General features: G+C 39.3%; 4 protein-coding genes and 1 long non-coding RNA gene across 7 annotated transcripts in view; 2 read left to right on the forward strand and 3 right to left on the reverse strand.

Annotated features, from left to right (window-relative positions):
- Positions 1-953: 953 nt before the first annotated feature.
- On the reverse strand, positions 954-14221 carry LOC135476441 (rab5 GDP/GTP exchange factor-like). Its single transcript, XM_064756469.1, has 7 exons — positions 14082-14221; positions 12118-12334; positions 9368-9483; positions 8377-8634; positions 7462-7689; positions 5797-6053; positions 954-3081 (listed from the first exon to the last, which is right to left on the reverse strand). The coding sequence occupies exons 2-7, from the start codon at positions 12306-12308 to the stop codon at positions 2365-2367; spliced, it is 1767 nt and encodes a 588-aa protein (XP_064612539.1). The 5' UTR covers positions 12309-12334; positions 14082-14221; the 3' UTR covers positions 954-2364.
- A 260-nt stretch (positions 14222-14481) lies between these two features.
- LOC135476800 (uncharacterized) lies at positions 14482-26645 on the forward strand. 2 transcript variants are annotated; one of them, XM_064756931.1, is made up of 6 exons: positions 14482-14515; positions 19244-19397; positions 20211-20316; positions 21437-21532; positions 22963-23025; positions 25205-26645. In XM_064756931.1, exons 2-6 carry the CDS (start codon positions 19297-19299, stop codon positions 25298-25300), a joined length of 462 nt encoding a protein of 153 aa, XP_064613001.1. In that variant the 5' UTR covers positions 14482-14515; positions 19244-19296; the 3' UTR covers positions 25301-26645. The 2 variants fall into 2 exon arrangements, with proteins under 2 accessions (XP_064613001.1, XP_064613002.1); XM_064756932.1 differs by lacking the exon at positions 14482-14515 and having other exon boundaries at positions 19219-19397.
- Positions 26646-27704: 1059 nt separating this feature from the next.
- Positions 27705-29606, reverse strand: LOC135476086 (uncharacterized). The gene is made up of 3 exons (XR_010445091.1): positions 29511-29606; positions 28977-29126; positions 27705-28102 (listed from the first exon to the last, which is right to left on the reverse strand). It is a non-coding gene; the product is annotated as an uncharacterized LOC135476086 (long non-coding RNA).
- Positions 29607-31637: 2031 nt separating this feature from the next.
- Positions 31638-37662, reverse strand: LOC135476939 (uncharacterized). The gene is made up of 2 exons (XM_064757086.1): positions 37319-37662; positions 31638-31809 (listed from the first exon to the last, which is right to left on the reverse strand). The coding sequence occupies exons 1-2, from the start codon at positions 37531-37533 to the stop codon at positions 31638-31640; spliced, it is 387 nt and encodes a 128-aa protein (XP_064613156.1). The 5' UTR covers positions 37534-37662.
- Positions 37663-57024: 19362 nt separating this feature from the next.
- Positions 57025-72089, forward strand: part of LOC135476830 (uncharacterized) — a 17596-nt gene continuing 2531 nt past the window's right edge. The window contains exons 1-3 of one of the 2 annotated variants that reach the window (XM_064756962.1): positions 57025-57131; positions 68710-68868; positions 71159-71339. In XM_064756962.1, the coding sequence (XP_064613032.1) occupies positions 68729-68868; positions 71159-71339 (321 nt within the window). In that variant the 5' untranslated portion in view covers positions 57025-57131; positions 68710-68728. Of the gene's footprint in view, positions 57132-57223; positions 57304-68709; positions 68869-71158; positions 71340-72089 lie in introns of those variants that run through there. The other variant, XM_064756963.1, reaches the window with a different exon arrangement.

The following is a 72089-nucleotide window of genomic DNA, read 5'->3' on the forward strand; positions in this document are numbered from 1 at the left end:
ACTGCAATACCCGAGGACAGAATCCATAAAGCATAATATTGTACCAGTAAATATTCTGGCTTTCTTTAGGTTTCATAAATGACATGTACAAGTATGAGGCAACCCAGACCATATATGTATAGGTATGAGGCAAACCAGACCATACATGTACAGGTATGAGGCAACCCAGACTATATATGTACATGTGTGAGGCAGCCAAGGTCATAAATGTACAAGTATGAGGCAACCCAGATCATACATGTACAAGTATGAGGAAACCCAGGCCATACATGTACACGTATGAGGCAACCCAGACCATACATGTACAAGTATTGAGGCAACCCAGGCCATACATGTACAGGTGTGAGGCAACCCAGACCATACATGTACAAGTATGAGGCAACCCAGACAATACATGTACAGGAATGAGGCAACCCAGACCATACATGTACAAGTATGAGGTAACCCAGATCATACATGTATAGGTATGAGGCAACCCAGGCCATACATGTAAAAGTATGAGGCAACCCTGGCCATACATGTACAGGTATGAGGCAACCCAGATCATACATGTACAGGTATGAGGCAACCCAGATCATACATGTACAAGTATGAGGCAACCCAGACCATACATGTACAAGTATGAGGCAACCCAGACAATACATGTACAGGTATGAGGCAACCCAGACCATACATGTACAAGTTTGAGGTAACCCAGATCATACATGTACAAGTGTGAGGCAACCCAGATCATACATGTACAAGTATGAGGCAACCCAGACCATACATGTACAGGTGTGAGGCAACCCAGACCATACATGTAAAAGTATGAGGCAACCCAGCCCATACATGTACAAGTGTGAGGCAACCCAGATCAAACATGTACAAGTATGAGGCAACCCAGACCATACATGTACAGGTGTGAGGCAACCCAGACCATACATGTAAAAGTATGGGTCAACCCTGGCCATACATGTACAAGTATGAGGCAACCCAAACCATACATGTACATGTATAATCTGGGGTCCATATATGTTATATAACTTTAAAAAGACAACACCACAATGCACAAATATTCCTACCACTGTCCACATTATTTCTAATACTTCCCACTTTCCACTCAGACTTTGATCCATAGACAAACTTAACTTTGTTTACATACGAGTATTCAAAATAGCACATTTCAGCACTGATGTAAATCTACATCCAAGGAAATCTCAGGAAATCCTGGAACCGAGAGGAAGTACATGAAATTCTGGACAGGATTTGAACATTTTGTGATGTGTTCCAATTCAATATTCTCATGTTCTTTGCATTAATAAGTACATACATGAAAGTAACAAAATTACAATACATGTACAATACAAGGTTTGCCTGTTTCAATATTTAAAGAGAAATACAGACCGTTCCATTCAAATCCAAAATAATGATGCTACTTGGAATAGTTACTTCCTACATTACTGAGTCTGAAGAGTGTAACATTCCTAAAGTTTTGGTCCATGTTATGTACATGTTTAAATTCAGTTTCAACAAAGGATTTTTAGTGGTGTGTCATATGCAGCAAACTGTATTCCATTTTCCTTTTTTCCCTAAAATGTCTGTTTTAATCTTCACCGACAAGATGAACTGATAAAGTCTTCAAATATACGTACGTGTACACCTACACCACAGCCCTGCAATCATACGATACAAACAATATTTCTGCTTTTCATATTTAGACTTTCTGTACATGTAACAAAGATTCTGGTCATGCTAGTCAAATGCTGAAAATTAGTCCAGGCCACTCCAGGTTTCAAACAACATACATGTACCCAGAGTGCAAAAAAATAAATATCTGCTCTACCAAAAAATACAATTCACAAAAAATGATTGATTTAAATGTCAATGAATACACTGGTATGGATGCACTGAACATATGTACAGGTAAATGTACAGCAATTGCAAGTAAACTTCACAACTGCTTAAATGTTACTTGTGCAATGTATATCAGTATGAAAACAGTATTATTTCAACAACTGTTGAATGGTTGTGCTGGAAAATTTCCAAGTGCTTTCACTCACACATACACGTATGGTCGTTTCAATCAACCAGATGCCTAAAGCATCTCTTAACTTGTGTTTAATAAACTTCATATCAGACATTCACACTATACACCCTAAGACAGCAAACAAAGCCTTTCAACAGCAGACATTTTCAAATATGTGTATTCTTACAAACTATAAACCTTGTTGTCATAAAGTTGGCCTTTAGCTGAAGTCAAAATGACACAAATTTTGTCACCTGGAGTTTCTTAGAACGTTTAAACATCGTCCATTTTGGATTATCACATTCTGTTCAGTACACGTACTGAAGTTTCCGCTTCCGTTTTGAAACACCGCTTTATAATTAACTTACTGCTTCAATGTCAGGGCCTCCACCATTACCAGTAAATACTGTGTTGCCATGGCTACCAGAGCTTTCAGTTTCCATCTGCTGTGTGTTTGGATCAGGAACAGAATTATCAGCATCTGGCACATAATGTGGGTCCATAGCCTGTCCAGCAGATGTATCTTCACTAAATCCTCCCTCAACTTGGGGGCCTGAGCCTTCTAAAGGCTCTGTCATCGTCTCCATGGGTTGTTCACTTTCTCTATCAACCGAGCCTGAAGACAAGCCTTCAGTTAGCAAAGGCGTGTGCTTGTCTTCCTCAACTGGCTTGTCAACACTCTCTGTCTGGGGGTAGAGGGCAATCGGCAGGGGGAGCATGGGAGGAGGCAGTTTCTCACTGCTGGGGTCATCAGCGTCAATGTCCGCTTTACACTTCCTGGGCTTGACGACGAGAGGTGTGCGCTCAAGAACGTTGAGGATTTCCTTCTTGAAACTCTCCTTGAACTCCCTCATGTCCTGTTGCAGCTGTAAAGCCTCCGCCATCACCTTCTCCTGCCTCTGTCGCAGCTCGGCGAGGGTCTTGAGGTTGTCATACATCAGCTTCAGCCCCTCACACATATACTCATTGCCACTGCCAGCCGGCACGGCCTCACCAGACATGAAGCGTTCATAGTCAGCCGGGTTCATGTTCAATGACTCGGCCGTTAGGCTTTCAATGAATGCCACAGCACAGCACTGCAACAGTGGAAAAATTAATGTCAACTGAGCAAAGTACAAGTATGGGTATTACCTACCTTTCCTTGGCCCAATCCAATTTTCTGATAGACATTTTTAAGCCTTTCAATGAAATTAATCATAATTTAATTAATGGTCATTCAAACAATGTCCTGTTTCACACAAAGGGTTATAAATCACCAACTGACAATAAGATAAATTTGTTCATAGCAGGTTGAATATTGAAGCTGTATGGATGCAGTGACAATTACTTAGTGACATGATGCAATGTTCAGACAGCAGCACGGAGGAGAGAAAGCTGTATGGATGCAGTGACAATTACTAAGTGAGACGATGCAATGTTCAGACAGCAGCATGGAGGAGAGAAAGCTGTATGGATGCAGTGACAATTACTTAGTGACACGATGCAATGTTCAGACAGCAGCATGGAGAAGAGAAAGCTGTATGGATGCAGTGACAATTACTAAGTGAGACGATGCAATGTTCAGACAGCAGCACGGAGGAGAGAAAGCTGTATGGATGCAGTGACAATTACTAAGTTAGACAATGCAATGTTCAGACAGCAGCATGGAGAAGAGAAAGCTGTATGGATGCAGTGACAATTACTGGGTTACACAATGCAATGTTCAGACAGCAGCACGGAGGAGAGAAAGCTAAATGGATGCAGTAACAATTACTAAGTGAGATGATGCAATGTTCAGACAGCAGCACGGAGGAGAGAAAGCTAAATGGATGCAGTGACAATTACTGAGTGAGACAATGCAATGTTCAGACAGCAGCACGGAGGAGAGAAAGCTGTATGGATGCAGTGACAATTACTTAGTGACACGATGCAATGTTCAGACAGCAGCACGGAGGAGAGAAAGCTGTATGGATGCAGTGACAATTACTGAGTAACACGATGCAATGTTCAGACAGCAGCACGGAGGAGAGAAAGCTGTATGGATGGAGTGACAATTACTAAGTGAGACGATGCAATGTTCAGACAGCAGCACGGAGGAGAGAAAGCTGTATGGATGGAGTGACAATTACTAAGTGAGACGATGCAATGTTCAGACAGCAGCACGGAGGAGAGAAAGCTGTATGGATGCAGTGACAATTACTAAGTGAGACGATGTAATGTTCAGACAGCAGCACGGAGGAGAGAAAGCTGTATGGATGCAGTGATAATTACTGAATGACACGATGCAATGTTCAGACAGCAGCACGGAGGAGAGAGAGCTAAATGGATGCAGTGACAATTACTAAGTGAGACGATGCAATGTTCAGACAGCAGCACGGAGGAGAGAAAGCTGTATGGATGCAGTGACAATTACTAAGTGAGACGATGCAATGTTCAGACAGCAGCATGGAGAAGAGAAAGCTGTATGGATGCAGTGACAATTACTGGGTTACACAATGCAATGTTCAGACAGCAGCACGGAGGAGAGAAAGCTAAATGGATGCAGTAACAATTACTAAGTGAGATGATGCAATGTTCAGACAGCAGCACGGAGGAGAGAAAGCTAAATGGATGCAGTGACAATTACTGAGTGAGACAATGCAATGTTCAGACAGCAGCACGGAGGAGAGAAAGCTAAATGGATGCAGTAACAATTACTAAGTGAGATGATGCAATGTTCAGACAGCAGCACGGAGGAGAGAAAGCTAAATGGATGCAGTGACAATTACTAAGTGAGACGATGCAATGTTCAGACAGCAGCACGGAGGAGAGAAAGCTGTATGGATGGAGTGACAATTACTAAGTGAGACGATGCAATGTTCAGACAGCAGCACGGAGGAGAGAAAGCTGTATGGATGCAGTGACAATTACTAAGTGAGACGATGTAATGTTCAGACAGCAGCACGGAGGAGAGAAAGCTGTATGGATGCAGTGATAATTACTGAATGACACGATGCAATGTTCAGACAGCAGCACGGAGGAGAGAGAGCTAAATGGATGCAGTGACAATTACTAAGTGAGACGATGCAATGTTCAGACAGCAGCACGGAGGAGAGAAAGCTGTATGGATGCAGTGACAATTACTAAGTGAGACGATGCAATGTTCAGACAGCAGCATGGAGAAGAGAAAGCTGTATGGATGCAGTGACAATTACTGAGTAACACGATGCAATGTTCAGACAACAGCATGGAGGAGAGAAAGCTGTATGGATGCAGTGATAATTACTGAATGACACGATGCAATGTTCAGACAGCAGCACGGAGGAGAGAGAGCTAAATGGATGCAGTGACAATTACTAAGTGAGACGATGCAATGTTCAGACAGCAGCATGGAGGTGAAAAAGCTGTATGGATGCAGTGACAATTACTAAGTGAGACGATGCAATGTTCAGACAACAGCATGGAGGAGAGAAAGCTGTATGGATGCAGTGATAATTACTGAATGACACGATGCAATGTTCAGACAGCAGCACGGAGGAGAGAAAGCTGTATGGATGCAGTGACAATTACTTAGTGACATGATGCAATGTTCACACAGCAGCATGGAGGAGAGAAACAGCATCAATGACAGAATGTGATAATTGGAAAATGGTCACATGAAATAGCAATTTAACTGATGTCACCTGTCTAGAATTACTCAATATGCTGTGTAATCATCACATTTAATAAACAATACACATTATAATCATTTTTCATTTACATTTAATGCTACAACCATCAAATATCGATGTATGAAAATGTGCCTTTTAACTGTGAACTGCACAGTCCCTTACCAGGTTGGTGAAGTAATACCCTGCCTCTCCACTCATCAGCCTACTGGGGTTAGCAAAGCGGGTAATGTAGTTGATGTTTGACTGTAGGAGTGGTGGGTTGGCCTTCAGCACGATGTAGATCAGGGCCGGCAGAAACTCATCAGCACTGGCTGGACTCTCCTTAGACTTCCTCAAGACTTCAAATATGTGCTTACTACAGTGTACAATACAGGTGAGTTTGTCCTGAGGGGCACGACGTGAGTCCATCTCTATGATGTCTGTCACAAAACAACCAAAGAGACAAATACATGTACAGGTAAAAAAAACAACAGTTAAAGTACAGGTATGGTAATAATAAATGACTGAATAAAGAACTTGAATATACATACACTGTATATAAGTAGTTATTATTCACTTTTGGGGCATACAGCCCTTTTTTCTTCATTTTGTCAGGACAACTGCTGTCGGTTTTCTGTCAGTACTCTGGAATTTCATCAGAATGAGAGAATTTCAAGTAACATCAGAATGGCCTAGAAAACACTGAAACACAGGCCTGTCCCCCAATTTTGTCCGGTCCATGTTCTCAACCTATGTCACTGGCCTAACTCACCTGTGATTTCCTGATCTACTACCTGTCTAATCTCTGGGTCATAACTGTTGATGGTGTCTTGATGTCATCACTCACCTGTAATTGCCTGATCAACCATTTGTGTGATCTCAGGGCCCTGGCAGTGAATGATGGTGTCTTGATGTTGTCTACTGGCCCACTCACCTGTAATTGTCTGATGAACCATCTGTCTGATCTCAGAGCCTTGTCGTTTGATGGTGTCTTGACGTAGTTTACTGACTCACTCACCTGTAATTGTCTGATGAGCCATCTGCGTAATCTCTGAGCCTTGACGCTTGATGGTGTCTTGATGTTGTCTACTGATTCACCCACATGTAATTGCCAGATCAAAAATCTGTCTGATCTCAGGGTTGTGATCATTGGTGATGGCGTCTTCACATTGACTCACTCACCTGTAATTGCCTGATCAACCATTTGTGTGATCTCAGGGCCCTGACAGTGAATGATGGTGTCTTGATGTTGTCCACTGACTCACCCACATGTAATTGCCAGATCAAAAATCTGTCTGATCTCAGGGTTGTGATCATTGGTGATGGTGTCTTCACGTTAACGCACTCACCTGTAATTGCCTGATCAACCATTTGTGTGATCTCAGGGCCCTGACAGTGAATGATGGTGTCTTGATGTTGTCCACTGACTCACCCACCTGTAATTGCCAGATCAAAAATCTGTCTGATCTCAGGGTTGTGATCATTGGTGATGGCGTCTTCACGTTGACTCACTCACCTGTAATTGCCTGATCAACCATTTGTGTGATCTCAGGGCCTGACAGTGAATGATGGCGTCTTGATGTTGTCCACTGACTCACCCACCTGTAATTGCCAGATCAAAAATTTGTCTGATCTCAGGGTTGTGATCATTGGTGATGGCGTCTTCATGTTGACTCACGCAACCGTAATTGCCTGATCAACCATTTGTGTGATCTCAAGGCCCTGACAGTGAATGATGGTGTCTTGATGTTGTCCACTGACTCACCCACCTGTAATTGCCAGATCAAAATTTGTCTGATCTCAGGCTTGTGATCATTGGTGATGGCGTCTTCACGTTGACTCACTCACCTGTAATTGCCTGATCAACCATCTGTCTGATTTCGGGGTCGTGATCGTTGATGATGGTGTCCAGCTGCTGAGCAGTCACCCAGTGCAGGCTGCGGATCTTGTTCTGTATGGCCAGATCCTTCTCCTCGTCATCTGTGGTGACAGGACAGAACACGGAGCGGTACAGACGCGTCATGATGAACTTCTCCATGTAGTCCATCAGAATCTCCACTGTCTCCTGTGCAGACCCTGATACAGACATAAACATAATCTGACAATAACAGACACAATTCACATCACTGATTTATTCATTTGACTGGTGATTTACGCAGCACTCAAGAATATTTCGCTCACACGACGGCAGCCAGCATAACGGTGGGAGGAAACTAGGCTTTTCCCACGACCATCTGCAGGTTACTGGCAGACCTTCCCTTGTACGGCTGGAGAGGAAGCCAGCATAAGCTGGACTTGAGCCCATAGCGACCGTGTTGGTGAGAGGTTCCTGAGTCGCTGGTAGGCTAACCTCTTCGGCCACGGAGGGCCCCCTCAAATCACTGACCCCAATGCTCCAGTAAGTGGTACATGTAAGTAACTTTTATATACATGTACTTTGGCTACATCAATTTCAAATTTCACTCAACGGGCAGAACAAACTTTTTCTAATGTTAGAAAAGGCTATAAAAATAAAGCTATTTTATATCATTTAAGCTAATGCCTCAGGCATTTCTCTCCGTTTACATGACTGAAAAACCATGAAAAACAGGAAAATCATAAAAACATCTAGATCAGACAAAATAAAAAAGGACAACTTTATTATCTTTATTTTATATTATACTTTATTTACCTTTATTTGTTTTAGTTTTGTTCACCTGTTTAAGCAGAAAACAGAACACACTATCAGACATATCATGCCTGTCTTAAACCATGTACAGCTACCTTTGAACAGGGAATGTGTCTGCATCCTCTCTGCCATACTCTGGTAGAAATCCTGCACCAATTCAGACAAATCCTCGATTGGCCAGTCCCCATGCTGGGATATCTTCTCGATGAAGCCTCGCACCTGCTTGGACACATCAATAGCTGCTGGCTTCCTTAAAGTCTTAAGGAACTCAGCAAAATCTCCACTAACTTGTTGGCTCTCCCAACTTGTGCGTCTAGTAGGCTCCTTCCTCACAGGAATGTCTTGCTGGTTGTCTGAAAAATTTACTTAAGGTTTAAAGTCATAAAGATTTTGAACTTTTTCATTTATGATTATGATGGAGAAAAATCAGATTAACGTGAATAAACGAGAGTTACCTAATTAACTTTTTCACTGAATTGGTTTTAACTTGACTGCATCGAATTTAAGTCACTGGTTTGGGGCCCAACAACTGCAGTGAAACCATTCAATTAGTTGATGGGAAAAAAAAAAAAAAACCAAAAAAGCATTTGCATATATATTATCTGAAAATAAACAGTTTACACTGTGCCTCTGATCTTTACACTCTTGAGTAAATATGGTAAATATGGTAAAACATCTACACAGAATGTCTCCTAAATGCACAGTAAACATGGTACATGCAGTGTAAAAGTAAAAAAAATAAAAAGCTGTAAACATGATGGTGTCTTTCCAATCTTTTCAAAGGTAACAGTGGAAGCAGGAAGCACAAACTCTGTGTCATTTTCCAAACCAGTGTTTTGCATGTATGTGCACAACACTGGTTTGGTTCTGTAAACCCTGTGTTCCCAATAATCAACTAATCATGTAAACCCTGCATACACAGTAATCAACCAATCATGTAAACCCTGTGTACACAATAACCAACCAATCAAGTAAACCTTGAGCACATGCACACGACCACCCACCAACTGTGTAAACACTCTGTCCCTGTCATGTCTGCACATGTACACTGTAGGTCAGTCAATCACAACCAGCTTTCTTCCATACCTTTGGTTTTTCTGAAGATAGATTTCACAGTGTGGCTTCGCTTGTTCAACTGCTGTGTTTTTTTCTCCTCAAACTTGGAAAATGAAGGTGTTGTGTCCCCAGGAGCTGTTGGTAACCTGCAAGGATGTCAGTAACACTAGTGACCCAAGCATTTTATAGCACACAGAAAGGTCTAACACTCATGGTTTAGGCTGACAACTGTAATACACATGCAGTTTGGAGGGAGCATTAATTATACAGATGAATTACTTTAATAAACTTCTTTTTTCAAACACGATCATGATGTCAGTAAGCATTCACACTGTACATATATTAAATGCTACATGTAGCTAATACATTAAAAACATTTCTTCTTGAGCATCAAGAATGTACCTCACCCTCATGGAATTATATGAAAAAATAACCTGGATATTCACTTACATCAACATGGTATTTTTCTTCAAATATCAATGGCCTTTTTCTCAAGAAATACCACAAATGTAGCTTTCAATCCTATATCATGTTACTACTGAGCACATATAACACAAATCCTCCGCGGAAATACATGGATGAAATCATGACCGTCATAAACAGGTCAATATTTTATTTTAAGGTTCATTTCATCATAATATGGTTCAGACAATAGAAACTGCCACTGGTAAATAGATGAGTAACAAAGCTGCAGCTGGTAGAGCATGTCAAAACAAGGTAGTCAGGTGACCAAAGCTGTTGGACACTAACCTACCTGAATATGTCATATTAGTATCTCCATTGTTCCATTGTTGGGCAATTTGGCAAGACTGCAAATGTTGTGCTTAACCATGCTATCTCTTAATGACTGCTTGAGGAAATGTTACACATATTCCTGTAGACATATAGTAAATGTAAGCTCTCCTTGGCATGTTTGTGGGGGGTGGGGGGAGGGGCTAACCTGTGAAAAATAAACCTACTATTCATAAGGAGTTTTCACACTTTTTCACCAAAGAAATTACAACACGTACACTTTGCCAACTGAGTGTATGGACAATACCATCAGATTATTCTTGCTTATCTCACAAAACAGCCTATCAAATACTGGCTGACTACGGCGAGTGTTTTTGTTCCTGACAACTGTCAAAATTAACCATTAACTGTCTAATTTCTTCCACATTACCACATCTCTATGTATACTTATGTATCTCTGCAATGAGGTTTAGACATTTAAAAAGATACTGAAAGAAACACAATGCTTTCTGGTGAATAGATTGAAAAATTAGGCTACTGATTTAGGCCATAGGTCTATACAAAGCACATCATCTGTTACCCTGAGATAGATCAATAAATGACTTCCTTAACGTATTATCGGACATAGACAGAAACAGATATATGTAGGGCCTACATATAAATAGACTACTGGATGATGTTAACACGGTGAGTCAGTCCGAGACAGCTGGCTACCTTGTCACTTGTGTATAACCATGACAAAGACATCTTCATTTTAATTCTGCGCACTTTCCCTCTCTTTCATCGCACATCACAATGGCTTTGCTTTGTGGCTGTTTTTAATATATATACTGACAATAACGCTTTTCACATGTATGGTATGCTGGGAGCACTGCTTCATTTGTGATTGTATTCTCATTAAACATTATGGCAGTAAAACATGTACATGTATAAAACAAGCACTGGAAGGTAATGACAGAGAAACAGAAATGTAACTGTGCTGCTCCACCCTAGACAATTGCTTGTTTGCTGGTACATGTAGTTGAAAACCACCTCTCATCTCCTCTGTGTACAGTATACTGGCTATTAACCACACATATACAATGTATAAACAAGACAAATGATAGTAGATCACAATTTTTTAAAAAATCTCTCTCAACGTTAATTTCTTTAAAATTCCAAGTTTTCTAAAAGAAAAAGAAGGACAGAATAACAAAAGAAATTCACTTCAGACGAACCATATTTTTTTCAGTAAGGTATAATCTGTAACCAGATAAAATGATATTTGTCTACTTGATTGGTGTCATACTCAAGGCTACGTCACCCATACTCTCAATGGCACCCAAGTCTATAGGTCTTTTAACACTTGACCATATACGGATGAATAAAAAGTTTCGACAGGCTATACCAGTGACTTTTGGCAAGAAAAGCTGAAATTATTGCCCTTCAGTAAATATCAGACTCCCACGGTGCCATTTACAGTGATCAAATCATTCTAAAGTTTAAAAAAAATGATAATGCGACCAACTTTAGAACTTTTAGGAACTATAGACAATTCTGAAAAGTGCTGATATACTGTTAATTGCAATCACATGGGCTATTCTAAAATAACTGCAAAATTTTGACTGGATTTGCAGTGATCGATACTTTGCAAAAAATCTCTGGTATATATCATACACATACATGTACCAACACCTGACTACGAACACTCAACAATTCTGAAACAGGCAAAAATAAATGTGCAGTAAATTATCTAAAATGACCTTAGATGCACACTGTGCCTGTTTTATACATGTGTTACTGAGTTTGAGTTCTATTAATCAAGGAAAGGTGTTTATGAGGTCTTTTTCCTAAAAAAACTGAAATCCAATGGAAAAATGAATGCACCAAAGTAATATTTTAGGACAAAAAATGCACTTTTTAAGGGTGAAATGTATGTATAACATCATATTCTAACATGTCTAACAGTTTTTTTGCTCTCAATTACATGTACTCCACTAAACATCCTAGACTGTAGACATAACGTTAGTCTTTACATATAGTATTAACCACTTCAGCAAGTTTCTCACTTTTTGGAGGCTTCCTGTCTCTTGGTATCATGCTGCAGCTGGGCCTGTCGAGCTTTCTGATACACTTCCTTGTAACACTTTGAACAGAAGCCCTGCCACGCCACATTTCCATAGAATCCACAGCCATTTTTACACAGAAGATCCGACTCATCAATGTGTAGCTTCTTCACATTCTTCTTCACAGTAGCCATGTTGGTATTGGCTTATGTTCTAATTACTGAAATAGAAAGTTTCAGTCAGCATTTTTTTTTTTTTTGGTCACATACACGCATATTTGCATTTATTCTTGTACTGCAGATCATTATATATAAACTCATTTAATGGACACAGAGAAATTGAGACCCTCCAATGCTGGTATTCAAATTTACAAAGGTCTTAACAATGCTACTAGTAAATATTTCCAACCACTCACACACATGTACCTCATCATGTATGTGTGAGTACATGCTTTCCCATAATCTGGTTTAGATTATTATTCCATTCAAACCATGACAAACTAAAACAGTAATTTTGTTCACAAAATTACAACTGGACATCATGTACAAGTATGGACTAGCCTGCATATATACATATTAATTGCTAGTCATGCTAGACATGTATTAAAGAAGGGTGCTGCGTTGATGTGAATGTGAAGCAGAAACCTCCAAAGAACCATTACATGCGATAAACAATCTCAGAACAAAGAAATACACTGATGAACTTGAGTTGTTCTTTGACCAATGACATGAACGATGTTTGTTGCATGAGTGAGCATTAATTTCATGTGAATAGATTACTGCTTGATACTGTTCTGTAATTAAGTAACCAAGGCTATGTTATTACATATTACACACCACAAAAGAAAAATATATATATTTATACATTTTTTTTCTTCAGGGAACTTCAATTTATGTTTCTTGATATTATTATTTCTAATGATATTATATATTATAAATTTGTCAACTGAACATGCAGAACTAAGATGGGGGGATGTTGTCAGATTTTAAACAATGTCTTAATCATTCTACTATTCCACTTCATTCTTGTTAATCATTACCCACAACACTGCAAACTAATGTTTCCTGATGTAAGGTGTACAAACTGGAAAATGGTACACATCTGTTCAGCAAACTGTACATGTTTCACCCTGACAGCCAGATGGATATTTACCCATATGACTTTACTCTTGCACGTGATATCCTAGGTGCATGCATTTGTTGCGAGGTGGAAGTTAAGGTTGATGTAATGTGTCAGAGTGGAAGAGACAAGGTAGGGGTTCTCGTGCACCAACACGGCTAAAATGAGTCATTTTATGGTATTTGCTAGACTGAATACACGTGTACATCTTGCATAGTCTGGTCTATCAGATCAATTGCACCGTATTCAAGTCCAGTTCATGCTGGCTTCCTCTCCGCCCACATGTGGAAATGTCTTCCAGCAACCTGCGGATGGTCGCAGGTTTCCACTGAGCTCTGCTCGGTTTTCTCCCACCATAATGCTGGCCGTTGTCGTGTAAGTGAAATAATCTTGAGTATGGCTTTGAGTATGTAAGTAACCTTACACTGCCTAAGCTTGCGTGAACTCGTAAGACTCCTGAATTATTGAAGAATCTAGTTTTCACAGAGACAATAACCATCTGAAAAACTGGTCAGCAACCAACAAAGGTCATAAAATAGAACTTGGTTAAGAGCCAAAGATTCAATGTTTCTTTCGTGAATAAAAGAATGAGAAAATGGAGCCCTAGGACCAAAATAGAGTAAACTCTAACTTTTCCCCTATGATATTTGACAATACTGTTCCAACTCTACATACTTTACGTTTAGATTATTCACATCTGATACAAGGTGATGTATACTACAGAAGTCACTGAGTGTCCCTCCAAAACTAGTAAAACTTCAGTCAGTCAGGCTCCACTTTAGTTCAAACCCCATGTTATGCAACAATGAATCTTTCACCTGTCTATCCAGCTTTCTTACATCATTTACCTGCCCTAATTCCTCTCCTGTCGTATGTCAGTATTCAGGACTTACATAACCGCAAAATAACTTCACTAAGAGAGCGAAATTCGCTCTTCAGAGTCGACTGAGTTGAAATCGGGACGTACGACTCCTCTTTTCACCTGATTAATAGTCAGTCACACACAATGTTAGCCGCAGTTTCGTAGGCATATTTTCATCGTAAATGAAATGATGTTTCAAGAAATTAGCATTTGTTATGTTAATAACGAACAAAGTTATATAATACTTTGACTCTTAGTCGAAATAAATCTATAGAACAAAAACAAATTTATACCATATGCGGCTGACAAAATCTGTCAAAACATGCCACGTGATTGATCATGTGACAAACCCATGCTCTCGATATGTACGTATTACAGCTGAAAAACTACGATTAGGCCAGTTGAAATATTTTAAGCTAGGTGAGTTAACGTTTTCTTGAATCACATAATGAGTGGATTACCTATTATGCGCCGCAACACCCCTCATCTCCCTGTGCCTCCTCTCTGTTCACATGTTTCACGCGATGATTGCGCAAACGTGGACCTTTAATCCGACCCCTCCCACCATAATAGGGGCCTTTGTGGCTCAGTTGGTTAGCGCGCTAGCGCAGCGTAATGACCCAGGAGTCTCTCACCAATGCGGTCGCTGTGAGTTCAAGTCCAGCTCATGCTGGCTTTCTCTCCGGCCGTACGTGGGAAGGTCTGCCAGCTACCTGCGGATGGTCGTGGGTTTCCCCCGGGTTCTGCCCGGTTTCCACCCACCATAATGCTGGCAGCCGTCGTATAAATGAAATATTCTTGAGTACGGCGTAAAACACCAATCAAAAAAAAAAAAAAAAAAAAAAAAATCCCACCATAATACTGGCGGTGAAATTTGCTTAAGTGCGGCGTAAAAACACCAAATAAATAAATAAATAAATAAATAAATTAGATTAAATTCAGCCCAATGTAGGCCTATTGACCTACTTTGTTGATGTAATTACACATACTACACACAGTAGATGACAGAATGGTATCAGAAATGTATAGTATGCCATGTATGTATCTTATATCAATAGGAAGTTGATCTTGATTTGTTTTAAAATGTCGAGTCATGTAGGCTACAATGGCATGTTTAACCAATATACACATCCCTCCTGAACAAGCCCAACAGAAGAGTTCCTTAATGTGAAAGCAAAGCATTCATACATCTGCATGAACGTACAGATGTGATTTCTTTTCTTATGTGGTAATCCAAATGTTACCTACCAGACTAAGTAAAATCATTTCATCTCAAGATCAGATACGTGTGTCAGTGTTTATATATATATTTCCTCACACTACCTTATGGAAAATCGTCATAAAGAGATTTTTGTCTGCACCTTTCATTAGAGCCCTTACTCCCTGCACACATGGGTGGACATAAAACATTGTGTACATTCCCCTTAATTATATATAATCTATGTGGTGTGCATGTCAGGGTGTCGAATGTGGAAAAGTTCATCAGAAACTTTCCAAAAGTCAGTGATTTACATCAGCCAATCTGGTTTCCTTCACCCATAAAAAAACTTGAATACTTGAATGTGGTGTTTAACAACAATGAAATAAATAAATAAACCTGGTACACTCTGTGTAACTCAACTGTACATGTGTATGATACCGCTTGGCCACGCCATTTTTTTTTTTCATGTTTTCATGGTGTACCTAGTGTATTTCAGCTACAGGTTTCAAGTAGAACACTTAAAACAGTAACCTGTACAGTTATGAAGCGAAATAAAAGAGGGCTGAGAAACCCTCTCTACAGTAAACGCTTTTTCTTTGAGGAAAGACAAGCATACCCTTACCCCACCCTATTACCAACGGTTTTTACAGGTATTTTATTTTTAATAGCAGGGTGCAGGGCATGGATCGGTCTTCAGGGGGTGAACACCTAATTGCTGGCACACGGTGTGCAGGTTCAATTCAGGCTGTAGGGGAATTTCCAGATTCCCTTGCTCTCAGTATGACAATAAGTGGTACCCCGAGGGTTATTCATATATTTCACATTTAAGGAGGGCCACCTCTCTTCCACCAGTTTGGAATGAAAGTCTGAAAGTGAACTGTCAACTTGATGATTGTACAGCCACCACCGTATTGTACAAGTGAAAATTTCTGAGTATGGTTGTGAAAAAATCAATTAGGAATAGAATTTAATACCCATGGATAAGTTCATAGTGTGACTAAATATTTGTGTGGCTTACAAGTTTATTTGAACTATCATATATCCTTGCCCTATTTTGATAAAAACTAAACTACATACATGTAAATGGACATACTCTTGTCGGAGGACTTTCTCAGTCTGAAAGAGGCCTCATCACCATCACAATAGTGTTTATATCCGTACATGGCCTGAATATATTGAAAGGCCTAAGCCTGAATGATAAATAATTTACTGTACGTGTAGTAAGATGAACACTTAAGCTTGTTTTTTATTTAAAAAATATTACAAGATGAAATACATTTCAGTGAGGTTATAATCAAATAACTACTTCTCCATATGGGTGAAGATTTAGTCACATAATTCATCAATGTCAAAGTCAATGACCTCTTGGTCCAGCGACCCAGGATCTGATGAGCCAATGTTGTCAATCATTTCTCGAAGACCTTCAAAATCTTTCTGATGAGATGATGCAAGTGAGTCGTTGTTAGGTGGGTTCTACTAAAGTTTTCTCCATCTCGCCTCTCCTACAGATGCGAACGGCATTGTCATAATTGAATTTATCATCGCCGATATCGTGGAATTCGTAGTCATAGTTAAGATACGCTGCAGGTATGCCTGTCTTGTTTAAAGCTGTCACCTGCGACTGTGTCACAACGATAACAATGGGGTTGAGACTGTGACACAACGATAACAATAGGGACATCAAGTTTTGTTCACGTTGTTGTATTTCTAAGGATACATCTGACAGCATCATTTCCCAGCTCCAGTCTCTCGGCGCACAAAAACATCTTTTCCCTGTACAATGGCTTGTAGACATTGTCTCTGATACGTGGGCAGCTCTTTTATCCCGAATTTGTAAAAATAAAGACCTCAGCTTCCCTGCTTATTTCCTCAAATTCGTGTTCTTTATACGACATCTTACTTCTGCCAGTTTTGACCCCCCCACCACACACACACACTTCAACTTATGAAAATTTGTAGTCTTTTGCGAAGGCTTTTCCTCGTACTTTTTTTCTCGTTCATTGGCTAACACTGATGACATCACTGTCTACTGGTATCAGAATATGACGGGTATTTCGACAGAGCGTACAACCGCCCGTGGATTACGACGGTCTGGCGTGATCCTTAGTGGTGGTGAACTGAGTGGGGCAACGGCGAGCACAGTCGATCGGCGAGCTATTCAGGCATGTCAGGGTTTCTCATTTTTCTCGTTTGCTTCGACAGGATCCAGCGGACTAGTTGAGATACCTATATAATTTCCATTCCTCTGATTTTTTTCTCGTTAACACTTCAGTACAGTTTGCCTAATCGAAACTTGCTACATATCAGCCCTTTCCTTGCATATTATTGCTCTCAGATGAAGTTTGTCTGTTTCCCAAAATTATCATCGTCTGGAATTCATAAATTATTTGGCGCTATTCCCCATTAGGTCTCGATTATAATATTTGGTAAGGCCATTTTTTGGTAACCTTGTATGTCAGTGTTCGTACGCTGTTTATCAGAGCCTGTACACACAGGTGTAATTGTTGATTTAGATGTGCTCGTTTATTAACCATATGCATTGTCAGAAAAAAAATGTTTTTCTATGCTGCAGTTCGATCAAAATTAGTAAGAAAAAACACCACTTTAACACATATCTGTTATTGGCTGACGACAATGTATGGAAACTGGTGGTGATATATTTAGTTGTTTATTTCATTGGTGTTTTACACGGTTCTGAAGAACATTTCACTTCTTCGACGGCGGCCAGCATTATGGTGAAGGGAAGGCAACCTGGCTTGGGTAAACCATGGCCATCCGCAAGTTACGGTGATGATATAAAAAATTTATCGTAATATATTTATTTGTCGGATCGGATACCCACGTACCTCGGTAAGCTGATTTCATTTCTGAAAACATTTTGTACATGTTTCGTAAAACTCAACCAAAATTGAATACATTAAAAAATACAGGAATTATTGTGTATATCGACACTGTTTCATAAAGTCACAAGGTTTTTCTGTTTTATTATAAATCAGATATTTGAAAAGAACAGCTGTTTTAATGCATTGTAGTACCTACATTACATAACTGTTGAAGTTCTCAGGAACCATTTAGCCAAAGATAGAAGGGGGAGTGTGACGTATAAACGCCCAAGAAGGGTCAACCTTGTGCGATATGAAAGATTGTTTTTTTTAGATTCACGAATCTTCTACTGAAGTGTGCACACATTCATGTGAATATCATATATAGGACTGATATTGAATACCATGCATGTAATCGTGTGTAAAAGCAAAATCTAAACCCACAGACGATGTCATAAAGTGTAACAGGAAAAGTATCATCAATTGTAACATGAAAAATACACACTTCATGCAGTCTGATGATGGGCGGGACTAGTAACATTTGCTTGGCCAGCCTGCTGTTACTGGTAACCGAGTCGTTCAAAATTTGTTTGGTGTGTATGGTTAAAAAAAATATTTACACACTTTTGTTGCTGTTTAATTGAAATCAGAGGTGGCAGAATTAATACGACATGGCTTTTGCTCGTTTTTGTTTTGTTTTCAATCCATGTACGTTATACATTTTCAACAAATTTAATGTCATAATTCGTGGAGTTGGAAATGCAGCTATATCGTGACTTTGCGACATGGCTCATAATTATAGCAGCGCAGAGAATGTTACGACATTGCATATGACGTCAAACTAAAGCACTCAGACTGGAAAAAGTCAATACCCTGATACAGGAGGACGCGTATATATAAACATGTTCTCACTTATATTTACTTTCCTTCTACTTATCCATAAGGTCATGCAAGTATATATTCCTAGCCTTAATATGATGCTAGGCTTAGGCTTAATTTAAATATACGACATGCTACATAATGACTAGGATTGTTGTATTTTTTCTGGCTTACCCGGAAACAAAAATACATTAATAAACATCAAGCTTTAAGTTAGAAATTTAATACATATGTTTTTTCTTGCAGGTGTAGCAGTGGGTTGTCGTGTTATCTAGACAGGTGTACTTTGTAGAGCCGTGATGGTGTTGGTCTCCTCTATGATACAGTCGGGTCTTCAGGCCGTGCTAAGACCGGGTGTGTGGGTGCCCGGGATACGTGATCTACACCGGCACCGTGAGAGGTATGTCCTGTCTTCTATGTACGTCACAGATATGTTTATTCTGGCTTGCTGATCTATTCACCTCTTACAATCGTCGTCATATGACAGAAAAAGTGATAAGTACGACGTTTAAACCCCAAGCACTCGTTCACTCACTCACCACTTACAACTCCATGTTGCTGGCTTAGACGGATAAAGCGTTTAGCTCTCTGCGAATACCGCTGAGGCCCTTGATTAATATAATGTCGGTTTTCACATCCATCTTTCACTGTTTCGCTCGCGGCTTTGTCAAGTGGTTTGTCAGGTACTTTTTTTTTCACTCCTGGCACTCCATTTTCCTTCAACGAGAAAGCTAACCTCCTTCATATAGTTGTACCGCCCCAAACAAACTTGGCAGAACAAAGAGATTTGCTGACTTCACCCAACTTTAACTTCCCACTTGTACGTTACATTTGCACGTGGTCTATGCAATTCTTCAGGAGACAGGCCTCTATAGGTATATGTTGGTTGTTGTAGAGGGCGATGTCCTCTCCATTGATCATGTACATTGTTTATTGCGCGGGAGAATGTGTCTCTGTCTCATAAAATCGCTGATAGAATATCTACTTTGCACGCTTACAGTTTGATATTATAAAGTAGGAAGAATTTTGCATTTGTATATAGGTAGCCCAAACAAGATTTCACACAAAAGATAAAGTATATTTAAACAAATGTGTAATCGACGTTCCTTTCCCACCATAATGCTGGCCGCCGTCGTATACGTGAAATATTCTTGAGTACAGCGTAAAACATCAATTAAATAAATAAATATTCACTATATGTGTGTAATTTCAGCTGGCGGACGAAGATTCCCGCGAGAGACTTCATGAAGTTGACCCTCACAGCTTTGGAAACTCTTATCAAATCTGACACAAAGGGAACTTACTACGATATTCACAAGGTACGAGTCGGGGTTTGGCTTCCGTCAGTCAGTCGTGATTCAACATCTATATCCCCTCACACAATGAAGCAAATGAGTAAAAAAATCCCAGAAGTGGTTACATCCGCCATATCCTATGATTAACAAGGCAAATAAATAAAATCATCAGGTTTTAAGACTTAACTATGTGTCTAAACTTGTAACCCAATTTATGTTACGCCTGACAATGGCGAAATAATATCCTAAATGTTTAGTTAAATTCAAACTTTCGTTTTTCGGAGTTACACTATATTCTTACGTATTTGGTGAAAGATCTATGGAGTTTTATCTGTCATGTTCATGGTGTGTTTTAATTCAACGCTCGAAGCATAAATCTTGATGGTGAAAAATGGGTGGGTATTTTTGGGCCTGACATCATCAACTATGTGCTAATTCTGGACATGTAACACCGTCCGCACACATACACGTGCCCACGGTTGTTTTCCAGAGATGTATGTTTTGCAGCCCCCACTACAAAACAGTAAACCCAGATCTACATGAATATAGCTTGAAGCACTCAAGCTGCATTAAATCCAACAACGAGTATGTAGAAAGGTCTGCCAACATCCTGCAGATGATCGTGGGTTTTACCCGAGCTTTGCCCGATTTCCTCTCACCATAATGCTGCCCACCGTCATTTAAGCGAAATATTCTTGACTGTGGCGCAAAACACCAATCAAATAAATAAATAAATAAATGATCCAACAATGTGTGTCCATTTAGATATATTATACATGGGTTATTTTGTGTAAGACTTACTTGAGTTGGTTTAAGCTGCGATGTCAGCTGTCAACATGTGTAACACCATGTCATGTTTAGGCAATTCAGTACGTGTTCCTACGATATTTCAGGTAGATGTATCGATACGTGAAGCTCCATGTGTTCTTGACGCGAATTCAGCTAGATGTATCGATGCGTGAAGCTCCATGTGTTCTTGACGCGAATTCAGCTAGATGTATCGATACGTCTACTTCCGGGTGTACCTAATGTAATTTTAGCCATATATATGTATCTATAATACGTGTTCCTATATGTGTTCTTTATGGGATTTTACCTGGCTGTATCGAATATGTAGCTCCACCTGTTGTTTACGCAATTTCAGCTGGACGAGCAAGAGTGTTTCATCCGTATTTTAGTGTTTACTTGGGCGGAATGGCTGGACGTAGTGGAAATACAATTTTACGACAACCAAGCCGAGGTAAAATCCATTTCAGACTAGTACTGCATATAGTACCGTACCAGTTAAAACACAAGTTGACTGATGTGTGTAACGGAATTTATGTTACACAAACTTGTTAGTGATAATATACTTTGGATTTTGTAAAACCTCAATAGTGGTAATTATTTAATAAGGTCAAAATCCCTCAAAGAAACTCTTAAGTCCCAATTCAAAAACAGTTATGAGCTGATACTCAAACAAGAATATATCGATAGAGTAATTCATCAAAGTGATATTTTGATTGATGTGATATCTGGTATCACAACCTTCAGATCGTTTAAAAGTTGACTTTTTTCAATGGCATTTAGAAGTTGAGTTGGATAACAAAGCGAATATATGGGTAACAACTTCTATTTATTTACTCAGCGACGTTTCGATATAGGTACTAATACCGTTATCAAGCATTATGGTCAGTTGGTTACAGAAATTGGTATTAATTAATTTATTTATTTGATTGGTGTTTTACGCCGTACGCAAGCATATTTCACTTATACGAAGGCGGCCAGCATTGTGGGTGGAAACCGGGCAGAGCCCCGGGGGAGACCCACGACCATCCGCCTGTTGCTGGCGGACGAAATGGGAATTAAAGTTGTTGATTTCAAGGTATGGACTAAAATGAAACATACAGTGGATTTTAAGAGTCAAGACAGGCCAACATTGGCGCCAGTTTCAGTAGCAGTAACACCCTAGAGGACCTTTTGAACACTTCAGGAATACGACCTCCAACCAGCATTACAATGGAGAAACCTATCGACCGTTACCGTTTAGAACCAAGGAGCACCAAAACTCAGTAAAGTTGTTAAGTTAAATCCCGGCCATACGGTGGACTGGTCAAGTGTCAGACCCTTGAAAGCTAATACAACCAACACCGCTACAAGGAAGCTGATGGAAGCCATTGAAATACGCCGATCAAAGCCACATATTAACCGAGACAACGGATTCTTAACCGCCCCCCCTCCCCACCTCTGCCTACAGTGACCTCATCTCAGCAGACAGACCCTAAACTACCACCCAATCCTGACTGATACTTTTGTCCATAACTATGGCTATCAAAGGCTATTGTTCAACTGACGTATGTTTCGTCTATTGTTCAATTGCTTAATCAGCAATTCCACCCTCTCTTGTCAATCTTGTCAATCCGTTGTATGTTTCTTCTTTGTCCATATCTTGAAATCAACAATTTAACCAACTCTTTAATACCCATAGCTGTAACCAATTGACCATCATACTTGATAACGGTATTAGTACCTATACCGAAACGTCGCTTACTGAAAAAGTAGAAGTTGTTATCCCTGTATTCCTTTTTCTTTTTACAATTGTCACGATTACAGGTATCATTCCGTGATTAGTCAACAAACCTGTTCACACATAAATATATGTCACACATTCCTTTTCTTACCTTTGCGCAGGTGTATTCTTTCTCATCCGGGTTCCTACCAGTGTGCGTTCCGTTCGCCTTTGTTCTCAATGCTGTAAGTATGGTTCCTGGATATCTCTGCTTTGTGTGCCAGGATAACAGGATCTGAACCCCAAGCTCTCTTTGTAGGTTAAGCCTAAACACTGATTTTCAAAATTACACCACTTTCTTGTAAGACGCAAAACTGTAGTTGTTATATATCAAAACTGCTAGTGCAGTATAACAACATAATCCAGGGGTTTTTTTCTGATAGCACTAATGGTGTCCAGTTGCTCTTAATTTTATAAATATGACATGTATGTGATGTACCGGTAGTACTACTCTGTACCTCAGGATAACGGTATCTGTACACCGAGCTTTGCTGAGATGGAAACCTAAACACTGATATTCTTATATATTAGAGCATGAATGCAAACTCTTGGTGGTAACGTAGTTGAACAATTACATATTACGATCATATCTAATAGCAGTGTATTGGGAGCAAGGGCCAGTTTGGAAAAGGTGGGGGTGCGGTCTGAACGGAAATACAATTAGTCAGAAGCTGAATCTTTAGAGTCCAAAGTTGTGGCGATTGAGTTTGTTTTTATTTCATAGAACAAATGGCTAGTAGTCATCGCATCGTCTACCAATCATAATACTAATCAATTGGGCTCCATGGTGATGTAAACAAACCCATCACATCTGGGTAACTTTTTCTTTTCCATACTGAACACTATTTGGCTGAACTTTAAATTACCAGCATATACATGTACGAGAAAGCAGCCCTGACTGCAAAACTAACCCAGACTTTATGTACCGAACAAAAACGAAGGAAAAGTCGCTAGCGGATAAATCTGGTGCATGGACGTAATGAGCGTACACTATTACAGGGTTAGGCATTAAGGTGCGCTTGATGCACGCTCTACATTCAACAGTAGCATGGTGGGATCACCTTTGGATTTTACAGGGACTGGCCATCTGTACTGGAGCTTGTTAAGTACCGCGCATGCCCCCTCTTGCAGTCACGACAATAAGGCAACGTTGTCTCATTGACCGCCTAACACTCGTGAGCACGGCATTAAGCAAGTTGCGCCATTGCTGTACCAACATGGCGCCTAACTCATGAACATTCTGGGGTTGACGTCTCGAGGCACAAAGACTTCTTCCAAGAGCATCCCATACGTTTTCGATGGGACTGAGGTCGACGGTCTCTCCAGGACGTCTGTACCACTTTTTCTGGTTTCAGAGCACGTGAAATTGTGCCCAGCGTAGACGGTCATTACGGTTTACCAGTGTCAGAATCGGTCCAACCAGAAGGCCCCTCTTATGCAACTTTCCTATGGCCAGTCTTCACGCCACTTTACCCTTTCTGTCGATCTCTAACACATTATTTGATGCATATGCGCAGCCATGTGTTTTTTTTCGGTCTGTTGCGCAGCAATTGTTTACGATCTCTGTCTCACTTCTTGTTGTTAACTGTTGGTACTCTATTTAACCTTTTTATAGTTTTCTTTTCTTACATTAGCATAAAATTACATCACAAGATTTTTTCGAATAGATAGTGCTGACATGTAAGGCGGGTGATATACCTTGCACACCCTCATGAAATGCGTCTGGCTATTTTTAGTTTATTTTGTTTTTCATTTTTTGCCAATTTCAGATGTTTCAAACGAAGACAATTCATTAATTTCTGTCCTCTACTACTACACAGTTTCTATCCTATTCATGAGCAATAACTCATTTGACCATTGCTTGCAAGTTCTAGCTCGTACATGTAGCTGACATACAGCTAGATGGGATTGCAACAGTTTGGCTTTCACTTCATTCGCAATGCAGGTGTGGTTATAGTTTAATTTTAGGATTAGATACATGTCGTCATGTATTGCTCCTTATTTTATAAATACCTGTGTGAGATGTGTAAGATTTCTGTTTCAACTATGATTGCACACCTTTATTTGACGATATATTTATTTATTGATTTCATTGGTGTTTTACCAATATTTCACTTATACGACGGCGGCCATCACTATGGTGGGAGGAAACCGGGAAGAGTCCGGGGGAAACAAAGGACCATCCGCAGGTTACTGCAGACCTTCCCACGATATTTGACGATATAAGTTTTCAGTCTGTTAGCTTTTGTATGCAGAAACTAGCCATTTCCTCACTCTTATTTTCAAATAACTTATTGCAACGGATTCCTGACGTGATTTTGAGTATCGTGTTTATATGTAAAATTTGCTAGCTTTATATTTCAGGTGTTGTGCTTCATTCCCTTTAGCGATCTCAATTTGAACAAGGAAAGAATCGACCAATTACGTCGTGCCATGGGCATAGATATTGAAGTCAACTGAACTGGTAACTGCACCAGCAACCGAGGAAACTGTAACCTAATACGGGGTTGTCGAGTTATGACATTACAACATTAAAGCTCGGTATAAGGCAAATCGATGCAATTTAACATATGCGGACGTATACATTAATCAATGTTATCCATTATATTAAAGTCAGGAAGTTTAAGTCATCTCTACTGGAAAACTTTCATAAATATGTCAAAATGCACTGATTTGCAGCACGTCCCAGTACAAAGGGACGTCACTCTGATGTCGTGGCGTCGAAACTCGCGTATCGTATATTATGGATACCTGTGTACACTTTACGACCTGGAAATGCACGATTAGTTATCGACAGGATAGCGGAGCTTTACAACAAAGTGCGCCCTGCTACAACTGAGTGCTCACCACGGCTAACTGGAATTACAGAGTTTCACACGACACGAGTGACAGTTACGCTGTGTATGACTACGTATGACGAAATCACCTGTTGCTGAGGCTGTTGTACAATTTGTGATGGGGAACATGTGCTGAACAACTGTGTGGACAAACAGGTGGGCCCCATGTAATTGTGTCAACGGAGAAATGGACCCCGTGTGAAGGTGTCAGCGGAGAAGTGGACCCCCGTGTGATGGTGTCATCGGGCAGTGGACCCACAGCTATCCGAAAGATTAAACGGCTGGAATACTGTTGAAAGTTTACCAATGCCGGCTTTGACATGTTACAGTTTTAGGAAATTGGTGGAAAAATAAGGTAGGATTCGAGCTGGGATGTTTTTAGTGAAATTGTCCGCGTGGAAGTCTATTTGACCTAAAGTGGACTCCATGTGAGGATATCAGCGGAGAAGTGCACCCTGTGTAAGGGTGTCAGCGGACAAGTGGAACCCGCGTGATGGTATCAGCGGAGAAGTGCACCCTGTGTAAGGGTGTCAGCGGACAAGTGGGACCCGCGTGATGGTGTCAGTGGACAAGTGGGACCCGCGTGATGGTATCAGCGGACAAGTGGGACCCGCGTGATGGTGTCAGTGGACAAGTGGGACCCGCGTGATGGTATCAGCGGACAAGTGGGACCCGCGTGATGGTGCCATTGGACAAGTGGGACCCGCGTGATCAGCGGAGAAGTTCACCCGCGTGTAAGGGTGTCAGCGGACATGTGGGACCTGCGTGATGATATCAGCGGATGTAGATTTGCCTTGATAACTGTTCTTTTCATCCAGAGACATTTTGATCTCAATTTCAGAACATCGATGATGAGTGATTTACTCTTTACCGGGTATAAACGCATAGGTAGGGAAATTTAAGTAATATTTGATCCAAGCACAAAAGTTATTTTCTCTGATTCCGTCGCCATGCACATATCCATATTTGGAACAGAATAATTCCGATGTTTTTATTATATAGTTTATTTGTTTTATTTATTTTTTTTGTCATGGTTCATGGTATGGTAACATTGCATTAAGATGCAACCAAATGTAAACTTATACAAATATTCTGTAAAATCCTATTAAAATATTAAAATTTTTTATGAATATACAAATATTTATAGGCTCTGACTTGTAGTTATCTTCATGTTGCAATAAAAGTAATAAATATATATTTATATTTAAAAACTCTTAAATGTGTCCTGGAATACCTGCTAATTAGGGTATATATGTCGGTCTGCCACGGATGGAAGGAAGACATCATTGGTGTTAGTTGTTCTCTTGACGCCAGTGCATCAAAAACACATACACAGCCTTTTGATCTAAATTGAAAAATACACCATAAATGACTATGTGATTCAAAAATAAATGTTTCACCAGTGAAAACAGGACTAAAATATCCAGTATTTTCTCCCCTTTCAGTCCCATTCTTTCTGCATTTGATCGTGTTGTCACAAGTTCTCGTTAAATATTTCACAGGATAAATGTTCCATCTCAGTATGACTGATAACGAAAATCCCTCGGGACGACACAAATGTTCCATCTCAGTATGACTGATAACGAAAGTCACTCGGGATGACATAAATGTCATTTGACACCCTTATCAACCGTCTGGTCCATACAAAAAGCACTTGTGTTGAAATCTAACAAAACAAATTGTGTTGTGTCATTCAACACAGAAATGTGTTAACGCAACACAAACATGTGTTAACCCAACACAAACATGTGTTAAATAAACGTGAAGTACACATGTTTTTGTTACAAAATAATAAAACACAAGCAAGACCCAGTATTAATGCAACATAAGACAGAGTTGTCCAAATATGACAAGAGTTCCTTTGGAAAGAAGATTTTGGAAGTTTATGTTCCTACAACACAAGTGTTGTTTGTGTGTGTGTTGTGACAGAACCTGATTCGACATCATAGTCATATTCAAAACATCACCGTTACATTTGTTATGAAAAGTGGAACGTGAACCTTTAATTTTAACATCCTAGTTTGACCCTCTCGAACAGTTAATTCCGGTAACCATAGTGTCGCGTGTGTGTTATCGTCTGCCATGTTTTTTTGTCATCTAGTGAACACTGTGGTAAGCCATTTGTCTTCCGAAGGTCTTCTTTCACTTCCGTTAACAAAACCTGACGTGTTGTGTTCCCTTGTAAAAAATTAGCAGCAGTCATTTTTACTCCCACACACAAATTTACTAGCTCAGGATTTTCAAAGCAAGACCCTGAAAACACTTGTCTAGTTTCGGCTACAATTAACCCGAGGGCTAAACCAGGCGAGCCGACCTGAGCCACAACAGCAAAGACTGTCATCAAAATGATTTGCCAAACTTGTAGAAGTTCCACGCCTGAGGTTTTGTCGTGTCTAGGATCTTCTTCTTACATAGGAACCACCATCTGGAAACAAACAGATGACAATGGTTATCGGACAGAAGCGAGTAAAGAGCCCCTCCCAGCCTTTATGTCAGCTTGTGTATGGTCTTCCTGAAACATGGATATCGGATACCACCTATATGCAAAACGATATCGGAAGAAGATGGTAAAAAAAGATCGTCTGAGCAACCCATCGTTCTTTCCACCTTGTTCCCATGGACCTAAAATTCTCCTTAGCTGAAAATTATTTCAAACATCCTAGTATGAATTTGGGATGTAATGGGCTAAGCTGTAATTTTTAAACTGCAGCAAATCTCATAACCGAAAGCATTGTTTGGATCATTTATTTATTTATTTCACTGCTGTATTATGCTGTACTCAAGAAGTTTTCACTTATACGACGGCAGCCAGCATTATGGTGGGAGGAAACCGGAAGGAAACCTGGCAGAGCCCGGTGTTTTTCGTTAAGCAATGACAAGTTAATGGCAACTTCCTATTTATAAGAATATATATTTGCCCCAAATAATGCACACATTATTTAAAATGTGGCAATAAGAATAGGACAACGTGAGTAATCCAGGAATCTACATCTCTGTTATTTTTACTGTCTACTCTTGGTACAGTATGTTCTCTGTTAGTATGATCTTTATTAGTACGTTGTCTGTTCTCGTGGACCCTGATGTAATCCACTTTAACCCCACCTCCATTTCCATGATGCATTGCGGGTCGAGATAATGAGGCCTGTAATGTGTGTAACTGATCAAAGGTGAAGAGAGGGCTTTGAGGGCCTTATTCCCCAAGAGCGCTAGTCAGTGAAGCGTTTGACCACTGTGTAGTGCTCACATATGGAGGGTATATGGGCAGTTGCCGTGCCTTTTCCGAGTGACCCAAGACTTACCCTTTTCTTACACACTTTGTGGGATGGTCAATCCTGAAGCACGTGGGCTCGAGGAGATTGAAGTAAAACTGACCCACTAGTGATGCTGAATTCTCATTGGTCACCTCCTTCAGACAGTTGTAGAACCTCTCTTCGCATGCGCAGTTAAACCTATGGAATTCATATGAAGAGAAATGAGACAAAATTGGACTTTTCTCAAACGTCACATTTTCTAGGCACTCCGTCCGCCTTTCGTTTGCTTTATGTTAAGCGTAGTTTTCATCGAAAGTAAGATATACCTCGACACTTTAGGGATGTAATCAAAATATAGAGTTATCAGTACGCTTATGTTTCGTTTTCTTGGCGTCATGGCTAAATATTTCCAGCGTACGCGAATCTTCGCTTTACAAGCACAACTCTGCAGAAGCAATGAGGTATTATATAAAAGAAAAAAAAATAAATACACCGCTGTGATATACAGGTAACATTAATATTCCCCATTCTGATCATTTTTGATAGCCTTAGTTGGATCCTTCAGGAAGAAAGATAACTGACCTGTAGAGAAACGAAAAGTTCGTGATTCCGTTCTTGGTCTGGAACGGTGAGATGTGGTCTGGGCAGTGGTCATGTGTACGGCAACAGCTGTCCGTCTGCACGTCTGACCCCAGCTCCTCGTAGTCTGACGCCGAGTTCCCTAAGCCACACCATTTGGTACCTTGAACGAGCAAACATCGAGCTGCCTAAATTTCTAAACAAACATCTTAGAACAAACATACATATGCAAGGATAATATTTAGATGTAATGGATTTAAAGATTGATTTTAGTATTCTTTTTGTAGGTAGTTACAAAGTGTAGATCTAAATATATGCACGTCGTTTCCTTATTACATACATGTGCGAACATCTGAAATAGTCCACTTCAGTAACATCAATACAGTCTACTTTGGAGGACAGCAACATACCCGTGTACTCCGTTTGTGAGTGAGCGCATTGATCCTGTTAACAACTTTAACCTCACTATTAATTCGATAGACTCTTAAAACACAAACTGTCAACATTTTTTATCTGTTAAAATGATGTGTTAAAACAACACGTTTAATGCAGCAAAATGTCAGTGCCAACATTTTAACATATTTTAGCCACGCAAGGAATGTTGGCAAGCTATAATTTTGTTCGACTACACGATTTTTAACTTTGATGATGCTGAACACAAGGCCTACATTTAATAGAAATTTGCCATGTGATAGTTTGAGATTACAACATTTCCTGAACATTTTTTAAAGCGTTACATTTTCCTTACTTTAGAAGGCACCTAATATTATAAATGCTTTCCTGCCTTCACAACAGCCAAAAAAAAAATGGATTTAACATTATTTAATAGTACTTCAGTTTTTGGAGATCAAGGACCAGGTCACTCTGGAAAGCATGGTTTTAATCGCTCGTTTTCTTAGCGATGGGGCATATGTATGTAAGTGCGTAACATACACATGTGTTCGCTGGTGTGTAACATATTTGCGGGAGTGCGAATGTGCGTTTGATTGATTGACTGATTTTGATGGCATTCCTCGCCGAACTCAAGAATTTGTTCACTTATGGGTCGCATTTATGAGTAAGGGAAGTGGGCCGGTCCGGAGAAAACCATCGCACATTTTAAGGCTTCTGACAAGCCTGTTAACTTAAAGCTCGACTCGAGATCTATAGCGAGAGCCAGATTCGAGCACGCAATCAACTTTGTAAGAAAATGCAGCGCGTGTGACTCTTAAGAACAATGGGTTTGCGGCTTATGTACATAATGCAGTTAGAGCGTCCCCGTCGAAGACGGGAAACCCGGGTCAGTCTACTCGGGTCGGGTCATAACAAAGACTTCAAAAATGGTACATGTTGTTGTCTCGCTTGGCGCTCAGCAAGCGAGATTAGAGCAAGAAATCAGTACTGGTTGGCCCCTTATCAGTATAATGGTGACTGGATAGGGTGTCATATCTTGTGTCATCGTCGTGATACTTCAGTGGCAGCAGCACTTTCGTGGCATAGACTCTACTTGCCTCAAGAAGACCCAGTATATGTTCACACACCTTATGACTCCTCGTCGTCATTGACTGAAAAATTTCTAAGTACGACGTAAAATCCCAAGCACACATACAAACACACATGCACAATATAGTATACAGCATATAAACAAAAGCAGCGTACAACTTCATACTTTCTCATTTATCTAAAAATGGCGTTTAACATGTCCAAAATTCTTTACATGTCGAAAGTGAAACGGAACTGAAAAAAAAAAATAAAAAAAAAAAAACAGGTAGAAATTGAGTGAGGGAGTGCTTAGGGTTTAACGTCGTACTTAACAATTTTTCGGTCATATGACGACGAAGGAATCCTTAGAGTGTATGTAATGTGCCTCCTTGTCGCAGGACGGATTTCCACTGCTCTTTTATCTAGTGTTGATTCACTGAGGCGCCTTTCCGAAGGTAAGCAAGCCGCCCCGCCCGAGCTATTATACTAATACGGGTCAACCAGTCGTTGCACTATTCCCTTCATGCTGAACGCCAAGCTTTTGAAATCTTAGGTGTGACTCAACCCAGGATTGACCCTGGATCTTCCGCTCGGGAAGTGGACGCTCTACCAACTCTGCTATCTGGGTTGGTGGAAGAAACTGACCTCTTTCAATCTTTACGATGATTCCTAATTAAGAAGAGGGTCTGTTAAAGTGTACCCTTGGGCAGGGCTTTTACCTGGTAGAATAAAGCGCTTGTGTCGCCTGTTGTGGGTCGGATTGTTGTGGCAGATCTCCAGGAGCATGTTCATATCGTCATTGTCCACAGCCCTGATTGGTCCATACATCGCCAGCGGCTGGCTGAAAGAACAAACACGAGGGTGCAGGATTCCTTTATGATGCCGTCCGCTGAAATCGTCATGCTTATATATATATATATATATATATATATATATATATATATATATATATATATATATATATATATATATATATATATATGACCGTCAGATGACCGTCACTTAGATATGGCACTGTCAGAGTAACGACAGAGTGTCGGTGTCACATATCATGCCCATGACGGGGGTAGCGTCCGTTTCTTGTTTGTATCAGGCATTAGTCTGAATTAAATCTGCTATTACCAACATTAAAACCAGGGGCACTACATTTGTATCGGTCTTTTAAGTGGAAGGATAGTTCATCTCTGATTACGACGTGTCTCTCATAACAATACTTACAGGATGGATTCTGCTTTCTACTAAAATACACTTTTTTATGGAATTCGCCATATTAATTGCATGGGTTTATTTATATACTTGATTTTTGTTTTACGCCATATATCAATATCCTTTGTGGTGGCGACCGGGTTAATGGGCTCAGGAACATTTTACGTCCAATAATAATTTGCAAGTGAATGGATATCAGGGGAATGCAAAAATTCTTGCAAGAAAGTGCGATATTTATACAAAGCTAACCAGCCATTAAGAAGTGGTTAATTAAATAATGAAAATACAGATCAGATTGAGATGATAATGGAATTTATATCTGCCGGCTAACACATAATTAACTTTGATTTCAATTCATTTTTATGGATTCCCTTTGCTGTGAATGAAGTATTAACGGTAATACACTGGGTTTCTCTACAGCATGCCTTAAGCACTAAGCTGCGGAGATCTATCACACTCAATTGTTTATACACTATATTATGCCATAATACACTAGGAATCTAACATCCACTGTGTAATGTATTACAAATCTCCGTGCAATGTAATATCACCGTGTAACGCACTAGAATTTGCCATGTAATGTAATAAAACCTATCTCCAAGTTTGTTGGCCGTACGTGGGAAGGTCTTGCAGCAACCTGCGGATGGTTGTGGGTTTCCCCCGGGATCTCCCTGGCCCCCTCCCGCCACAATGCTGGCCGCCGTCGTATAAGTGAAATATTCTTTCACACCAATGAAATAGATAAATAAATAAATCCAAGTGTTATAATATTTTAGCACTCGTCAAAATGTTCATCTTCCAACTCCATTAAAAGCTGGTTAAGCAACATCTTAAACCAACATTTGAAACAGGCTTACATAACTTAAAATAAGTTGATCACTTTTAATGGATTTAGAATATAAACACCTTTGGAGAGTGTTAAAACATTGACACTCAATAAAAACTGGTCAGACACATGTAATTCAGTAGTCACTTCCCTTGATCTTTACAGTGTTAAAGATAGTACATTAGTTTTAATACAGCATATGCTTACTCAAGCGCTTGAGAGAACTCGAAATCTTTTGAACAGGAATTTGAGCAGTGCCGATGAAAACCCCGGACATTCGGTAACTTGCTTTCTTACATCGAAACATGCTCGTGTGCGTACATAAGTAGTCGCCTGCCGAATCGGGTGCCTTGTTTATAAGTCGCTCACATGCCTGTCATCATTACCTCCTTTGTTTACTTGTCTGTCTGCCATCTGGGTTACCCGCGGTGTGATATTACATCACAGGAAAATTTTTATTACGTTACACTGTTGGCGTTACACTATTACAGCGAACCATCACATGACAACAATCTCCTCGACTGATTTTCTATAATAAATGTTAACATTAGTTTCAATACGACAAGTTTAGAACTTTAGTTATGTAGGCCCTACCAGCGGCACACGATATCCGGGAGGAAATGCCGCCCAATAGGACTGACCCTGGAACTGGCTCAATATACATATGACAAGCTTAACTGTGGAACGCTTATTGACATATGAACGCTCAAATAGCCTGCTGTTGTTCATATTTACCTGCCTCTGTATATTTACACACAAATCCTACATCTATATGCAGATCTCTTGTAATATCATGCAGTAGGCTGTATCATGAGGTGACGAATCAAGAGGCATGTCACCATATAGCTGCTCTGAAGTGGGTGCTTTGTTGTTTAAATATGCAGATGCACAAATGAGATTCCAGCAATATCAACAAACCTTACACGCAGCGTCATCTCTGAAGCCAGTACACTCATTAAATAAGTCACAACATGATATGTCATTCTGTGGCTTTCATATATGCTTATGAAGTCTCTGTGCCCGAGAGGTTTAGCATGCCAGCACAGCGCAATGACCCAGAAGCCTCCTACAAGCATCCCGCAGATGGTCGTGGATTTCTCCTGGGCCCAGCCCGATTTCCTCCCACCATATGCTGGCCGCCGTCGTATATGTGAAATATTCTTGAGTACGGGGCAAAACACCAATCAAATAAATAAATAAACAAAATGTTTGCACAGTTACGAGTCTTGCCCGTAGATCAAACTATACCAGCCTGGCAATTACGCGTTTGAACACTGTTTTTTATCATAGTCCTCGATTTCCTATCCCGCACTAGTTTGCGTATTTATTGAGTTGATAACAAAATATGATATGATCACTTGATATTTTATAGGTGGTGCCGCAGGCGTTTTGAAGCATACAACTACATTTATACATTGAATCTGTTTCACATCTGTTGTTAAACCACTGTATGCTAAACCATTGTGTGCTAAACCACAGTGTGCTAGACCACTGTGTGCTAGACCACTGTATGCTAGACCACTGTGTGCTAGACCACTCTGTGTGCTAGTGGTCTAGACCACTGTGTGCTAGACCACTGTGTGCCAGACCACTGTGTGCTAAACCAATGTATGCTAGACCACTGTGTGCTAGATCACTGTATAATAGACCACTGTGTGCTAGACCATTGTGTGCTAGACCACTGTGTGCTAGATCACTGTGTGCTAGACCACTGTATGCTAGACCACTGTGTGCTAGACCACTGTGTGCTAAACCACTGTATGCTAGAAAACTGTGTGCTAAACCACTGTATGCTAGACCACTGTGTGCTAGACCACTGTGTGCTAGACCACTGTATGCTAGACCACTGTGTGCCACACCACTGTGTGCTAGACCACTGTGTGCTAGTCTACTGTGTGCTAGACCTCTGTGTGCTATACTACTGTGTGCTAGACCACTGTATGCTAAACCACTGTGTGCTAAACCACTGTATGCTAGACCAATGTGTGCTAGACCACTGTGTGCTAGACCACTGTGTGCTAGATCACTGTATGCTAGACCACTGTGTGCTAGACTACTGTGTGCTAGATCACTGTATGCTAGACCACTGTGTGCTAGACCACTGTATGCTATACCACTGTATACTAGACCACTGTGTGCTAGACCACTGTGTGCTAGACCACTCTGTGTGCTAGTGGTCTAGACCACTGTATGCTAGACCACTGTGTGGTAGACCACTGTGTTCTAGACCACTGTGTACTACACCACTGTGTGCTAGACCAATGTGTGCTAGACCAATGTGTGCTTGACCACTGTATGCTAGACCACTTTATAAATGCTGTTTCAGTTATAACATATGCATGTACGCAAAGAGATCATGTGAAATCGTCACGAGAAGTCTAAGTATTGACACATTTTAGCTACGTGTTGCTATTCGATCATATCTGGTGTTGGCCTTCGGTTGCTTGTGTTGTTAACAATTATCTGCTGCTGGCAATAGTAGCTAGTTTGGATCCAATTGCTCTTCATAATGGTATTCCGTTGCTGCAGGTGTAGATAACCAATTATTTCAGCCGCTGACAATCAAGAGATTTTGTCATCGCCTAATGCTTAGTGAAAGAGAACAATGGCCGAGCGGTGTTGTGTTGAGCCCAGAGTAAACAATTGAATGGCATTTCGTCATTGTGTAACACCTCTAAAGCCTGCTGTAAACATCTCTTAGTTTTTAAAAATGAAAGGGAAGTTTTTTTTCTGGCAGGCTATTACCCTCACAGTCATGTAGGCAGGGAAATATGCGAGTCGGAGGGTTTCCGGGTTGTAGATGGAGATTATTCAAGTATGTCTTACCACCGGAAATGAAAAAGATAAGCTTAACATCGGCGCATACTAGATGGATTTAGATATGCTGGGATCGTTATTTGCTGGTTCCTGGATTCAAATATCATTTGGACTGAGGTAGTTTCAAATCAATATCCTGGGGCAGAATAGCCGATTTGTGGTTTAGTTCACTAAATCGTTTTTTGCATCACTGTGGTTTTTTTGAAAATGTTCTCTTAAATACAACTTTCACTAAAAGGGTTAATCAGATTCAACGTCTTAGTAAAACGTAGTTGACTATGAACACTTAATTTTCAGTCAGTTAAAACCCTATACTGACTGTACCATACAGGGGCATTACTGTTTTTCTCCAAACCTGTACAATTTGATCTTCCTTGTGCTACTTCTTTAACTAAATATTAAATTACGTCCTGAAATAAAAATGGAATTCCCCCCAAATGACGACTCAAGTCCGACATGAATTGGCCATTTTTGCGCAATACATTAGTAATACAGATGGCGGAGTAGACACGCAAAGGGAGGACAAAGCTTACAGATGGAGGACTTACTGACAGAACGAGGACTAGCCTGACAGACGAAAGGCTAAGCTGACAGGCGGAGGACTAAACTGACAGGGGGAGGACTAAGCTGACAGACGGAGGACTTGACTGACAGACGGGGAACTAAGCTGACAGAAGGAGGACTAACCTGACAGAAGAAGGACTAAGCTGATAGACGGAAGACTTGACTGACAGACAGAGGACTTGACCGACGGACGGAGAGCTAAGCTAACAGACGGAGGACTAAGCTGACAGACGGAGGACTAAGCTGACAGACAGAGGACTAAGCTGACAGACGGAGGACTAAGCTGACAGACGGAGGACTAAGCTGACAGACAGAGGACTAAGCTGACAGACGGAGGACTAAGCTGACAGACAGAGGACTAAGCTGAAAGACGGAGGACTAGGCTGACAGACGGAGGACTAAGTTGCAGTTGGTAAATTGTGTGTTAGAACAGCGCACGAGTTGCAGTCATAACACGTCAAATTAATTCGTCACTTAATTAATTAGTCAGAGTTTGTGAATGCGGAAGGAGGCAGAGTGTCTAGGTTGAGTGCCTAGAGGTGAACATAACACAGCAGGCCACTTATGCTCACAGGTGAGTTATCCAGAAAGAAAGGCATCCCATGATAACTTATGAACACAACACATCCACACCATGAATTAAGCAGATAAACATTTTGAAGTAGCAACACAGAATGATAAAAAAGTAAACCACAGGGCCTAAAATTCCTCAACAAAACATCAGTAAATTATATAATATTTTAACTAGTGTTATTTTCTATATCTATCTATTAATCGATTTACACAAATGTATTCATTAGCCAATAGATATGATGGTCGATCAATTAATTTTTTAATGAATTATTTCATCCAGTTGTATTACTCATCTGTCCTCTTGAGAACGTGTTCTAAATAACATTGCATATATACATGTACTGCCGCTGTTCTCTGTACTTACTTTGTGTTGTGCGTGTAAGTCCGACACGTTACCGTCGTATCGACCAGCCCTTGTCCGTCTGGGGCAGTCCTCCTCAGGGTCGGGGTGGCCACGCCCAGTTCCACGACCCTCTGACCGTCCGTGAAAAACAGGGCCTGCGTGTGATTGCGCACGGAGGAAGAGTGAACAGGCCACCCCAGACTGAGAACGATGACGAAAAGCACTGTTGGGGTCATGTTGGGTACAGGGAATAAGCCACAGTGTCAACGTTGTGACCGTTAAGAACTTTGACAGTTAAGCCACGGTGTGAGCGTATTGAAGAGCACTGGGGTTAAGCCACGGTGACTGTGAATAACATTGGAAGATGAAGCTTGAGGCCCACGGTGTGGGTGTACTGGCGGAGAAGAACGCTGGGAGATAAGCCACAGTGGAGTGGTGGTGACGGGGGAGAGCGCAAGGGATTAAGCCACGATGCCAGGGCGGTGACGGCGAAGAACGCTGAGAGATAAGCCACGACGTCAGGGTGGTGACCGGTGAAGAGCGCTGAGAGATAAGCCACAATGTCAGGGTGGTGACCGGTGAAGAGCGCTGAAACATAAGCCACGTTGTGAGCGTAGTGACAGTGATGAGGGACAAGCCAGAGTGTCAGGGAGATGACGGCAAGAGCGCTGGTTTGACCTTACTTCAGCTCATCACAGCAACCGTAAACCTTTCCTTTGTGAATACCTGAAGTTTGCATTTCTCTGAAAAAAGTATCCGACATCCTGAAGAGTGTTTCCGTGTTGCTATTTTTTTTAGAATATGCTAATATAATACACCTGTGCCTAGATTAAGGACTTGACTACGTCCAATCTGCACGCGCCGACGCATTTGGTTAGGTCCTTAAGGTTCACCTTGGTACATGTATTACGAGTTGTTAGACTCGCGCTGCAACCTTCTAATCCTTCTGCCATGTGTGAGCTAGCGGATCTGGCACATGGTTAAATACAGTAACAACATTAAGCCTGCCCTGACTCAGTGACAATTGTGTGCCAGTTTGCCCGTTTGTAACGGAGAAAAAAAAACAAGAAAAAAAAAAACAAAAAAAAAAAAACAACGAGCTTTGCTGGAAAATCTGTATTTAAGTCTACAACAGCCGCATACGGCACGCAAACATCGCTGTTACAAATAGTGAACTATCCTCTGCTGGCTGGGTTAGCGGGGGTTTACCTCAGGCACATGGCTCTGATTGTTCAAGCTGCTGTTCAGTAAATATATTCGTGGCCTAGTCCTGCAGACAATCCCCCATGTAACGTTTGCTGTTCGTGTTTTAACACAAACTGTGTTATTGCACGCGACAATATCTCTCGGTGTGATCGTTCCACAGAACAACTCGATTACCAGCGATTTTCCTCAATCGCACGACCTGATTTTAAACATATGGACATATTTTATTTCAAAATTCACGCCTACTTTAATACAAATAATGCATGTGATTTCCATGGTTATTTAATTAACAAACCCAACATTACATTTTGTACACAAACAACTACTTAGTTTGGTTTCTAAACGTTTATTATCACATTAATGCATGTATGAAATGGTTTTGAGAAAAGCAAACTCCGTTTGAAGTCAACAACAAATTTGGTGTAGTGTTTTCATTTGACTACCGTGCCATAACAATGTGTAAACCGGCATTAACGTGACCCAATTAATTGTCTGTAGAACCAAGATTAGCTATGAGAATAAAGATTAGCTATGGAAACAATAACATTGAAATATTGCCTGTGAATTTATTGCCATGAGATAAATATAAAGTGCTGTACGACGTTCATTTATAGCCCTCAATTCATTTATGCTAAAACAGTATAATACATATTTAGTAGATATGCAGAAATTCACGAAACAAATGTTACTATATTGTCGAGATTAGTTTTGAATATTCGACAAATTGAGTGCTTGATTTTTCCATTGTACTTATCTGGTTTCCTTTGCTGGTTTTAAATTTATTGTCACATTTAGTTTTCTTTCTTCCTGGTCATGATTTATTTATTTATTTATTTATTTATAGATCAGTGCTTCATGCCCTATCGCAAGCGGCGTCAATGTAATAGGCTGTTTACAACTGCCTATATTTAACGCTAAGCCGGTATGAGAGACACTAAACTTGTTTCATTAGACTCTAACCGCATTTACATCTAATCAGAAGTTGACACAAGTCACCTCAACAAATCTATATCAGTTTGTGTGCGCTAAATGTTTAGAGGTGTGACACAAAAAGACATGGACAACGAAGGTAAAGAGTGTGTCAACTGTTTGTCGCTGCTAGCAGTGGCTGTGTATTTATAGATTCACAAAGCCCTTTATCACCATATAAGCTGGGTTAGCCATAAAAACTAAACCAGTTTACTAGGCCTCAAGTAAAATTGTTTGCATGTCATTGCATGAAGTACATCCTGTCTCGTTAAGTACGACGTTCAACCCCAAGCACGCACACATACATACATACATACACATACATACGCATACACGCACACACTTGTATACAGACATACACGCACGCACATACATACACATACATACATACACACACAGACACACACATACACGCACGCACATACATACACATAAATACATACACACAGACATACATACATCCTGCTGCATTATTTCTTATTAATTGCGCATGATTATTTTCCCAGCGAAGCCATCATTGATCCTTCACGTGACGAACAATTAAGTCTGGTAAACAATGTGTTGCGTTTGTCCGTGTATTGAGTTTCATTGAAAATGACCGTATCGCTATGGAGACATCTTGCTCGCGAGGGCTTATGAGAAAGTAAAGAGTAATATTTCATTAAAGGGACACGTTCTTGAGTTCGGCGTAAATCACCGATGAAACAAAATTCTGCATTATGAAAATTCATTCTGTGGTGTAAACAGAAAAAGGAATGATATCATCGCTGCATGAAGCATACGAAATCAGGCATCACAGTTCAAACATTCAAAGAGCATGTCAACAGGGGTACTGATATAACTATTTATACATTTACTTGATGGTGTAAATAGCAATCAATCCTATAACATATACCACAAATCTGATTATGACGTTAAACAACACTCAGATAAATAAATAAATAATTAAAAAGATGAATAAATAAATAAATAAAAACTTACTTAATGAGACCAGAATCTCTGATGAGGCGGTAGCTCTATTTATTGGGACAAAATTGTCCCCGAGTCTATAACAAAATTATGTAAGCATAATGGACAATGGACAATCAAAATTTAAAATGAAGAAAGTATTGTACGATTCAGTGTACAGTGACTATATATACAGGGGTGGGGGCGTTGTCCAGGAGGGGAATTGTCGGGGGAGGGGGGAATTGTCGAGGGGGGGGGGGGTTGTTGAGGGAGAGTGGGGGGGGGGAATGTAATATATTCTATAGTGTGAGCGTTAATAACTACATTACTCACATAACCGTAATCTCTTCAAACAAGCAGACGTTTTAATATTGATAAATTACGGTGTCAATAAATTCCATTTCAATAAATAAATACTGTAAATCAGTTGTATATAAAGTGCATGATAATTTAACATTTTAACATTTCTTTTAGTTTGGGCACTGAGACATTTAACAACTGACAGGTTGTGTTAAGAACTGATCCAAATGGAAAATTGATACTCCGAACGCTGTATCTAGATACACAGCTAGTAGAGTTAAAATGATCACAAATCGCGAGAGGAACCTCGTTATCAATACACTTTTTCTCCTACTTGTATGTACATGTAGGCATGGCCACAAAAACTGTAGCCCTACATGAAAGCTTTCTTCACTATCAAAAAATTTGTAAATTTGGCAAAGTCCATAAATCTGGAAAAAGAAGTCACAGAAGTGTACAAGAAATTGTAGCGTTGCATGGAGTCTTTCTAGAGAACATGTGTTTACTACAGAAAACTAGGTTTATATAACTGATACAATTCTGCGTGGAAGGTCTACCAATGACTAAAAAACCTTCAGAAAGCCAACAAAACTAAACTAATAACAAAAGTTCAACCATTCACCAGTAGGCCCTTTTTATATGTAACAAACCATCCAAGACCCATAAACATGAGAGCGTTATACTGACACCAGACATGACACCCCACCCAGTCACGTTATACGGACACTAGACATTTTGGAGAATGTCACATTCTTTTAGCAGACTGATGAACAACAACACCATAACACCCGCTATGTATATATTCAGTAAGTATATATTCAATTAAGTTAAGAGATGACACACGCATAGAAAATGAAACACTGTTACTTACTTCTTGCATTTATTCCCCTCTTCCTCTGTCTGTAAGCCACTGGGGCATCTATATCAACAATAAAAATAAATGTCAGACAAAAAAGGTAAACAACACAAATTTTCAGTGCTAAAAGAGTCTAAGTCTGTTGAATTGTTTGTTTGCTTGGGGTTTTATTTATTTATTTATCTGATTGGTGTTTTACGCCATACTCAAGAATATTTCACTTATACGACGGCGGACAGCATTATAGTGGGAGGAAACCGGGCGCTTGGGGTTTAACAACGCTTTCAACATTATTTGTGTCATATCAAGACAATGTCTCCTTTTAGCAGGCCGACCCAGTGCCGACATATTTCTAGTGCTCCCTCACTAGAACATCATGCTGATGACACGACGCGAAGCCCCTACCAAGTCACAATATACTAACACCAGGCACAGCTCCACTCAGTGACAGTATACTGACACCAGACACGATGCCCCACCCAGTCACAGTACACTACACCAGACACGACGCCCCACCCAACCACAGTATAATGACACCAGACACAATGCCCCACCCCGTCACAGCCCCCCACCCAGTCACAGCATACTGACACCTGACACGACACCCATCCAGTCACTGTATGCTGACACCAGACACGAAACCCACCCAGTCACGTTATCCTGACACCACACACAATGCCGCACCCAGTAATGTTATACTGACACCAGACAAGACATCCCACGTAGTCACAGTGTACTGACACCGGCCTTGGCCTATTCCTCTTATATTCAGTGACAAACCAGGTAGTAGGCCTACCAAGATTGCCGATTTTAAAGTCTTAGGATGACTCAATTCAGGATTGAAAGTCTGTTTTACAAAATTTTACACTGTCAGTGCTTTCTATGTAGAATTCCAAAAGTAGAAATCATAAGTCGAAAATACTTCCGATAGTTTTACCTCCATTAGTAAGACAGTCTGTGATATACATGTATATATAAAGAGAACCAGGCCTAAAAATGAGGTTTAGATTATTTATACTCCTAGATGATAATGTACACATTGAAACTACATGTTCCTTCTTCTGTTTCCTGTTCTTGACATTTGGGAAGTTCATCATTTTCACTAATGCTACCAGAATGACCAGAGGTAATATCTGAAATATGAAAATAAGATATTTTATTCCCACTGAATACCTGATATCACACATTAAGAGCAGCTACAACTGTGCAGTATGTATACTTTAGTGCCATGAAATGACAAAAAATATTATTACATTATAAATCTAATCTCATCTTTAGATGGAAGTTAAGATTTCTTTCCGGAAATAATAACTTGGAATTTGAAATTTCGTAAGAATACCATGTCTACTCTACTTTACAGCAGGCATTACTTTTCCGTTCCCGAATGAGTGATTTTTTTAGGACTTATTGTCGTATTTAACTTAACCACTGAAGCATCATGCCAAAGGCACCAGACATGACACCCACCCTGAAATCACATTATGCCAGACCAACAGCAACCTTTGCTAAACCTCAACAAATTTGACCTCTAACAGTTATTCAGTCTGGTTTGAAAAAAAATTTGAACTGCTCTAGACAGTTTATTTCATGATTTTTCTACAATCTACTGATGGCCCATACTAAGCAGCAATGTTTGGTCTTGAACTGCCTTGAGTGACTGCTTAGGGTTTAGCGTCGTACTTAACGACATATGTTTCAGTCATATAACGACCAGAACTGCTTTTAAACCGTGACTTTCAATCTCTAAAGGGTTTTTCAGCTAAATCAAACAAATATTACAAACTACCATTGTTTATACATGTACTTAATTACAGTACATAATTTTTACAGCGAAAATTTGGTGTTCACCACTTAGATATCTTTTGTTTATTTTTCAAGGACTTGACCTTTGTAGAAGATATCACTGATATCTGGGACCATGTATAAAACCTTGGTGGGATAAAAATGACTACCCTAAATTCAATCTATAAGTTCAAACTTAAAAATCACAAATCATAACAGATCTGACTTTGTACCTAAATTAGCACCACTGGTAGACTTCAGGAAATCATGAAATAAACTGTGCGGAGCACGTAACGGCCTCTTCTAGATGACAAAAGTTATGTAATGTTACAGTTTGAATTCGTCTTGAAGTTTTAGGGTGGCCTCATTTGAGTTGTGATTAGTGAACATGAACCATACATGAATTACACTGTAGTTCCATACAACATGATTGCATTTCCATCCCACGAAGGTAAAAAAAACAACATATTTTATCTACACTAAATATGAATATTTTTTATATTAATATACTAAAATCTACCTTGAGTTTCTTCACCTCTTTGGCATACGATGGGTATATCTGGAATAATAGAAAAGGAAGGAGTTAACAAGTTGAAAAAACACAACCTACCCAATCTTGTATTTTGATAGTAGGCAGTGCTTTTCTACTGCCCAGGACCAGCCCTTAAATGTATATTCCCCTATACATGTATCTTTTTTTATGACAGTCATCGGTAAATATTTCAAATATGTAAAAATATATACACATGTACATGTGTAAAACGACAGACTGTTGAAGCGGTCTCATAACATGGATACGTCAGTTACTCCATATGCAATGAAGACCTGAACTCACTGTGTAAAACTGAATGGGCGTTTGGGTGTAATGCTGTACTAAACTGTATTTCAGGTTTTGGACAGCAACACCAGTGTACCCCCATTATCGTGGGAGAAAGCATGGCAAGAACAAGAGAAAACGCATGATCGTGGGCCAGATTTAGGCTGCCCTATATTATAAAACCACAGAGCGGGATTAGAACCACTATCTCTTGTTAGGAATATTGTTTGACCACTCACCCATTCAAAAAAAAAAAATGGAAATATTGTTTTAATAAAATTTTGCATGCACAACTACATATGTTACAGAAGTTACACATAGTGTCATAAGAATTATTGCAGTACATTTAGGAGTTGGGTCATAGTGCTGTTGTCTTAACTCTGTACTTTGAGGTATTTCAACAATATTTCGGTCCTCGGTCAGCTACACCAGCAGGTTGTCAACACAGAACCAGTTATATGACAACAGATGGATTCGAGCCCTGGTGAGAGGTTACATATCAACTATTCGATATAGCAAGATACTAAGGCCTATACATACAGGTGATTTTGAGTTGAAGTGGTAAAACCATGCAAAAGCCATAAAATTTTTGGCGCCACAACATGCATAAAAAAAAGCTGTGATTTCTGTATATCGCTCCTAAGTAAGTCACAGGCAGTACAAGTATAAAGATACGTTAATTCTAGTACCAGTAATAAAATACATTCTAATTTCCAATTAAGCACAGTAGATTAAATGAATATATGCAGCCCATGAGTTGTTGATTGCTTACAGTACTTGAATGTGTAGTAAGACAACCAAGAGAGAGAGAGATAAGAACACTAATTCTCCACACATTCTTTTAATGCAAATCCATATGCACAAAAAAAGCAATGAAAGCTAAGAAACCTGCCTGCTACAACCATCCAGACAAATACTGACTTTTTTACCATCTAACTCGATGGTGTTTAACCCCCAGCATTGTTTTCTTGCTGTAACCTTGCAGTATTGAGTGACCAGCAAGTCCCCTTTTATAAGACTTTAGTATCCCATCTTTGGTGCAAGTCTTTGGTGCTGCCTTACTAGGTTTTGATCCACTATGTTCTGATTTCAAGACTGCGTGGACATTGTATTGAGTACAGATCATCAGTGAAACAAGTGAAATGACTCTGGACATACAGTAACATTATGTGTCAATGCCACATACAATCAAATTTGTGTCCAAATCAAGGTTATACGGACACCATATTGTGTACATACAAAGTTGTGTGGACCGTCAGTTAATGAGGATATCAAACTATATGTTTTGAGGTAGAATAAACTAGAAACACACAATTTGTGTGGACGCTTCCTTAGCACACAATCAAGCTTTACACGATTAACTTTAATTAATTTATTTATGGTTTTTATTTGAAATATTCAATTTATCCTTCATTTTTCCATAAGAAAATAACTTTTTTATTTACACCTTTTCAGGTCTGAATTACCAGGTTTTTCCTATTTGACAAGGCTACCTTCAAAGTGACTATGCTTATCTGATAGACAAAATACTGGAGATGAAGTTATATCATCTTAATTTGTTTCAACCGCAGATAGTCGAAGTTATCCCCCTTCAAACATAAGCCATTCAAACAGTAATCTATCAATAGATTTTATCTTGCTTTTTTTCACCTAAATATACTCTGCTTTAAATTCCGTTCTTGATGAAATTTCTTATGACTGCATAAGAAAGGGGACAACAACCAGCGCCATCTACGGTGTCACTTTGACATAAGTTAACTTTGTTTTATACCCTGTTTTCAACTGAATAAATCTAACACTGCAAACTTCCAAAGATCACGAATTGAAGGTAAGACACCTTCACTGTTTGATATATAATGGCCCAGTTTATTTTCAGAGCCTTGTAACATTTATAGGCGAGGTGAAGCTAAGTAGGGAAAATTGTAACATACATAATGTCAAAGGGGTCAATCGCCCAATAAATTAATTTTTAATTTGTTTTGAGAGGCTCTGCGAATTCAGTTCTTTAATGATTCCATAAAAAAGAATTATGCTCACAACAGACATTTCAGTGCACACAAAATCAGATTTTTCAAGGAGTTTCCAGGAGTTATTATTTTTTTCAGGACTTTTAAGTACTTGAAAATTGAATTTCCAGGTCTGTGCGAACTCTGTATATGGAAGCCAGAGAAACTTTGTTTCAAAACCCTAGATCTATGTTGACATGACAGATAGATAGTGTTTATTTATCTATTTGATTGGCGTTTGACGCCGTACTCAAGAATATTTCACTGATACAATGGTGGCCAGCATTACGGTGGGAGGAAACCAGGCAGAGCCCGAGGGAAACCCCCGACTATCCGCAGGTTGCGGGAGGACCTTCCCACGTACAGACGGAGAGGAAGCCAGCATGAGCTGGACGAACTCACGGCGACCGCATTGGTGAGAGTTTTCTGGGTCATTATGCTGCGCTAGCACGCTGACCAATTGAGTCACGGAGGCCCGGCAGATAGATAATGGTGTGCAGATTTAATTACAAAAGAATTCATGCATACCTTATTTCTCCATGGGGCAGTGATATCCTCGTAATTAAATCTAATCTTCTCCTCATGTTTTTATGCCGAGTGGCAAAACGACGAAGTCTTGAATAGTTATTGAAGATTTTCATCTTCATCTTTGCATTACAGAGGTCAGAGCCCTTTGCAACATCATTCACAAACTGGCACAGGTGATTTTCACCTGTTTTGGTGGCATCAATGCTATAACAACACTTATAGCCTACTTTAGAAGAATATAATGTATCGGAATGTACTGAAACGCCAAATTCTCTTAAAAACCTAGTAAACTAATACAGGAAACCTGCAAATGACCTATGGTATTTTAAAATACATCTTTTGAAGATACATCTTCCAAGAATATAAGGTATGCCAGCTCACAAAAGTTTCATGCACATACATTGAAAACTGTGATATCTGCTAACTCAATACTGCTAATCTTATACACTTAATACAAACTTCGAAGTCTGAGACCTGTCAGTAGTTTGACTAAATTTGCAGATATCCTGAAGTATTAAATAAAGAACATCTTTCGATCATGCTCATCATGACCACTGTGTTCCATAAACGTTTATACAACCAATATTATTAGCTGACCAAGAAACCTTACCCTTAGGATTTTTGTGCTAAATATTATAAAATAGCCAAAAGCTCATAAGATGTACAAAAGTAGGAATACTCCCTTGTATTAAAAAGAGTAGACCTTCCTAGCTTGTTCATCATTCTCTGAAAAACTGAAAACAGCCAAACATTCGTGAAGATTTTGGGCAGAACGACCTCCTCAGTCTTTAGTGTTTTCTACGATAAGAAAACATGATCACTACTCCTTGCAGATAATGTAAAAATATTTGAACTTCTGTAATTATTTCTGTATTACTTTCTCATTTCATAGTTTAATTACTGTAGAAACATGAATAATTTGTGAATTTAATAACTGTTTTGTATATCAAGACATCAACAAAAGACCTCACAAGACACAAACAATGCTAATTTATCACTAACCAATGCTCCAAATCATTGTACCTAAAATGGTACAAGTAGTTGTGCTTTTTGTTTTTGTAAATCCCATATCTTCGAAAAGCTTCTCTTGCTAAGATACATATTCCAAGAGGAAGTCGCCCTTTCTGAAGGAATTTGTTGCAAAAACCCCGTAACCTGGAAAACATATAAGAAATTGCTTTTATCTGGTTGTTGATTCAGGCAGGACTAAGAATATCTAAATTATAATTCAGTGGTCAGTATATAATAATGGGAGGATACTTGTCAACAGAGCAAGAGATCTCAGGTGCAGAGATCATGATGACAATACACTGATTATTTACGCAAAAAGCTTAGGCTATAAAGAGCAAACTTTAGGGATGAACAGTAAAAAGTATTTACCATTCTTTACAGTGATTTCTGGTCCAACAATCCATTCATTAACCCACATTTTAATCAGGAAATCGTTTTTTTTTTTTTGACAATGAAATGATGTTCTGCTTAATTTATTTATTTATTTATTCACTTATTTGATTGGTGTTTTACGCCGTACTCAAGAATATTTAACTTATACGACGGCGGCCAGCATTATGGTGGGAGGGAAGCGAGCAGAGCCCGGGGGAAACCCACGACCATCCGCAGGTTGTTGCCGGACCTTCCCACTTACGGCTTCCCACTTATATATATATATATACAGGGCTTCCTATGGTTCAGTATTTTTTTTAGCAGGTACTTTAGCCACTCATCAGATTTTGTAGCCAATACAATTTTTCTTTAGCCCTACTTTCTTAGCGGCCTTCACTCAATCTTTGTGATCTTCAACTGACTGAATGGGAGCAGTATCTATGACTCTTGGTGGTCTCCATCTGTAATTCGTTTTTATCTGCCTTGGTATAGCTACTAGAATCAGTTTGGTCTCTTCCAGCCATATCTGGAGTTTATCCCTTGCCACATTTAGAACAATTGCCCTCAAAATAATGGCAGAGTGTTTTTGTTTTTTGAAAAAAATTAAACCTTTTTTCAATTAATCTGTGTAGGGCCCTGGTAAAATACAATTTCCTCTGTCAGAAAAATTTGTTAAAAAATAAATTTATAAATTTAGTTCAACTTCATTTACACGTCTAACACTACCTATATTTATCTCCCTTAATAGTTAGTTTTTCTTAATGTAATTTTTTTTTCTTTAGATTTGGCTATGAAAGGCATCCCCAAAAATACCATGATTCTCGTTCATTAGTTAACAAAAATGATTTTCAAGCGTTATCTAATGTAAATCAACTTCCAAGAATGCGGAACCCTCTTTGTAAATTTCTGTCAATTAAAATCGCCGTGACTGTGTTGTTGTTGTTTCGCTGAAATGAAGACGTTTGAAATAAAAGTAAATAAATTGCTTTCATCAGAAAAATAGGGAAAATACGCATAAAACCACAGAAAACTTTCATACCTGAAAAGTACTGAAAAGCGCCAGGTATTTTGTGTATAACGTTTGTACATTTTCTTTGTAAATAAATTCATCACCAAAAACATTCGCATATTTTCGAATTTTACCGCCATTTCCAAAATTGTTCTAAATTTGCGATAATGGCGAGCACCAGAGGAAGCTCTGCTGCCGATTTTTTTCTAAATAATTTTAAAAAACTGATGTGATGCTTGCTTAAAAAAATAAATAAAATAAACGCACGTGGTGTATACGAAACTGTGATGACGCTTACCGACCCATTATTTCCGCTAGAAAAGAGAAGAACAACACATGGCCATTTGCATTGCGAGTCTTCACGCTGTCGCAATTTCTACCTCTTCAATAGCAAGTATATATTCTCGAATAAATAATTTGGTCACCAGAAACTTTCGGCATTTCCCTGATTTTATGGCCAATCCAAATTTTTATTCGCAATTGACGACAATGGTGAGCGCCAGTGGAAGCCCTGTATATATAAGTATCCTAAGTATATTTTTCACATATACCTTGATTTCTTAAGTACTATACAAACCTGTGGAGTTTGAAACAAACTGCTTTCTGAAACCGTCTTTGTCTAATCCACAATCACGCCAAAATTTAGCATCAGCCTCTGGCGAAATTCTTTTTCTCTGTTATATATAGGAATTCAGGAATTATGATACACCACGAGTAAGAGTTATGACTTTGTGTATACATGTACTATTCAGAGTGCAATGTTAACCACGCACAGTTATAAGTGTCGTAAAGAACACTGAAAAATTTCAAACTTGAAAAGTATACAAATTACAAACTTAGATGTGGTTGCAAGGCTACCAAACAGTTCGCCTGTGGGGATAGATGGCGAGAAAGTAATGAGTAAATGAGATAGATAAGTAAAATTAATATACTTGTGAAAATGCATAACAAACTTGTGAATAGCGTAATTTTTGAGAGAGAACCCTGGCTGAGGTCAATGCATGCAGTTGTCTTTTTAAGACACATCTGGTTGAACATTACTTTCCCCGTTACTGGGCATATGGGGGTTATAGTAATTAATATGAAAGTAGGGCTTGACTGATGTGTTACTGTGCTCTAATTGTGTGCCAACTCTGAGTTGAATACATGCAGTATTTTTTTAAGATACCACCCCTAACATTTTGTTTAATACAGATTCTAATACACAGCACACTGAGTCAGGACTTTAAGGTATTTAATATGCACACACAGAATCAACGATGAAATATCGTTGCGCTTGTTATTGTGATCTACATGTGTGCAAACCCTCGCTTCAAAAAATGCATTACTTTTTAAGATACCACCCCTAACATTTTCTTTAACATTGCTTTCCCTGTTATTAGACACCGACACTCAGGGTATGACATATGATACGACGTGCTAAAAATGGTCTCTTTAATTTGTAATCAATTATCTTCAACAGCCTCACCTTTGTTTCTGGTAAATTTGTAACTGAAGCTTTCATGATTTTAGCTGAAAGGTAAAATCACGTCACCAGATGGGATAAAACAAGTTAGTATTTGATCAAAGTATTTCATATGGTTTTTCATAAAGTCTTCGAAATATTTATACTCTAGACTTACATTATTCACAATTCTACACAATTAATAATACCGGTAATAGAATGAGAATTTGACATTCTATATATATATATATTCATCACTGACTGCCTAAACGTCCATCTTAAGGTTGGGAGATGTGTGACCATATCAAAGACCGTAAAAAATGATGCCTTATGTTGCACGTTGAGCGTTAAGCAATGTGAAGTTGGGACATAGAAACAGCACTGGTTGTGTTGCCCCTCCTATGGCCTGGCGCAATGTAGGACTGTAACACAGGCGAGACGAGACAAAATTATTTAGATGGCATAGACTTTTAATGGAAGATGGCGGACAACCAGTCTCAATACTACGTATACCATGGTATCACATTATAATTCTGGACAGAGTATTTCCCCCTGTATTAGAATGTCTTTGAGAGTCGTCTCCCCTGAATCGCTACACTCACTAGCGGGTATATGTACACCCGTTCGAATGCTGGCTGAACTAAGTTACTTTGTTACACACGTTACTACACTGAGCTTTTAGGGTTACTTGTATCATGAACACAAATGCAAGAAAGACACAAATTAAAATCCACTGTATAGATTACTATTCATCTTTTGAACATGTCATTAACATTGCGTAATTTTCTTGGTAAGCAAAAAATGTTTATGTAAAAAAAAATTTACACACATCACCATAATGTTGAGCTTTGCCGGGCATTTATACGATTTCCTGCTCTTATGCTAGGTACTTACTACTACCTTTAGACCGGTGTCACGTGTTTCATCTCGCCCTGCAATTCTGCCCGGAACTGTTCGTCTGGACCGATATCAATCTAGTGTTTCATCTCGCCTTGTAGACTGACTTTTCTTAAATAACGAATCTAGAATCTGATTATTGTCTTCATTCTGCTGTTTCACGTACCCGAATGTTGCGGCCATGCCACGTTTTTGGCCACTACCGTGCTTGGCACCACCTCTTGCCCTAGTCGTCCAAAGCAGCAAACTTTCCTGATCAGTGGTTTTTGCCAATTTTTACACAGTATTTCTTAGGTTAACCTCTACGTGGAGATTTTAGCAGCGCCGCTTGGTGGATAAATCTTCTTGTAATTATGTAGCAGAAGGGTCACAAGGACGAATTACATCTAATTACATCTATACATTCTGCCTGAAGTAATTTAAGAGTTTTTCTTAGAAAGAAACTAATGTTTCGATTTGCTGCCATGGGATAGAATCAAAAGTAAAAGTTAGTGGAATTATGCTGGCAGAGTAGTCTCCCTTGAAAACAAATTTCTTGACTGGCGTCAGTGAAGCTGGTTTTACTTTTTTGCATACTCTTGTAGGCAGTGGGTTAACTGGCAAGCTGAGAAGCTGCCAAGCAATACACAGTATTTAAACAATCCTATCAAGCGTTTCTCATACAATCTGTTGATATATTAGGCCATGCCTAGTGAGAGTGTCTAAGAAACTGTAACGAAGTCAGTTATTGTTATTAGATAGACATTATACATACGTATTTTATGCATTTTAACCGTTATCTTATGCTAAAGCTTAACATTTGTTTTGGGGCAAAACGCAGTAGTTTTATCCTTTCTTTTAGCTAACTTGAAAGTCTTAGGGCCTCTCCTTTAGTTTAGGGTGCGGATTGTCGTGGACTTCCCCCAGGCTCTGCCCGGTTTCCTCCCACCATAATGCTGTCCGCCGTCGTATAAGTGAAATATTTTTGAGTACGGCGTAAAACATCAATCAAATAAAAAAATGAAGAACTATTTTAGGGACTTTCATACATGTAGTACACACAGAGTAGGTTTCACCGAATATTCTTGTTTGAATAGCAGCTATTTAGGCACCAGGTCCCATACCCATCACGGTGCAAGTTTCAACAACTGCAATTATCTTACCCACACTGTCAAAACCAGTGCATTCAACTGTATATCTTCAGTAGCATTTTAATGTATAAGGAAACCATCGTTTTTAACAGCCGTCATTCCGACCACATTTCCATACTCCATACAGTGCAGGTTTCAATACATACCCAGGGTTTCAACAGCTGTAATTTTCGGACCCACTTCCTCGCAATGAATTAGACGCCGTCCATAATCTTGTTCTATACCGGGCTTTAGGTTACCCATGCAGAATTCGGGCAAATTCGTTCAGGATTTGCCTCCGAACTGAAGAGTGAAGGAGCACTGATTGGATAATACTGCCATGCAGATATTTTAGGTTTTTGATGCACTGTAAATTTGTACCTAGTTAAATATATATCAGAATTATATCTCTTGTGGATAGAACTGAAAACCTTTTTGCCAGTGTTACTTTCTACACCCCAGGAGGTTACGACGGTACATGTAACAAAATTCTATGACTCCACTCCAACAACCAGAGCTAAAAAAATGGTGGTCATGCGAGGTTGATATTTTGAAATGTTGCAGACAAAAGTGCAAGCTGCATGTGGTGTTATGGCATTGTACCAAGCCAAAGTTAGGGCATACATATTTTTGAGGTTGAAGTGGACAAAATTACTACATAAACAGTAAGGAAAATCAATGCGCTCTTGTAATCTTTATAAGTGACTATAAGGCCCTATGGAATATATGATTCGTTGGATTTTGGTTTTCTGCTCTTGTTTTAGATAATTCACAACACCGTGAATCTGATACATAAATGTACTTTTGGTACAAACAGACCCTATTTGGTTTCCGCTTCACGATACTGTGACGGTGATCACAGCACAAACCCTATCGTGCTCATCACATTTATTTACATGTAGCATATACCCCTTTTCACACTCCGGTATGGTCTTCGGAGTGGAACACACGTTACCAAACCCACTAAACGTTCAGGAAACTATTTACAGTGTCGTTGTGGAAAAAGATTGACCTGGACTTTTAAATTACTATTTCTTCTGTAAAAATATCCTTTTAAACCCCAATCACAAATGCCACGAAATTAGGTTTTAGGTTTAAAAAAGGCCTGTAACCTGCCGAGGAGGAAGTAATGTCGGGTAAAAATTATCATTAATCACGGTAATAAAACTGGCTCGAAACGATAAGGTGCTATTTACATAGATTTATTTATTTATTTGATTGGTGTTTTACGCCGTACTCAAGATAATTTGACCTATACGACGGCGGCCAGCATTATGGTGGGGGGAAACCGGGCAGAACCGGGGGGAAACCCACGACCATCCGCATGTTGCTGAAAGACCTTCCCACGTACGGCCGGAGAGGAAGCCAGCATGAGCTGGACTTGAACTCACAGAGACCGAATTGGTGAGAGGCTCCTGAGTCATTACGCTGCGCTAGCGCGCTAACCAACTGAGCCACGGAGGCCCTGCTCTTTTGTCATGTCACAGATATAAGGTGCATTCCAACTTCTCTGTTATCCTTTCATATCACTTTTATGATACTTGCTCAACAAAGTCTCAAACTATCCTGGCCCAATACTTCACCCATGTAAAATTCCTAAACGGCGGGGGAAACTTGATCCTCAAGATGTTTGTTCTTTTTGAGTTTCCGAGAGAACGAGTCACTTAAAGGCCTATTAGGAATCTTAACTTGTCCAAGTTAGAATGGCCACTGCAGCTCAAGTGAAAAATAATTTCATTTTCCTGAATTTATGTTTGTAAGGTGCAAACTGATTGGTCAGATCTTTGGTGTTTATACTCCAGGGTCATTACGCTGTGCTTAGCGCGCCAACCAACTGAGCCACAGAGGCCCCCTATCCACATAGAGCAAATACATGTATTAACCTCAATATAGATTTACTTGATGGCCAATATGGTTTAACAGTACATAATCTCGTTTTGCATCCACGCTATTTACATCCTTTTCCCTCACGCCTTGGTGAAATTTCCACATTTTTGTACATGTTGTGATGTGAATTAATAAAATGTAACAAAGTACACAGAAAGCTAAACATACCCAGCATACAGAGCAACCAAATCTCAATCAAATGTAAATGATGTGCATGTAACGTATATGTGGAATATTGTTAAAAATATAGCGTGGTTTAGTAAATTACTTGTGTTAATTAATAAATGTTTAGTTATGTCATAATTTACCTTAACTCATATTTTGTATACATTTTTATTACACTGTAGTTCTTACATGCGGTGCCAACATAACTCCATACTCAAGCTTTTTTGTCTTTTATGTGCATGTAAATGCTTCATGAATGTATGCTTGGGGTTTTAGCGAGTTTTCAGCCATATGACGACAAGGAGTCATTAGGTGTGTGTACATGTACATACACATTGTCTTGTTTAGCCCAAGTCCTGCCGTCACTGAAGTACGTGCGTCATGTAGAAAACACCAGACATGACAACCTACCTACATCATACTGACACCGGGCCAACCAGTCACATCATACTGACACCAGGCCAACCAGTCACATCATACTGACACCGGGCCAACCAGTCACATCATACTGACACCAGGCCAACTGGTCCTGTTTTCCTGCTGTATCGTCTCAACGCCAAGGGATGCAGCAAAAAGTACTTTTTTTAATTTTTGGTGTGACCTGATCCTGGTTTGATCCCAGGCCTCTCGTCTTCGAGGTGGGCGGTCTAACAATTAGGCAACAGAAGCGGTCCTTTTACTGATGAGATTGGTGTACGGAGGAAAACCGGCGTATCCTGGATAAAACATTGACGCATTTTCTATGTGTGACGTACAGATATGCATGCCATAACTTGGTCGGAGAAAATCGTGCGCAAAAGACAACACGAGTGTCGTCTACCTGTTATTGACACAAATAGGGGTGTTTCCAGTTGGAACTCCTTTGTCGTCAAAGTTAAAAACAGCCCTACTGTACCATGTGACTTGTGAAAATGTTAGGCAACCTTTGTTGACATCAATTTACTGATCAGCTGTCTCACCCTTTTCCAGGGGCACAAATGATACCTATTTCGTTTAGGAACTTCTCAAAGTTCACAAACTATTCTGAATTACTTTTAGGGCATTATTTTCAGACGCCCATGTTGTGAATGTGATAAAAAATGGTTGCCTAATATTTTGACAGGTCACATGATACAATAGGACTTTTCTACCTTCATGGATAAAAGAATGCGAACTCGATAATTCCCCTACTGGCCCAACGAACAAAAAAAAACCGGGGAATCACCTATTTCTAAGTTATGTAGGCGTGCAACTTCACACACATCGTAATGAATATATCATTATCACGAAACATTTCGCATAATGATCCTCGGAAACATAAATGCTGAACGCAGAACGTTCGATTTTATTCATAGTCAACATTTATTGTTCAATAACGAGCAGCCTCTATAGCGATGTATTTTACAATATTTGCTGGCCAAACCCGGTAAAACTGGGTGGGTCATGTTCACTCCAAACCGCTATCTGACTTGTTCTGTAAATAAATCTTGAACATTGCCAAGGTTACATGGATCACGGCAAAGATCGACGAAGGGAAGGATGTCAGAAAAAATAAATACCGCGTCTCAACTTTTGTTCTATTAAAACTTATGTAATGAAATAAAATGTACATTCAATTCCTTTTATCTAAATTATTCACTACAGAATTCCGAGGGATACTTCAAGCATTTTTTATTGAGGAATGTTCATTATATATGTAGGTCCGCAGAAGGGCGTTACTGGTGGCAGAGATATTAAGCAACCGTAGAGAGCAGAGCATGCGCTGTGGGGAGTATGATAACATGCATGCCGTACGCCCTTGACAGCCCCATTATAGCATATGGAATCGGGGTCTTTTTGTTTTAAGTAAAATGTTAACAACGCCTAATGCCTGCTGACATGTCTGTTGCCTATAGCTGGATAAGCCATTTACCTATACAGCGTGTACCGGGTTGAAAAAGCTCGAATTTAAAACCAATCCATACATTGTAACATTAATACTGTCATTTAAAAAATCTTTCCACCCATTAAAATGGCTTATTCTTAAGTTGGAGAATACACAGGCCTCTATACAGTGCGTGGCGTTTCTTTATATCGTAACGTACTGAGATTTAAACAATCCCCTACCAGTAGAAATACCCCTGAACAGATTATACTTGCATATGACATATATTTTCATACCCTGAGTACAGCTGCAATTTAAACCTCATCCTTCTGTAGTAAATCAAAGACATTTAAACAGTCACTTATCTGTATACACTCCTCTGAATAAATTCCCAAGAGCAGCGGAAACACATACTAAAAACGTTTATTTTGTGGAGCTTGTGACATTCCCAGAGGTCGTCATTCAACGCGGTGACACAGTTTCAGGGTAACTCAAGTATTGCGCCGTGCATGAGCGTTCTAGCTCTCGTTCAAGGTGCGTCATTTCTAAACTTCATGACATACATTTCAGTATGACCGGAACTAGGGTGTGTGTTACTTTTGAAGGTGTTCTGATTGCACTGGCTGCTTACACTAAGTAGTGTAGTGACAGCTGTACAACCGGTTGGGAGATATGGTGTCAAAAGGTAGGATCACTGGCCTTAAGGAACTGATAGTGTACAGGGTCAGCAAGATTTCCCTACACTTTGATTCCATGTAGGTCTACATAAATGTATATATCAGAAGTACGCACAACCACATTGATACGACTAAACCACTGTAGAATGTATATGAAGATTCGAAGGTGTGATTGACTTGGTACGTAGTGAAACTGTGCTCAGGTCGTATAGGTTATGTCTTTGTATACCTCATACTGGGACAGGCTACTCCTCAGCCCAGCTTAAACCACTATAGTTCATGCCTGACTAAACTCGATATTTATATGTATGAATACGTTTTTTGTTATAAGCCTGGTCGGAAGTTCCTCAGGCGAATTTTGTAAGGTTTTATATCACGGGTTGTATTGTGTTATAGAATTTTCTGTCCCTCTGTCAGTACGTCTGCTAATATTTTGCCACTATATATAACTATGTAACACTATATATGATGCATATGTCTAGAAGCTTTTCATTAATCGTTACACATTCGATCACGTTTTGTCTTACCACCAGAGCAGAAGCCTATTTTGTCCCGTTTTGTGTGCATTAAACGTGCTCGCATACACGTGTGAACATCATTCCTTGTTGGGACAGGCTGGTGCTACGTGTACGTGCACGTGATACTGTTTTATCTTACGGTGGGTGGGCATTGGTCACTTGAACACCTCTTCTTGCCCTTACCAGAACCTCTTCTAGCTTTTGACCATGAGTTGCAGAACCGGGGGAGGGGGTGGGGTTGCTTTCGAACTGGGCATCAGGGACCACTGCATGTGAACTCTTCGTTTGTCTGCTATTCACTCTTGCGTGACGGGCGCATATTTAGAGGTTCGGAAACTAAACTTTTGATTATAAATCAACTGCATGTATAATATTTTATAACCCTTTAAAACCTATTTACACCATCGTTTGTTGTGTAAAACCAGCCTCATACCTTGCTGTTATGATGGGAAGGAGTCCTACGACACAAAATTTGGAACACAATAAATTAAACAACTCTAGACATATAATACATAAATTGAAGTGGCGCCTTCAACGTGGGTTTTTCACAGACATGAAATCGGGGGTTTGAGCTATTCATACTGGGTTTTTGTGAAGGCTAATTCAGTTATGCTTTGGAAAAAATTTTCACGCGAGTTTTACATTTCAGAGGTAATATCACGGAAAGGCACGAGTTCGATCAGTCGTGAAGCATGTCATATTATATACAGCGCATATGCCGCTCTCAATACTCGTTTTACATCAGTGTTACCACTAGCAAATAACTAGAAATATGGAACAACACCAAGGTCATTAGAGTCACTGTAATAAAGAAAGAAGTGATATCAGAAAACACAAAAACTTGGTTTTAACATTTGCATTTATTATTAGTAGATATACATGGACATCCGAGGCAATTTTATTGATGACGGTAGATACATGTAGCCGATCAACGGGAGGGCATCAGCGGTGAGGCTAAGTTTACATTTAAGCAAGCTTTTAAAGGCCAATCTTGTCTAGTGGCGGAAGTGATGTAAAGCAAGTGTAATGAGCGGCACATGAGCTGTAAGAAGTATATGGAAGCGGATATGATATCTCTCATGCCTCTGTAGAGGTAAGATTCCAACCCTTTCTCAAGGTAGGCGTGGCTTAAGCAATAGTCATGAATATTAACGAATACGCTGTATAAGCGACGTCAATGGTTTTGTTCATGGCGGGAAAAGAAGAATTTAGACAGATGGAGCAAAATATTTCAGCCGCTTACAGATACGTCAATGACCAAATTTTGACTGTGACAGTTATCACGCCTGTCGGACATTTCACACCACAAGCAAGCTACCACAACGAAGTTCATTCTGTATGAAGAGGACAAATATTTCGGAAACGGAGGTAAGTTGTAGTTTTTTTTTTAAGTTAACTTGCATTCAGTGTGATTTATACACATCATTTATTTTATATAATAATTTTAAGGACTGTATTTGCGCGCATGCATAGCATGGTTGGCACCATTTATCACCCCATGATCCCACCCAGTCTTGAGTTTCTTTCAATATATTGCATAACATTCAGCATTAAGATGTACGTCATAGTAGGCGACTGTGTATTTTATTAATACAAAGTGATTTCTTTTGTTCATTCTTTTGCACTCTGAGGGAGCTTACGGGAAGGCCACTCATGTATTGGATTTAGAGAACTATCTAAAGTTTCTTACACTTTACACCAGTCTCAACCATTTGTGCACAGGACATTAAAAAGACTGCAGGTCAAAACCCGACACAGACTTGGTATCAGTGCACAGTTATATAATTAATAAGCCATAGCACTTTGATGGTCTTATCTTAATTCTCCAGGATAAACATATTTAGTATATACGCAGACCTCAAATGACTGTCCCACAAAATACAGTGGTTCACTGTTGGTGATATGAAGGTAACTGTGGAAAACTGTCACCACAGTTTATAACTACGTAACAATACACATGCATTTGCATTGATTCCTTCGAGTCTTAATTGGGGTGGGTCATGGCTGCATTGTTATGACGCATGTCTTCAAACTGTGTAGACACATGGGTCCTTGGTGCCAAGTCATTGATAACGCTTTGATATTACCTGCCCTACTTTTACTGGAAATCACTAGCCGTTCACCACGGTAGAGTACACTTTGATTGTGCTTAACGAATGAAACAAAATTGAAGTATGTCACATATAAAAGAGATGACAGTAACTTGCCAAAAGTCAGTGATTCTCTCTGGGCACTCCGGCTTCCTCCATTTGTACGCCATCATATAAGTCAAAGATTCTTAAGTATAGCCATAAACACCAATCAATAAATCAATGAATCAATCTGTCTTATTGAATTAATTGTGGCCCTTATTTTTCAGATAAGGAAAACAAGAGTTCTAGAATGCCCAGCTCTGCCAAGATCAGGTGTACTTGATGTTCTACATAGGACGTTGCCACGGCCTTACATCGATTAAGAACTACATGTAGTGTACTGTCTACTATAACCATCTGCTTATCATAAACCATGGCTGAAAGTTAATTTTGGGGGAAAAACAGTGATGTGTTACAGGTGTGATGGGTGGGATCAGCATTATCAACACACAGGTTGTGGTTAGGAAAACAATGATGTGTTACAGGTGTGCTGGGTGGGATCAGCATTATCAACACACAGGTTGTGGTTAGGAAAACAGTGATGTGTTACAGGTGTGCTGGGTGGGATCAGCATTATCGACACACAGGTTGTGGTTAGGAAAACAGTGATGTGTTACAGGTGTGCTGGGTGGGATCAGCATTATCGACACACAGGTTGTGGTTAGGAAAACAGTGATGTGTTACAGGTGTGCTGGGTGGGATCAGCATTATCAACACACAGGTTGTGGTAAGGAAAACAGTGATGTGTTACAGGTGTGCTGGGTGGGATCAGCATTATCAACACTCAGGTTGTGGTTAGGAAAACAGTGATGTGTTACAGGTGTGCTGGGTGGGATCAGCATTATCAACACACAGGTTGTGGTTAAGAAAACGGTGACTGTGTTACAGGTGTGCTGGGTGAGATCAGCATTATCAACACACAGGTTGTGGCTGGGGAAGCGGTGATTGTGTTACAGGTGTGCTAGGTGGGATCAGCATTATCAGCACATGGGTTGTGGTTAAGAAAACAATGATGTGTTACAGGTGTGCTGGGTGGGATCAGCATTATCAGCACACAAGTTGTGATTAGGAAAACAGTGATGTGTTACAGGTGTGTTGGGTGGGGTCAGCATTATCAACACACAGGTTGTGGTTAGGAAAACAGTGATGTGTTACAGGTGTGCTGGGTGGGATCAGCATTATCGACACACAGGTTGTGGTTAGGAAAACAGTGATGTGTTACAGGTGTGCTGGGTGGGATCAGCATTATCAACACACAGGTTGTGGTTAGGAAAACAGTGATGTGTTACAGGTGTGCTGGGTGGGATCAGCATTATCGACACACAGGTTGTGGTTAGGAAAACAGTGATGTGTTACAGGTGTGCTGGGTGGGATCAGCATTATCAACACACAGGTTGTGGTTAAGAAAACGGTGACTGTGTTACAGGCGTGCTGGGTGGGATCAGCATTATCAACACACAGGTTGTGGCTGGGGAAGCGGTGATTGTGTTACAGGTGTGCTAGGTGGGATAAGCATTATCAGCACATGGGTTGTGGTTAGGAAAACAGTGATGTGTTACAGGTGTGCTGGGTGGGATCAGCATTATCAGCACACGAGTTGTGATTAGGAAAACAGTGATGTGTTACAGGTGTGTTGGGTGGGATCAGCATTATCAGCACACGGATTGTGGTTAAGAAAACAGTGATGTGTTACAGGTGTGCTGGGTGGGATCAACATTATCAACACACAGGTTGTGGTTAGGAAAACAGTGATGTGTTACAGGTGTGTTGGGTGGGATCAGCATTATCAACACACAGGTTGTGGTTAAGAAAACAGTGATGTGTTACAGGTGTGCTGGGTGGGATCAACATTATCAACACACAGGTTGTGGTTAGGAAAACAGTGATGTGTTACAGGTGTGCTGGGTGGGATAAGCATTATCAGCACATGGGTTGTGGTTAGGAAAACAGTGATGTGTTACAGGTGTGCTGGGTGGGATCAGCATTATCAACCCACGGGTTGTGGTTAGGAATACGGTGACTGTGTTGCAGGCGTACTGGGTGGGATCAGCATTATCAACACACAGGTTGTGGTTAGGGAATGACTGTGTTACAGGTGTGCTGGGTGATGTCAGTATTATGAACATGCGGGTGCGTCGGTTACGGCTGTTTTGTGACCAGTTTTGTAACAAATCATAACCATGTATCAGAGTGATGAATATCAGAAAGTTTAATATATTCGCAACCTGTACTGATGGAATTCATGTTTTATTATATTCTTATAATCTCTCAGTGTATTGTGTAACGGAAAAATAAACAAATCAACATGATGTTGCTCACTTTAAACAATTTACATATCATATGTAGTTGATGTTTTGTAAAAAAAAATTTAATTATATTATATGTGGAGTTATTTATGTGTGAACTTTGTGCCATATTAACTGTACTGATATAGGCCGTAAGCGGAGCAATAATTGTTCTGTAATTCTATATGATTTCTCAACTCCCAAAGACGTAAATATATATTTGTTGGAATATGTTACCTTTTCTGTGATATGACATGTGTTCTGAATTATTGTAAAGATTTACTCAAGAATTACGACAGAACGATTGAGAGATTTTGCATTGCAGACAATTAACCAGAATAAAGACCAGTGTATACTCCTGTATGCATCTGCACCTACCAATAAAATGTTGTTAATTTTTATAGTTATTCCATTTTCACTTTTGTAAAATTTTAAATTCATGAAGTTATTTAAGTACTGCAGCAGCTAGCGATGAAAGGCTGATGGAAGAAACCAACATTGACATTCATACATTTAGATATCAGAAACAGTATTCTAGATTAATGTAATAACTTCAGACACCATACCAGAGATTTTCGGTCTAACCTTGATTAACCCAAATAAGCTTGATCAATTGAACCGGTTATTATATTGGTGAAATAAACGATAAATTAAGGCCTATTTTCAAAATTGCTTTTGTCCCTTGTTCTTTTCACCAGAGAATGGGAAAACTATGGCATTCCCAGTATGTAATTAATATATCTATTTATCTTATTGTGCAACAAAATTGTTTTTTTTTTCTACCATATCTTAGATTTATCCTAAACATAACTGAACAATAAAAGGCTCAAAACAATCGTTATTAAACATTGACTATATACAGTCTGTACTAAATCAACAGTAATTAGGGTTACCGTAAATTTTCAATCTTTTCAACCACTAAAGCCCTTTTTCCTTTGGAATTTATGCATACAATTATTACGAAAATGATGCCAAAGTCGATTTTTGGTGTGTTTATATAATGCTCTTGCCGATCTCATTGTCTTATGATACAATGCCACATAATTAGAAAGAATTTAATTAGCGTAGTGTGCGGTGTGTTTATGATCTGTATTACTGTATTGTTGTTTTCCCCGGGCTCTGCCGGTTTCCTCCCACCATAATGCTGGCCGCCGTTGTACAAGTGAAATATTCTTGAGTACGGCGTAAAACACCAATCAAATAAAATAAATGAATATTATATTGTTGTGAGGCTTATTTTGATGTGTTGGTTGTTGTGCTGTGAAGAATTAAGATACAGATCAAATACAGATATGCACTCTCTCTGACAAATGCCACTCTTCAGGATACCGATGTGATACCTAACGACTGAACCAGTCATGATTACTATTAATACGATACATGGAGATCGGACATTTTTGGACACATTGCAGTTGTTCGGCTCTCATACTGATATTGATAACGACCACAGGTCCTTGTATCAAATCAGCAGATCCCCCCGTACCATGCGTTTGGGCTTATTAAAGGGAAAGATTGGGAAACGACCGGTTAAACGAGTGTATAGCATACTCGTTAATATTTATGATTATTGCTTAAGCCACGCCTACCTGGAGAAAGGGTTGGAATCTTACCTCTACCTCATGCCTCAATGTCGCCATGCACGTACACAAGTCTTTCACCGCTGTGCCTTAACGCAGACGCAATGCCGGTTACCATGGTAACCGTGGAAAGGATATGAAATTTCGATATGACAAGTAAGTAGATATTGGTATAGCGATTAACAGGATTTGGTACTGATATCAATGATAAAGCATGTGTGGTAAGAAATAGATCGTGAGTAACAGTGAGGATACGGGTGCTATTTGGGGAACCGTGGACTCCACTGAAGTGTGTCTTGTGTAAGCATACTTGCGTAAGTAGGCGACATTCACACTTGCACAGTGCTCTTACACAATCCCCGTGTAACTAACTGTTCATGACGTTACATGAATGTTGTTCGTCAGCTATAGGTTACCTCTAACGTCCAAGGTAGTCAGAACAATATTCATGAAACGCCGAAGTAGCTAATTCAGCTAACGACGAATGCGTATATAGGGGGATTATCGATTTTCAGAGGATACTGTATAGTTTGCATGCAGCAGTGTACGTGTATTTTCCAGACATTCTGTGTGCATAACTTATACACCGTGCACATGACAGTCTACCTGCATAGCTGGCAGTGTACTAGTCTTAAGAGTGTGTGGGGCTTTCGCTGGGTATTTCACACCCATCGATTCCTGATTAATAGAGTCAGACGTTTTGTCAACATATAATAGACATTAATACAGCAGACAGAGTAACATCAGAGCAGTGACGATAGTGGGATGTAGTTGGCAAACACATTCACGTAAATGCTTAAAGCAGAAGAAAACAAAAAAATGATGTTTTTTCGTATGGTGGTTAATTGGGATCACCTTTTGGTATTTATCGTCTTTGTATAATGTTGTTCTAAAAAAGGATGTAAGGTATGGCTAATAAATGTATTTGGCTGTACACTTGTTGTTTATATCCAAAAAATATGTATTTAATCTGAATTACGATAATATTTAGGAATATAGTAAAAATATAAATATGATCAAAAAATCCAGGTTGAAAACATTTATAACGTTATTGCACAAATACAATAAACAACAAATGTGGTGCCAAATACTCATCATGCAAAAATTATTTTTCTTTAAAGTCTTTTTCTCTTTAAAGAAAAATAAAAAATATATATGTATAATATTTAAATATATAAAAGATCGTATTTATGACTAACTCTTATCTGGACTTTATGTCATTTTTATGTTTTCTACACCATTAAATATTAGCAAATTACTGAACCCCTAACACCATGGCATAAGTGGAATTAGGTAAAAAAAAACTGCCGTGATGTTAATTGCAAGATTTCCACCCACCATAATGCTGGCCGCGGTCGTATAAGTGAAATATTCTTGAGTAGGGTGTAAAACACCAATCAAATAAATAAATAAATAACTGCAAGATTTTGGGTAATTATGACCTGGCCAAGAGCTGTGGTTTATTTTGAGCTCTGGTGCATCCTTTACCACTAAACCAGATCACTTTTGTATAAAAGAAAAAAAATACACAGCATATGTAATTACAAATCCCTATATAGGGAAAGTTTGAGTAGGAATATCCTAAATGAATTAAACTTTCCTTCACACAAATGAATGGAAGCAAAGGAATGTCACAAAATATTATTTTTGGTGCTGAAACTAACAATTTTCCAGTAGGATATCATTCCCAGAATCAGGAATCAGGAAAAATGAGCATGTCAGTCGTGGGCGAAATTTATTGTCATTAAGCGTACCTCTGAGATCGATTGACAATGTTCCAAGTTTAGCTTTCACATTAACGACTCGTTACATGTACTAAGCTGGGACTTGACCCTGTCACCAGCGGTGTCCTCAAAGTGTGAAGAAGAAATCGGTTTGTTGTTATTTTAATGTAATGTTTATTTCAGAGTACCTCGTTACGCTGGAATAATAAACATCATAACATCGCAATTAAAACAAATGGAGCCTACGATGCTATAGAATGAACTCGACTGTTCTCAAGACCATCTTGTTCCACAAATGTTCCTTTTATTCCTTCTGTTCATAGCTAAAATACAAATGCGTTATATAGTGTAGGCCCTAGAGCTTTTTCGGGGACGAAACCGTGAGCTTCCAACTCGATGTAAAAATGGCAGTTAGCGAAGTTTGGCTTGATGTCTATTCACTAGGTACATTTGTGTTAATAAACCCAATCGGCATTTTAAGGGTCTCGCGCGTTCACGCGGACATCGGCGAGACATGTGGGAGCCCCAACGAACTACCTCAGCTAAAAGACGTGATTTTACGTTAGGCGCCAACGGTACCGTTGAGTCGATAGATTGATGTGTATTGAATCTATCAACTACCGTAAGATAACGCCTTTCATCTACGTTGGTTTGACAGAACCCCAACATGTCTCGCCGATATTTGCGTGATCTCGCGAGATCCTTGAAAACGCCGATTGGGCTTATTGCGACGCTGTGGTCTTTATTATTCACCACTAGCTATGTGATATGAAGTCAGAAAAGTTGATGGGTTGAAGGAAACACCTTAATGTAGTCTACACCTTTGACATAGTGAGGACAGCAAACTAAAAAAAACCGAGCTCCAGGTTAGTGAAGGCATGGAAAAGTGCAGATCAGTATTTCTGAAAGCTAAGTGCATGACAAGAATGAAACACATATCAGATCTAATGCTGGAAGTCCAGTTCTTTGTTTGGCATATAAATTACTGAAAGATTGTCGTGGTGATTGATGAACATAAAGTCAAACATGGAATTGGAACTATGAAAATATTAGAAAGTTGATTATTTTTTTAGAAAAAGGAAGAACACCATTTTGTCAGAAATAGCGGTATGTGTGTTATTATTAGCTACATTCGAGATGGTCGATGATCGGGGTCTACTTTTTGAATCTGTAAACTCTGATGTGAGATTAGTTGCTCAAAAGTGTATCTTAAGTAAGGTGTAACATTTAATACCAGTATAATACTGATACTCAAGAAATGATCTCAAGATACTCAAGATCTTTAGTCCACATGTATCTAAATTTATTTTAACAAGCGCTTGCAGTGTCTATTAAGAGTCACGTGTTTTCAAGAGCCAAGCATGAAAAGACACCTGTCGTAGTTGTTACTTTCGGTGCCATGGCAACAGTGTGATACCAGCCACATTAATCTAGGCAGTGGTCATAACCACAATTAGGACGTTTCGGGGTGATTTGCGTCATGATTAATTAACATGGGTCATAAACCTCGGAAAATTATACGGCTATGGAATAGTATCCCTGATAAAATTAATGTTCTGAGAAAAACGAATCGTAAAATAGCCATAGTAAGGCATCCAGACCTCCCGTGAAGTTAATGGCTCATGTAAAAGCTGTTTGTCGCATCAAAATCAAAAACAAGTTCTGCAGAGGATAGACTGTGAAGCCTTAGAGGAGAACAAAACATACATATCGTGGAAATTCCAGACGGAAAGGCGCATAAAGTTACTCGTAAATATTGTGTTAACTGTTTTTTTTTTTTAGATTTTTCTTGTCAGGGAATAGGACATAAAAAAATGTATGGTGGGTTTTCGAACTACCCTTTGATATATGTGGTTTTTGCATGATGCATGGCTAATAATATGTAAATTTGGTGTTTACGTCTAAACACATGCTTTTTAAATCTAAATTATGATATTATTTTGGAATATGTTAGATATATATAAAAATGATCAAATTGCAATATCTATAACATTGGTCAGATGAAAAGTTCATATCCATATCCAAATGTATTTATTGGACATTGTGTGCCATGTTTATTTAGAACTTTATTATATTAAGACGATGTATACCAAAAGGTGGTCCTAAATACCCACCATATAAAACATAATTTTCAAATGTCCTTTTCTCCTCACAGAAGAATCGGAAAAAAACACTGATGATCATATTTACAAGTAACTTTTCAGTCATTCTTCACCTCTAAGATACTAATCGCCATAGCTTAAAGCCATTCAAATGTAATATTTTTGCAAATTTGTTTCTCACCTTATCTGGATTGATAAAAACATAAACGCAACAATAAAAAGCTCAAAACAATCCTTATCAAAACAAAAATATTAGTAATGAATATTAGCCTATGTTCAAAGACATCGGCATAAAACGTGACCAAAGCGTGCATATCTCTTTCGGTTTCTCGTGTACATGTATAAACGATCATGTAAACATTCCTCAGGTGTTGTTGTACGGTACCTCTCCTCCGTTTTTCAAAAATATCAAATTTGATACCATTAAAGTGCTAAAGAAATGTACCTGAAATAAACATTAAATTTTGAATAATTAATTGGACACTGCTATTGTCAGAAATGTTCAAAAATGTAGTTAGGATGCTCCAAAGGGATGCTTAATACGTGTTTTGCATTGAAAGTTTACAAAAGTTTTGTTTTATAAGACAAACACTTCACATTTAGATAGGATTTAATTAGTCTATAGTCCTGATGTCATACAGTCCAATGCCGATATGCGTATTTGCTGACAAATGTCACATCCGGGTATACAGATACAGTTCATTGTAGTGACGTTCAGCTATACCAAAGCGATTGACAGAGGCAATTCGGAGCAAGCGCACTGCCCAATGTCTGATAAAATACCTCGTACACGAGGAGTAGCAGCCTCTCAATCTACGCGTATGCGTCATTGCAAAGAAGCATTTTATTTATTGGGTGTCAAAATTAGGACTATCTACCATCAATTTGTAATCCGTAGTGACAAAATGTTCTGATGTCAGAAATGTAATACATGTATAAAGTCAATCCAGGTGACCAGTTTAACGGGTTAAAAAAAGAAACTGTCAACACACCCCATTAATAATACACAAGGTGCAGGTTCAAACCCGGCCTCAGACTGAGAATTTATGGATTCCTACTCTCTCACTGCTTGTGGGGATTCGGTAACAATTACATTTTTATAACTATATTGTTATTAATGATTCTGCTGGACTTCAGTGTTGGGAATTAGGGAGGTATGAAAACTGTGGATTTACAAATAACAATGGAAACGTGAAAATATAGTTGAATACACCAATCAAATAAAAACATAGTTTCTCATTTAAACAGAATCCGACTTTACCTGCACATGAGAACAACACATGCACCGGAAGTGACGTACCAAGAAAACACGGAAGACGAGATGAATGAGAACCTCGCAGTGGCACTAGCGGGAAAGCTGTCATATGAGTCACGTGATGTTGGGAGAGTCTGGAATTTACTTCGAGGGTAAGAAATAGTCTGAACATCGATGCAGCTTCCGTTCAAGTAAACAGCAACAGACATTACATGACTACATTTAAATGTAATCTTGGTTAAGCATCACTTGCTGTATGTCACAAGCTGAGGTTAAACATGTATTAAAGTATGCCCGGCGTCCCTCTCTTTCCATATCGACAGTTTAATACGACGGACTGCATGTAAATGCTTAAATAGTGTAGCACCAAGTTATAAGCCCTCTGTAGTCACAAGGCTTAAGTGAAATGGCACATAGGTAAAAAAAAATGCAGTCGTGTTAATAACAAATTTATTAGACGTCAACGGTCTAAAATTACTTAAATGTTTTGGTTTGCAATTGTGTTAGTTACTTAGTTGATTGGTGTTTTACGCCGTAAACACATGGATATTTCACTTAAAAAAACTTAAAGCAATGTATTAGCACCTGATATCCAAATTATTGAAGAGTCAGTTGAAACGAACCAGTGTTACTGTTTACAAGAACAGGCGGAGCACGGCATATGAATAACGGTTTAACGCTTCAAACTTTGTGCTTTATTGACATTTGTCAAGATGGCATGTACATGTATGATCCTGATAACTTCTTATTTGTATGACATATTCACAGCACTGCAGTTTTAAAAATTCTAGACCAGTGACGTCTGATAAACTCTAAACCACATCATTAAACTAATTCTGCTTAAGTCATGGTCCCAGGGGGGCGTGTAATTTGCTACTGTTTAAACACTTGCATGGACATTCAGAATAACACCTTGGCTGAGGTAAATTTAGGAGAGGCTGTAATTCACCGGTTACGTCTGAACATTTGCCAATTATCACACTGTCGTCGCTGTTTTGGTTTTAATATATATGCTGTAGGTATTTCCTTTACTTATTTATTTATTTCTGCTTGATGTTTTACGCCGTACTCAAGAATATTTCCCTCATACAATGGCGGCCAGCATTTTGTTGGAAGAAAAACAGGCAGAGCTAGGGGGAAATCCATGTAAATCTGCTATTACATTCAATCGTAATTATATTATATATCTAGCAGCTGATGCCTGTACTCTGGTGATCTCTGTAATTTGTGTCCGATGACATGACAATGAACCACGTGCATTGCGCTAACCGATCACAAATAGCGATATTAAAGACTACATCATAGGGAGCAGAAGCAGAGCAGTGATGACGGTGTGGCAGCTGACAAATGGCCCCGTGTTACAGATGAAATACGGCCTCTTGTCTATTTACCTCATTTAGGGCTCTGTTATAACTGTTCATGTAGATGCATGAACAATAGCAGCTTACACCCCCTCCCCCACCCCCAGCAACATGGAGTAAACAGAATTGGGTAAACAAATGCAGCGATGTTAGTTGCAATTTACTAGATGTCACTTGTCTAGAATTACTTAAAATGCTGTGTTGTAATCATATTAAATGAACGATCATATGAAAACAATGCAAAGTAGACATCATGGAAACAAAGGCAATGTGATAGTTGTAAAATGGCCACACCGATAAGTTTAAATCTGGTCTCTAAGTTTTGGTTTTAATCAACTGTTTATTTAAATGCAAAAATATTGGCAACTTTCACCCCCTACAACCATGGCTTAAGCAGAATTGATCAATGATTGCATGCTGTCATGCTAATTGCAGTGAACCCACAATAACGTATCAGTCTGAGAGACTGATACAGCTACGGTAATTAACGATAAACATAACCGTAAAAGTATCGATAGGAAACCTCTCCATATCGTTATGCGGTTATGTGAAAGCAAAAACACGTCAATCGAGAACACAATCTTATAATCGGATGGATTGGCTTGCTGGCAATTTGAGATGAATAGGATCATAGTTTATGGCCTCGGTAGGGTTTCTCCAGACAGACATATTCGCATGAGTAGAGCTGCGTCACATGGCCCATTGCACGCATGACTATATCTATAGTATTGACAATCGTATGTATGTTATTCGGACAGTTACCTGAGTTTCAAACTTTGACTTTCAAAACTTGGAAAATACAAAGCTGTAAAGATGGCTTTACACATTCATGTTTTAACTGAAGACTGGTTTAATTGACACCCGTCAAATAACAAAGATTTCCGTCTTTCGCTGTTCGTTTTTCCTCTATACTGATTATTAATTTAGACTGTTTCTATGTTGTATGACTGAGCACTCATGAAATAATTATACTGGGTACAATGGCGAGGTCGGCCTTGTTTATAATTCTTTTTTTTTCAGATTGGTGCAATTAACAGGTTTTATGCATACATGACACAGTTTATTGTAAACTTATTAACAGGCCTTACTATCAGCACAATCAGCTCGTGCGGCATGCTCAGAAACTGAAGTTGGAGAACACCGAAAGCGGTCCACGGTATTTTCGTCTTCTACCACTAGGTGGCGGTTACAGCATAGCGACAGACGCCGCTGTTTTTGTGATCTGGCTCCTAGTTTTCGTGTACCCATTCGCTGCCATAGGGGTAAGCGTAATTCATTGATCCCTGGGTGTCATGGTTTCGTTGCATACCTAAAACATACGAAATATTTCGTAAAATCTGAAAGAATCAGACACGTCGCCAAAACAAAAACCTCTGCATATAAACCTATAGCTCTTGGAGCTATAGATAACGGCAAAGTATCAGTTTTCTCTAATGGGAACCCAAACTTTGGCTTGTCCACAGGTGACTAAAACTAAGATGTGATTTTGGCATCATTCAGATCTTTTTATCCAGAGAGGTTGTCGGATAAACTTGGCTTGCAGACAAAACTGTATAAGATGTTTTGAATATCTAAAATGCGAGATTAACAAAGAACCGTCTCTCGATCTAATCATGCAGTGACAATCAATCACAACGGCGACAAAACTGGAGATTTTTGCATTAAGCGAGTCACATGTTATTAGTTGTTTAAAGGCTGTTGTGTGGTATCATGATCTCGATGTATACTTTTTAGGCTATTCAAATATATTCAAAGATGTGAAATGTATATATAGTTTTCGTGTTCTAAATTACTTATTTTTGGGGTGGGTTTTACAAAAGACAATTCCTTCTCGTTCGATTTTGGACGTTGTCATTTTTATATCGAAAAACACACTGTTTAATGATTGTTTATTTGATATCCCTCAGCTATTATCGACGTGGCGTTTACAAAATGTATTACACTGTTGTTTGACACCATCGTGCGACAAAATAAGATCTTACTAAACTGTTTCTGTTTGCTAGAGACAAACT

The sequence above is a fragment of the Liolophura sinensis genome, chromosome 10, assembly GCF_032854445.1.
Source record: "Liolophura sinensis isolate JHLJ2023 chromosome 10, CUHK_Ljap_v2, whole genome shotgun sequence".
Taxonomy (NCBI): domain Eukaryota; kingdom Metazoa; phylum Mollusca; class Polyplacophora; order Chitonida; family Chitonidae; genus Liolophura; species Liolophura sinensis.

Coding starts and splice junctions, on each gene's coding strand:
- LOC135476441 (XM_064756469.1), bottom strand. CDS start 12,308: ATGGCTACTGTGAAGAAGAATGTGAAGAAGCTACACATTGATGAGTCG. Junction 7,690..8,376: donor GACACATTCCCTGTTCAAAG/GTAGCTGTACAT, acceptor TGTCTGTATCAG/GGTCTGCACAGGAGACAGTG. Junction 3,082..5,796: donor GGTATTACTTCACCAACCTG/GTAAGGGACTGT, acceptor CCACTGTTGCAG/TGCTGTGCTGTGGCATTCAT.
- LOC135476800 (XM_064756931.1), top strand. CDS start 19,297: ATGGTGTTGGTCTCCTCTATGATACAGTCGGGTCTTCAGGCCGTGCTA. Junction 19,398..20,210: donor CTACACCGGCACCGTGAGAG/GTATGTCCTGTC, acceptor GTGTAATTTCAG/CTGGCGGACGAAGATTCCCG. Junction 21,533..22,962: donor TTTACGACAACCAAGCCGAG/GTAAAATCCATT, acceptor ACCTTTGCGCAG/GTGTATTCTTTCTCATCCGG.
- LOC135476939 (XM_064757086.1), bottom strand. CDS start 37,533: ATGACCCCAACAGTGCTTTTCGTCATCGTTCTCAGTCTGGGGTGGCCT. Junction 31,810..37,318: donor ACTTACACGCACAACACAAA/GTAAGTACAGAG, acceptor TTGTTCTTTCAG/CCAGCCGCTGGCGATGTATG.